The 61,507-nt window shown below is 44.2% G+C and overlaps 2 protein-coding genes across 4 annotated transcripts; one reads left to right on the top strand and one right to left on the bottom strand.

The window, feature by feature from the left end:
- The first annotated feature begins 25,587 nt into the window (after nt 1–25,587).
- Nucleotides 25,588–49,159, top strand: Phc1 (polyhomeotic homolog 1). Of its 3 annotated transcripts, none has more exons than XM_059258532.1 (15): nt 25,588–25,714; nt 28,323–28,480; nt 30,332–30,442; nt 31,321–31,401; nt 32,021–32,170; nt 32,859–32,990; nt 39,715–40,207; nt 41,828–42,609; nt 43,328–43,475; nt 43,695–43,906; nt 44,868–44,982; nt 45,925–46,033; nt 46,231–46,381; nt 46,761–46,992; nt 48,160–49,159. In XM_059258532.1, the coding sequence occupies exons 2-15, from the start codon at nt 28,367–28,369 to the stop codon at nt 48,312–48,314; spliced, it is 2,985 nt and encodes a 994-aa protein (XP_059114515.1). In that variant the 5' UTR covers nt 25,588–25,714; nt 28,323–28,366; the 3' UTR covers nt 48,315–49,159. The 3 variants fall into 3 exon arrangements, with proteins under 3 accessions (XP_059114515.1, XP_059114514.1, XP_059114516.1); XM_059258531.1 differs by having other exon boundaries at nt 32,835–32,990; XM_059258533.1 differs by lacking the exon at nt 32,859–32,990.
- A 1,139-nt stretch (nt 49,160–50,298) lies between these two features.
- Nucleotides 50,299–58,657, bottom strand: M6pr (mannose-6-phosphate receptor, cation dependent). The gene is made up of 7 exons (XM_059258530.1): nt 58,205–58,657; nt 54,636–54,815; nt 54,200–54,366; nt 52,118–52,227; nt 51,713–51,843; nt 50,840–50,966; nt 50,299–50,693 (listed from the first exon to the last, which is right to left on the bottom strand). Exons 1-7 carry the CDS (start codon nt 58,426–58,428, stop codon nt 50,571–50,573), a joined length of 1,062 nt encoding a protein of 353 aa, XP_059114513.1. The 5' UTR covers nt 58,429–58,657; the 3' UTR covers nt 50,299–50,570.
- Between the last annotated feature and the right edge of the window lie 2,850 nt (nt 58,658–61,507).

The raw sequence follows: 61,507 nt of genomic DNA, 5'->3' as shown, positions 1-61,507 counted from the left end.
TATAGGAAGAGGAGGAAGCCCTTAGTTGAGTAAAGTCCTGAGTGAATTTGTATCGCTGACATGGACATGGTTGTATCAAGGACCCTAATACCTCAGCACCATGGGAGAGGCAGAGCCTTTCCCAGGCGAGGCTCAGAGGGATGCAAAACTTTCCTCAGGAGCCAAGTGCAAACAAGTGAGTAATGTGTACAAAAACTAGCAACTGCAACTTCCTCTTCTCAGACTGTGTGGCCTGAGAACACTGGCCTATAGGGACCTGTGGAGGTCAGCTAACTCCTCCCCCTGTTCGATACACAATAAGCACACTGAGGTTCTGGTCGTGGTGGTAGTAGTGCCACTCCAATGGAGTGGGCACAGTCTACCTGACCCTTTCTTTTTTTTCTTCAACACCCCTAGTCAGGGTTCTAGGACCAAACCATGTGGGTTTGAAGAAGGCAACTGAAGAAAATCTAAACCAAAATCATGACAGAAATGAAAAACACAATAGGTCAATAAAACTGGAAAGCTTCTCAAATAGAATAGGTCATGTGGAAGAAAGAATATCAGTGTATGAAGACAAAATACAGGAGATGAATGGTTCAGTCAAGCTCAATCAGTGTTTTATTAAACCAGTGCGCAAAAGCATTATCCCACAGCAGGAAAAACCCAAATGATCCGAAGAGGCTCATTAAGCAAAAGAGGATTCAGAAAGTCCCAAACACTACAAAATGAACAAAATGACAGGAAGAATGCACAGCTTTCCATGATAACTCTGAATATAAATGTTCTCAATTCACCACCAAAAGACACAGACCAGGAGACTGGTTTTGCAAACAGAATCTTTCTTTTTGCTTCTTCAAGAAACACGTCAAAGATAAACACTGTTTAAAGGAGAGAGGGTGGAAAGTGGTATAATCAAATGGAAGCGAGAAACACACAGGTGCTGCTGCTGTTATAATAACGGGCAAAATAGGATTCAACCCAAATCTTGTCATAAGAAATGAAAGAGTTATTTTATACTGATTCAAGAATAAATTATAATTCGAAATACATATGATCTGAATATAGACTCACCTAACTTCACAAGGCAATCACTATTAGGTTTCAAATCACACATTAATGCCAACAAAGTAATAGTGGGTAACTTCAGTATTACACTGTCATCATTAAACAGATCAAATGTACAAAAAAAGGAATAAAGAAATACTGGAATTAAATGACATCATAAGTCAGATGTACTTAACTGACATCTATGGTTCTGTCAATATACCAAAGAAAAAGCGGGATATGGTGGCACATGCCTTTAATCCCAGCACTTGGGAGGCAAAGACAAACAGAACTCTGCATTTGAGACCAGCCTGGTCAACAGAGGGAGTTCCAAGACAGCCAGGGCTACACAAAGAAACCCTGTCTTGCAAAAAGGAAAAATTTAAACAATATTCTTAATTCTATCTGATCACAATGGGATAAGGCTGGAAATTAGCAAGAGAAGCTACAGAAAACACAGAAACTCATGGAGATTAAACTACACACCATTAGCCGGGTATGGTGGCGCACATCTGTAATTCCCACACTCAGGAGGCAGAGGCGAGTGGATCTCTGTGAGTTACAGGCCAGCCTGGTCTATATAGTGAGTTTCGGGATGGCCAGGGCTATATAGAAAGACCCTGTCTCAAACAAAACAAAAAAAAACAAAACAAAACCCCACCCTATTGATGAATGAGTCATTAAAGGAATCAAAAAAGAAAAAATTTAAATCCCTCTAGTCAAAAATGAACACAAACCATACCTCAATCTATGGAATATGATGACGGCAGTCCTACCCGGAAGTTTATAGCACTAAGTGCCTACATTAGAAAGTCGGACATATTCAGATAAACAGCCTGATGAAGAACCTTAGAGCACCGGAGGAAACGAGAACAAGCCAACCCCCAAAAGTGGTAGAAGCAGAGAGCTAATGAAGATCAGAGCAGCTATCAATGCAACACAAATAATAGTAACAATAAAAACAGCACAAAGAATCAATGAAACAAAGACTCGGTTCTTTGAAAAGATAAACAAAAATCGACAAACCCTTAGCCTAATCAACCAGAAGAAGGGGGTGGTGGTGGACCCAAATTAATAATTTTTAAGATGAAAAGGAGACATTATAATAAATACTGGGGAAATTCATAAACTCATGAGCAAATGCTTTAAATTTTATTTTCTACTGATTTGGAAAATCTAAGAGAAACAAGGGAACTCCAGATGCAAATGGCCCACCAAAGTTAAAATGAGACAAACTGAATAATATTAAACAGATCTATAACATCTAAAGACACAGAATCAATAACTAAAATTCCAAGTCTGTGGTAACCAGATGACCTCCAGAGCAGGAAAGGGCCAACTGGAAGAGGGAAGTGGCAAGCTCACTGTGTGGCTGGTTAGTTCCTCTGCCCATATCAGGATATCCTAGGGCTCCATCTACTGGCCACCCCACTCAGTCTGATGGAACTAACTCAGTCTCCAGGAACCTCCTAAGTGGCTAGCCTACATATGTCCCTGAGGGCCACGTCCAACCTGCAGAATGGGGGGTCCACTGGCAGTATGAATCTCCCTCTTTTTCTCATGAGGAAGGTCAACCTCTATCTAAGCACCCGAAGCCCAGATCAAATCGGAGAAAGGAACCAGGCGGTGGTGTCGCACACCTTTAATCCCAGCACTCAGGAGGCCAGCCATCCTGGTCTAAAGAGCGAATTCCAGGACAGCCAGGGCTACATAGAGAAACCTTGTCGTTAAAAAACAAACAAACAAACAAACCAAACAACAACCCCCCCAACCCTGCAAACCCCAACCAAACAAAAACCTACCAAACAAAGCAAACAAAAAAACACCCGAAAAAGAACAAATGCCTTTTCGTCAATCCTGAACCATGAGTAGCCCAACAAGGAACGATGACTGAGGTCTTGCTTCATGTTTTTCCTGCTTAGACCACTGATTCTGGTTTGATCTTCCGGTTTCTGGTTCTCTTCACTGACATCAATGCAAACTCAACCAGCCCATTTAATACCCACTTATACACCCCTCTTAATCTGTGTGCTAAACATCTTTTCACCCATTCCTTTCTGTCCCTTCTTAGCTTCCCCACTCTCTTCCTGACTGGGGCCATCATGTCTAAACCCTGACACATTCCAGGCTTTTTGAGAGTTAGTAGGCTCTTTTGGCACTCCTAATGTCAGCAGCAGTGGGAGGGGCCAGAGACGTAGCTGCCTGTGGCCACCTGCAGCGGCAGGCTGAGACTTGGTGGAGATATCCACGCAGATGAGGAAATGACTCTTGATTTTACCAGCGACGAGACTTTTAGAACGAGCCAATATGAACAGAGTTAGATTTTATTAGAATAAGAGTTTAACACAGATTTAAGATTATTCATAGAGGAAGCGCTCAGGGAAAGGACGAGACCAATCAAGCGTGGTGTGAACTTTTCAAAGAGAACCAGGCACACATTAGCAGTAGGACTTTTGGTAGCTTTCAAAGTAAGTCCCAAAGAGTTTTTAAGGACCTCTCCCCTTCCCCACTTTTTGCTAAACAAGATCAGGTGGTTCTTCATGGGCTTTGGGTTGCAATCCGATAAGGTAAAACCATGGGCCGTAAGGGTATCTTAAAGGGTTAAGGAATATCGTCTGCTGAAAAGGGGTGCTTGGGAGAGTCCTAGAAAACTGCAGGTTTATATGTGGGAAAGGAGTAAGGTCCCATATGCTTAGGACTTAAGCATGGTTTGTTACTATTTTAACATTCTTATTGAAATATATCTATAGATATATAGATATGCAACCTTCACAGCAAAAGTTAATTACTCTATAATTCTGGCTTTTGTTTGTTTGTTTGTGTTTGTTTTTTAAAAGATGTAGATATAGATTTTAAGCCCAGGGTTATGAGAAAGAAGGCACTTAGGAAGACACCTGAAAATGAAAGGAAGACACTTGAATATGATAAAAATGTTAGGTGGGTCTGGTAGAATGTTCCAGGACCTGAGGGCTATAAATGAGACTGTAGACCTGGATCCACCCCAGAGTCCCCAGAGAGGGCACACACCCTCCAACAATACCTTTTCATTCATGATGCTAGATTTTCAGGATGCTTTCTTTTGGATTCCTGTCCATCCTAGCTCTCCATTTCTATTTGCCTTCAAATGACAAGACCCCTCCACCCAGATTATGTAAGCAGCTTAGGTGGACCATCTCCACCCTTGAACCTTTGGGACTGCATCCATCGTTTTAGACAGGCTCATCTAAAGACCATCCTCTCTTGAATTTCTCTGTGGAAGGAACCTTCCTCAGTTCATAGATGATTTTTTAATCTGTAGTTCAGAGAAATCCCATCCAGAGCAAACACTGCCTGGACTTCAAAAGCTGGCTACATGTGGATAGGTTTTCCCTTTCAGAGGCTCAAATCTCCCTTAGGAAAAAAAAAAGAGGGCACCTGGTTCTTAGGATTTATACCAAACACTGGCGTAATGGGCCTTTCCAGTCACTCAAGGATTTCATTTTAACTATGGGGACCCTACTTATAAAACAACTAAAGACCTTCTTGGGCATGACAGGGTTTTGCAGAGTCTGGATTTCGAAGTTTGGCTTGATGTTAACTTCTCTATGGGACCTTAAAGGGACCAGAGAAGGAAGCGTCGGATTGGATTTTTGCGATGACCCTGGCTCTGGGCATCCTAGAGCAGGAGCTTGCCTCCACCCCAGCTTTGCTCTTTCCGGCCTTACTAAATCTTTTTACATGAGTAAAGAGGAACAGTACTGGGGTTTTGAACCCAATCCAAATTCTGGGGTACGCCCCATGCCAAGGGCTTGTCTTCTCAAGTCCCTAGACCTGGGAGCACAGGGCTGGTCCCCTTGCCTCAAGGCACTTGGTAGCTATGGCTCTCTTGGTTGAGGAGATCTCTAAATTAACTTTGGGGCAAGTTTGATGGTTTATGTACCTTATCAAGTTTTTAAAACTCTCAACTTAGAAAAAAAACAAAAAATAATCCAAAAAAAAAAAAAAATTCTCCACTCAGGGCCTTATTCTGGGGCTCAGCAGAATGAACAAGTACCACGTGCTTACAAACTCCAGAGCTGTAAAACCTTGCCACAGCAGTGTAGTGGCCAGAGGACAGCTCTGTGAAGTTGGTTCCTCTCCTACCTTCACGTGGTCTCCATGGGTCAAGCTTAAAGTCACCAGGCTTGTGTGGCGAGAACCTATCCTGGCCATCTCCCAAGGTTGCCAAACTTTAAATCCCACTACTTTGCCGCCGGAGCCTAACCAGGGCCCATCTATGATATTTCTGCATAGAAACATTGACCTCACCTGCAGTACTAGATCAGAGCTGGAAGAGTCTCTCCACTTCCCCGACCTGCAGCGACCTAGTCCACAGATGGTGGTAGTTTAAGGTATGTTATCACGAGCCTCACAGAGGTCACATAGTCTGGATCCCTTCTGGGAAATTCCAGTGTGCCAACTTCAAAAGCAGAATTAATTGCCCTCATCTGGGCTCTCCAGCTAGGGACATTTTCTACAGTCTAATGGACCATTGGCCTCATTGCTCTTGATCTCCAAGTTGCCCTTAACAACCAGCCCCTCCCTTACCCCTTTCAGGATCTCTTGACGTAAGGGGGCTGTTATATCCCTCCTAATGGGGCTAGCATTGTGACAGGCTTAGGAACTGGAATAAACCAGCTCAGATTGGCATCTGTTGTGTAGCAATTTCCTCTCAGATAAAATCTTCCACCTCAGAAGGAAGCTCCTTTAGACATGGGGGTGTTCTAAAGGGAAGGGAAACTATACTATAGGGAAGTTGGTTATACTCAGGAAGCAGTTTTAGGAAGTCCCTGAAACTGACCAAATCCACTAGACCTCTTCCCTGAGTGAAAATAAGCTGTAAGTACTGTGGAAAAACAGCACCAGACAAATTGAGCTGTCTGTCTATTGAGTGCTCCGGATTCTGGGGTGGGCTTTGGTGATGCAGCCAAAAGCTGCATCATTATGTGTCATTTCTGCTATTGTAAGTAACCCCTCGCCCATATTCCTATAAGTAACCCCAGTAAAGCTCATGGATTCACCAAGATGGACTTTGGTGGTGTTCATACTTTGGTAGGTTGTTGGTGCCCTATCTGGGGTAGTGGGACACTTGTTCATGTCTTCCCCTGAGAATAGTGTCACAGGCAGCTTCTTATGCTTATTGTAACTTATAGGCCAAATTAGCTATGAAATTAGACCACATCTCAGTGGCGCCTGAGGCCCCTGAGGATTGCTTCTCTAGCCTCAGCAGTACTCCCAACCGCCATGATCTTGACATGCTGACTGAGGCCCAGGAAGGAAGCTCCTTTAGACACAGGGGTGTTTGACTCTGTTTTGACCTGATTGACCCTGGGAGAAGGCTGCATCTGTGCCTGTGAGCTGGGGGTAGCATGAGATGCTAAAAGTCTGTCAGAAGAGACACCTGACTTAAGACAGAGTATCTCTGAGGGATGGCTCCTCAGGAAGGGCATACAGGAGCTTGCTTTTCTGGTTACTAACTCTCTCTTGGTCGTCTATTGCTTAAGTCTCCTTTTTAGCCCTGCCTTATATACCCTTTCATATAACTGACAGCTACCAGACTGTAGGCCACTGAGCTCCAGCTGTATCAACTATCACCATTGACACTGGCACCTGTCTCCAACCATTAAGGACCTTGTGGTGGTCGAATGAGAGAATGGGAATGCCTCCCATAGGCTTGTGACAGGGCAAGACAGAGCAGAGCTCCCTTCATCTTATACTCTTACTAAGGTCACTTTAGGTTTAACTAGAATTTGATCTTCTTGATGGAGAATCCTGTGGACAGTTACCCAAATCTGTCCTAGAAAGCCGAGGTCAAGCTGCTCCAGATAACTTAGCTTTTGTTAAACTACTTGCTTCCACAAAACCTCCCCCTGCAGCTAATCAGTGAAAGACCAGGATGTGGGTTTTGCCTTTTAAAATTCCTTACTCTAAACACTAGGCACTACACTTGGGTGGGAAATACTTGAATGTAGTCCTACTCATAGGAATAGAGACTTTCAATTGGCTGTAAACTGTCTGAGTGGACATCTCTGGTGGGCTCTTTGTAACAGGCTTATATATTAGAATGTTTGGTTCCCAGTGTTTAGGATTAGAAAGTGTGGCTTTGTTGGAAGAAGAGTGTTACTAGGGGTGGGCTTAGAAATTTCAAAAGCCTACACCAGGCAGGCCTAGTCTCTCTCTCTCTCTCTCTCTCTCTCTCTCTCTCTCTCTCTCTCTCTCTCTCTCTCTCTCTCTCTCACACACACACACACACACACACACACACACACACACACACACACCCCTCTCATTCCTCTCTCTAGCTCTGCCTGAAACTTTCAGATCAAATGTGAGCTACCACAGATCAAATGTGCCTACCACCACGCTTTCTCCCACAATGACCATGGACTAACCCTCTGAAACTGTAAGCAAGCCTCTAATTAAATGCTTTCTCTTATAAATTGCCTTGGTCCTGATGCCTTCTCACAGCAATAGAACAGTAACTAAGACAGACCTCTTGACCTCCAAGTGATGTCACAGTCTGGCCTTGAACCTCTTATAGTAACAATTCTCTCCATCCCCTAAAATACCACTGGAACCTTTTATGCTTTATCGTCCTATAACAGTATGATAAATCAGTAATGCCATTACCCACCCTCAGGTCCCTTCTCAGCTCTTATGAAACTCCAGAAGATGATGTTTGCTCCTTGTTGGTGATTTGTCCTTGATGATGTGTCAGAGAAGGTGAAGTAGGGAGCAGAGCCAAAAGAACCAAACAATAAAAGCCAAAATCCTCACACTTTAACAGTCTGACCTGACCTCTTGGAGCCTTAATTCAGTCACTTCTGATGTCAAGTATAAACATACAGAGTCTAACTCCTAATGACCCTGGGCCTTATCCCAAAGAGCCAACCCCAGGAAAGACAATTGATGCTATAAAACCCACTATTCAACAAGATCCTGAGATGCTCAGTTCTCTGTTCAGATACGGACCCCCATACAAATGGTGCACAAGAACAAACTGATTTCACTTAACTGCATAAAACATCTCCCATTCCCAATGGGAAGAAATGAAATGTAAATATCAGGACAAGGAGAAAATGACGGAAAATTTTACTAGTAAAAGCATTTCCATTAAGGGATGGGATATAACTCAGTGTTAAAGCTTGTGCTTACATGGATGAGACCCTGAATTCATTCCTAGTTCATTCCTTGGAAGGCTAAGACAAAAAAAAAAAAAAAAAAAAAAAAGAAGTCATGAGTTTAAGGCTAGCTTGGACTACAGGGTGAGATCCTGTCTTACTTTGCTTCCCTACCCATCCCAAGGTCATTTTCATATGTGTTCTCTTATGTTAATATTATTTACCTTAAGGGAAATGTGTTACAAACCAAAAATCTTCACCTTAAAATGCAAAGATGCTATACAAACAGCTGATCAAGTAGTCAGTTCCCTCTTTCCCTTCCTAATATGATTTTTGGTTTGTTTTGTTTTTCGAGATAGAGTTTCTCTGTGTAGCAGCCCTGCTGTCCTGGAACTCGTAGACCAGGTTGGCCTTGAACTCATAGAGATCTGCCTGCCTTTGACTCCTGAGTGTTGGGATCAAAGGCATGTGCCACCATGCCCAGCTCCTATTGTGATCTTGAAAATGCCCACAGACTAGCCCTTGCTACAAATGACATTTGTGACATTACTCACAACCATGGTTTTAATGCTGGTACCCAGAGTTTACTTTGATCAAAGGAAGAGTGCCTGAGCACTGATTCGGTAATGTAAAGAGAATATTTGCAAAGCCATTCCTTATTTCTACAGAGATGGAAGGTGACCCAGACCCCTGTGTGTCTCTCATCCATAAAACCCCCTCCCCAGTCCCCAGAGGTAAGCACTATCTTGACACTGCCTGGAATGTCATTCTTTGTTCATTTATAGTTATAGTATCTACATACATGTTAACAATTATGGAAGACTGGTACGGTTTTGAACTTGGTGTAAGTAAACAAGTCTTCCAGATGATATGGATTCTTTGATTTTGTGTGTTCTGTATTGGATCAAGGCCCTGAGCGTGTATGAGAGTGATAACCATTGAACCAGATTCCAGCACCATGTTCTTTTGTATTGTGTTTCACTTCTTGTGATTCACTTTAATACTCATTCATATTGTTGCATGTCATTATACCTCATTTCTACCGTTCATGTGGCCTTATTTCATTGACTGGACCAGATTCTTTCCTTCTTTCTTTCTTTCCTTCCTGTTTTCTTTCTTTCTTTAATTTATTTTTGTTTGATGATCAGTGATGTTTTGCCTGAATGTATGTCTCTATGAGAGTGTCAGAAGCTCTGAAACAGGAAGTTCAGACAGGTGTGAGCTGCCATATGGGCCCTGGGAACTGAACCCAGGTCGAGCAGCCAGTGCTCTTAACCACTGAGCCATCTCTCCTGCCCCCCAAACAAGATTCTTGAATCTGATTTTGCTAGATAATGCCAAACTCTCAAAAAATATTTTTAAAACATTTTACACTAACACTATCAAAGAAAGTGAGTCACACTCCACTTCGTGCTAAGACTTGGCACTATTATAGTTTTTAATCAGTTAATTTGGAGGATGCACAGTGTTTCATTGATTTTGTATGTGTAGCTCTTTCTTGTAGCACCTTCTCTATAGTTTTGGTTATTTGGGAGTCTTGTCATGTTGACTCTTCTACCATGTTCATCTCTAGTGATAAGGGTTATTTTTTCCTTCCTGCTATAGAAAAGGGAAAGCCTTCATGGGAACTGAAGCTCCATTTTCTTGGAGTTGGGGAGGGAGGAGAAGTTGTCCTCTGTTTGCTTTTCCTCAACCACCTTCAGCTCAAAATAACCTTTATGCCAGAGGTTATGGCATATTTTAGGGTGTCATACTGATTTATTATTGGGCATTGGGCTATTGAACAGTTTTTTGTACTATAGAAGTTAAGAGTGCAACAGTCATTATTTCAGCCTTAGATTTCTTAATCTAGGCCTGTAGTTTCAAAATGTAGTCAGACTCTAGTCTATTTTACTTTTCTCAAGTCTGTGCGTCAATAGTTGCATCCATATTTCTTTCTTTCATCATTTAGCTCTTTCTCAATTTAATTCTGGGCATGTCAGGCTTATTAAGCTGCATAGAAGAGCTATACCTTAAGCCATTTTATCTAAGTATCTACGTGAAAGGATCTGTTGAGCAACATATTAATCCACTCTGGGTTACAACAAGCAGCATGATGCTCACACTTTGATTTGATCTTACCACAAAGCCACGGTCTAATTAGACTTTATCCCTCAAGTCCTTCTCTACAAACTTGCCTACAAGTCTCCAAATGTGTGGTCTTAATCCCTTCTTGTTCTGACTAAAACTCACTTGATAGACAGGTGTGGTGGTAAACAAATTGTAATTCTAGCACTAGGGAGATGGAGGCAGGGGAATCATGAATTTGAGGCCAGGAGATCTTATCTGGAAAAAAAAAATCAAATCCAAACTAAACCAGACCCAAACAAAACAAAGTGAGCTAGTCTTTGCTAAGGTCATTTCCAAAACAAAACAAACTGAGCTGATCCTTGCTAAGGTCATTTCTTTCTTGCGGTCCTTGTCAACTCTAGTCACGCGAGTCCAATTTCTTACCCTTCTCCAGAGCTGTAACATCATAAAACACAATAGCTGCCTTGTAAGTTGTGAGACAAACATAATAAAATTCTTCCCCAGATTTTCAGCCTCCAGTAAATTTCCTCATTGATTACTAACTGGTCCTCAGTTAACACTTAATTTTCACTTTTATTTCAGGTACTGGAGGCCTACAAACTTTGATAGAAGGTCTACACTGAGCCATTTTAAAGAAAGATTCACTGGCCTAGATGAGAGCAGCATTGTCTTTGTTAGAGTTTCTATTGCTGTGATTTAAATAAAAAAAAAATTGACTTAGTGAAGAAAAGGTTTGTTTCAGCTTACAGTTCCATATCACACAGCCCATCACTGAAAAAAAGTCAGGGCAGGAACTCAAGGCAGGCACTGAAGCAGAAGCCATGGAGGAGTGATGCTTCTGGGCTTGCTCCCCTTGGCTTGCTCAGTTTATTTTCTTATGCTCCCCCCCCCCCCCAGCTCCGAGACTATTTGTGTGTTAGGGTCTGAGGCTGAGACCCTAACACTGCCTGTGGGTAGCAGCATCTGCAATGGTCTGGGCCCTCCCACTTCAATCATTGATCAAGAAAATTCTCCATGGGCTTGCCCAAGCTCGATCTTATAGAGGCATTTTTTTTTTCAATTAAGGTTCTTTTCTCTCAGATGATTCTAGCTTGTATCAAGTTAACAAACAAACAAAATAAAACAAACAAATTAAGCCAGCACAAGTATCTTATTTCTAGTCCCAAGAAGTCAAGTTTGGTTGGTTTAAATAGGGTTTAGTGGCCAGGCAAATAATCTCAGAACTCACGAAGCTGAGATGAGAGGATTGCTAGTTCAAGGCCATCCTGAACTATACGGCATTGAAGACCAACCTAGATTCCACAGGGAGATCCTGTCTCAAAAAACTAATACAACAAATGAGCAAAGATCAGAGTTAATAGGGCCGGAGAGATGGCTCAGAGGTTAAGAGCACTGGCTGCTCTTCCAGAGGTCCGGAGTTTAATTCCCAGCAACCACATGGTGGCTCACAACTATCTGTAATGAGATCTGGCACCCTCTTCTGTATACATAATAAATAAACAAATCTTTAAAAAAAAATCAGAATAATCTCAAATCTTAGTATGCTAGATTTATGTTGGCATGACAAAAGCAGCTGAGAAAAATCAGCTTTAAGAGAGGAAAGGTTCATTTGGATTCATGGTTGGTTAGCTTTGGTGTTTTTGGGTCGGTGTTTTTTGGTCTGTGGCAAGGAGGAATATTATGGCAGGCAACCTGTTGTAAAGATGTTCACTTTGTTGTAACCTGGAAAACAGAGAAGAAAATCTCAGATCCCAATAGCTCCTTCAAGGACATGCACTCAATGGCCTAACCTCCTTCTAGTAAGGCCCCATTCCTGAAGGTCCCACAACTTCCCAATAATGCCCAGGCTGAAGACTGAGTTTTATTCAACACACTGAGGGACATTTAAAATCCAAGCCTTAACACTTAGTGCTTATAGTAAAAACATTTTCTCATTCTACATGTTTACTGAAGTTTGGATGGAGACTCTGATGTGCATTGTCTTCATCTGAGGATGGAAGGTGGACAGAACAGCCATCGTAGGTGTGATGTGTCAGGAGAAAGAAGACACCAGGTGACAGGTGGATTGACTCCTGATGCTTCTGCTAGAAGTGAGGTGTCTCATGGCCACCATATGTAGGGAGTGGAGGAGTATAATCCCACCATGTGCCCAGAGGGACATCAGTGACACTCTTTAAAGTCCTCCTCAGTACAGCAAAGGAACAAGAGACTTAGACTTGGTTTAGAAGGACTTTGTTCTTTGTTCTAATCGGACTCAGGACCTTCATCTCTGAAAAGGAGAAAGCAATCCTTCACTCAGTGGAAGCTTGAGAAGCTGAAGTAGGAGCATGAGTGGAGTCACTTGGCCCAGTGGTGCTTTCTTTTTAGCTTCCATTCCCCACCCAGTGACAATGTATCATGGTTTTACTACATTTACAACCAAAATGTGCATGTTGACTTGGCTGCTACAATTGATGTTAAAAACTTTCTCTTACCTTACCATAATACAAGCTTTCCAAGGGGAATGCTTCATACATCTCCTACATGCCTACTGCAGTAGTGAAAACTATGTGTGCTAAAAACATATATCGATTATTTTCTCCTCAAAACTGTTTTACTCTTAACTGAAGATTTTGATAAATTTCAGTCTTCTTTCCTAGAATCTATAATTTGTTTCCAAACGATTATTTTATATTCACGATGTCTAGGTTCTATGCAAAGCAGAGATTACACTAATTTCAACAATTAATGGGTAGAAATCAGGGGTGGCTTTTTGAGTTTAATTAATAATTTACATGGCAGGCAATGGTCAATTTTTACTCAATCAACCTTAGGCACTCACAACCCAAGAAATCACTAGCAGGATCTGGGCTGGGAGGAGAGTCGGTGACTTTCGAGTGTCCTGTTGCCCTCTGGGTCTACCTTCTCTTAAGGCTTTCTAGGCAAGCATCTCAGAAGACAGGCTGAAAGTACAGACATGTTAACAAACTCCGAAGTTGAAGCAGCCACAGAAACAATGAGCTCTCAGGACAGATGAGAAAGTGAACGTATAAAAAGTGAAAATCCTAGCATAGCTAATTAACATGTGAGACTGCAGAAGTCATCATTTGGCAAGTTTGATATTAAGAGATTAGATTCTGGGCTTGGAGATGTGACTTGGTGGTAGAGCCAACAGAGACAGAAATAATAGGAAGATAATAAGATTTTGAGTTTCATAATCACACTCTGACCAAACCCCTTCCAGAAGCATCTGACTTGTGAACCAAGGGCCACATGCAGCCACAAATAGTACGAATACAGATGGCCCAAGTCCTAAATAAAAAACACTGTTGTTTCTTTTTCATGATTTATTTATTTGTAACTGGACTGGGAACTTCTCAAGTGTGAAATCTGTAGATTACAACCATTTCAAAAGGTTGGTCATGCCTGCTGGGAACATTCTTTGTCTCCCTACCAATCTCTTTCAGGGTCAAGACCAGGACCTTGAACATGCTGGCCAAGCACTCTACAATGAGCTATGTCCCAGCCCTATTTTTCTTTTTTTCTAGGGTGGGCAACTGTTTTGTTGGGCTGGTAGGTGGGGGCTGGGGATGGAATCCAGGCCCCACACGTTCTTTGAACCCTTGGCCATAAGTGATTCTCTCAGACATCAGATGCGGACACTGGAACCCTGGATAGGTAGCTCTGCTGTGGATATTGTTCTGTATAAATAAAACACTGATTGGCCAGTGGCCAGGCAGGAAGTAGGCGGGACAAGGAGAGAGAAGAATTCTGGGAAGTGGAAGGCTGAGTCAAGGAGACACTGCCAGCCACCACGATGACAAGCAGCGTGTGAAGATGCCGGTAAGCCACGAGCCACGTGGCAAGGTATAGATTTATAGAAATAGGTTAATTTAAGATATAAGAACAGTTAGCAAGAAGTCTGCCATGGCCATATAGTTTTTAAATAATATAAGCGTCTGTGTGTTTATTTTATAAGTGGGCTGTCGGGCTGTCGGACTGCCAGGGTTTTGCAGGACCCGGAGAGAAAACTCTCCAGTACATAGCTCTTTCTCAGCAAACCTGCTTCACAATCGGCTCTTAACACCATAGTTGTTTAATAACAACAATTTATTGAATGCTTACAGAGGAAAATCAACAGACAAAGTAAATTGTAGACATTTCTTATTTCTCACATTGACCCTGCTAGATATTGCTTTCATTATAATGAAACTCTCAAAGGCTGTGACTTGTCCAACATAGGGAAGCAGAGTCACTAAGCAGCAGAGTTGGATTCCACCCAAGATCTCATAGTTCATGCTCCAAGTCATAACAGCAGACTCAAGGGATGAAGATTTCCCTTGTCTTAGTATATCCATGAATGCCCAGAGCACATCTTAATGGAATTAATTCATGGGAAATATGTATGAACTATCAAGAAGGTATCATGTTTGTATAAAGAAGTCTACATTCAGGTATATGAATTCAGGTTTATGGCTGATGAATATGAAGTTAAGGAATCAGGTGGGGATGGTGGTGTGTGTTTCTAGTTTTAGCACTTGGGAGTTTGGATGCAGGAGTACCACAAGATCACAAGGCCAACCTTAGCTACAGTGAAGTGGTACACAAAAGACAGACAGGAAGGAGGGAGAGAGGGGAGAAAGGAGGGAGGGAAGGAGGGAGGAAGGAAGGGGTGAGGACTCAGTGAGTAAAATACTTGTGGAAGCCCGGCAGTGGTGGTGCACACCTTTAATCCCAGCACTTGGGAGGCAGAGCCAGGTGGATCTCTGTGAGTTCGAGGCCAGCCTGGTCTACAAAGTGAGTTTCAGGACAGCTAGGGCTATTATACAGAGAAATCCTATCTGGAAAAAAACAAACAAACAAAATCTTGTGGAAGCAGGAAGACCAGAGTTTGGATCCCCAGCACTCATGGAGAAATATGCATTTGGCTGCTGGCTTCTGTCTCCAGTGTTGATGGATGGGGGTGAGGGGGTGGGAGACGGGAGGATTCCTGGGTCTTGCTGGCTAGCTGGTCTAGTCAATTAATGAGCCAGGTTTAGTGAGAAACCCTGCCTCAAAAAAATAAGATGGACAGAGATAGAAGAAGAATACAGCATCAACCTCTGTTCTCCACATACACACATGTGCATACACATACATGTACACATAAACACCACCACACACACAGGTGGGGATGAGGGAGCTGGGCATGTTGGTGCATGCCTGTGGAAGGGAGGTAGGAAGATCAGGAGTTAGCACTGGTTATAGAGAAAGTTCAAAGATAGCTCAGATCCTGTCTCAAACAACAAATAAACAGTCACACTACCTGTGTACACTACAACAGTAAATTGTTCTGAGCAGGACCACCGGATTCCTTAAAGTACGGACATCATACTCTGCCTAGGATTCTATTAGGACACCTAAAGCTCCTGCTGCTCTTACCAGGGGTCAATGAGCAGAGGAATATTTTTTAAAATATGTATGGTTGTACTGCCTACATGTATGTCTGTGCACCACATGTATGCTGGGTGCCTCTGAAGGCCAGGAGAGGACATTGGATTCCCTAGAACTGGAGTTATAGATGGCTGTGAGCCACTATGGGGGTGCTAGAATGGAACCTGGGTCCTCTGGAATAACACCCAGTGCTCTTAACTTCTAAGTCATGTCTCTAGCTCCAGGAATTGAACCTTCAGGATGCTTTTTATTCAGAGAGCCAGCAGTCTGAGTAGATAGAATATCAACACCCAAAGCTACTGTTTCCATCTCAGCTCCAGCCAGGAGGTTAAGAAACAAGTGTGGAATAGGGACAGACCACAGCAAGGACAATCACTCCAGAGCTGGTGTGGAATAGGGACGGCCCACAGCAAGGACAATCACTCCAGAGCTCCTGTGGAATAGGGACGGCCCACAGCAAGGACAATCACTCCAGAGCTCCTGTGGAATAGGGACGGCCCACAGCAAGGACAATCACTCCAGAGCTGGTGTGGAATAGGGACGGCCCACAGCAAGGACAATCACTCCAGAGCTGGTGTGGAATAGGGACGGCCCACAGCAAGGACAATCACTCCAGAGCTGGTGTGGAATAGGGACGGCCCACAGCAAGGACAATCACTCCAGAGCTGGTGTGGAATAGGGACAGACCACAGCAAGGACAATCACTCCAGAGCTCCTGTGGAATAGGGACGGCCCACAGCAAGGACAATCACTCCAGAGCTGGTGTGGAATAGGGACGGCCCACAGCAAGGACAATCACTCCAGAGCTGGTGTGGAATAGGGACGGCCCACAGCAAGGACAATCACTCCAGAGCTGGTGTGGAATAGGGACGGCCCACAGCAAGGACAATCACTCCAGAGCTCCTGTGGAATAGGGACGGCCCACAGCAAGGACAATCACTCCAGAGCTCCTGTGGAATAGGGACGGCCCACAGCAAGGACAATCACTCCAGAGCTCCTGTGGAATAGGGACGGCCCACAGCAAGGACAATCACTCCAGAGCTGGTGTGGAATAGGGACGGCCCACAGCAAGGACAATCACTCCAGAGCTCGTTCTTGCCCCTCAGGCCAGGTCAGCAACATCTCTGGGACATCTTTGTTCTTCTCTCATTGTCTCCCTTGGGTTCTTCCTTCATTCCGTGAGACTCAGGCACTTCTTGAAACACTGAGTCTTGTTAGTGACTCTTGGCATCAACTTTATTTCCCTCCGGCTCCGACCTCATCTCCAGTGCTTCCCGTTGTGCTTGGTTTGGTATGGTCCCCTTGTTTTCTTCTTTTAGCCCACTGAATATATGACCCTTCTGCCTGGGACAGACACACAGGCCTCTCTCTCAGCCTTGTCATGGTTCTTCTTTAAAAGGTCCTTGTTAGATGCATTTGTTTATTTTTGTGTGCTTGAGTGTTTTACCTGCATAGATGTCTGTGCCATGTGTGTGCCTGGTGCCCTCAGAAGTCAGCAGAGAGCCCTGGATCCCCTGGAACTGGGGGTCTAGATGGTTGTGAGACACTTGGGTGCTGGGTATGAAACTGGGGTCCTCTGGAAGAGCAAGTGCTCTTAAGTGCTTGTCATGTCTTTCCTCAGATGCCACTTTCTCTGTGAGGTCTTCCAGGATCACATCTTTCAAACACTAAGGTCCAGCCTTCACTTCTCCCAACAACATTCCTTAAAGGTTTTTTTTTTTTTTTTTTTTTTTTTCTGTTGCGTTGGTCATCACCTAACAGCCTATAGATCTAGGTTCCATTTGTAATTTCTCTCCTACCTCACTGCAACACCAACTCCAGGAGGGGAGGAGCCTCTGTGTCTCATCTATCTTGATGGACATCCACAACCAAGACGCGACTCTATTAGAAGAACTGCAGCATGGTCTTGCCGATACTGAATAAAAGGATGGATTCAATCTAGTGAGTGATGTATGGACTTAAGTCCCAGGGTTCCTGCCTAGGCAGGTGGGATTGTCATTTCCTAAGGGGCAGTGTGAGTGGGAAGCACTGATAAACTGCTACCCCTGAGCTCAGGCAGGAGAGTGCTGCTGCTGCTGCTGCTGCTGCTGTTGTTGCTGCTGCTGTTGCTGCTGCTGCTGTTGCTGCTGCTGTTGCTGCTGCTGCTGTTGCTGCTGCTGTTGCTGTTGCTGTTGCTGCTGCTGCTGCTGTTGCTGCTGCTGCTGCTGCTGTTGCTGCTGCTGCTGCTGCTGCTGTTGCTGTTGCTGCTGCTGCTGCTGTTGCTGTTGCTGCTGCTGCTGCTGTTGCTGTTGCTGCTGCTGCTGCTGTTGCTGTTGCTGTTGTTGCTGCTGCTGCTGTTGCTGTTGCTGTTGCTGTTGCTGTTGCTGTTGTTGCTGCTGCTGCTGCACCTGTTTATTCTCTCTGATTCTGGAAGCTTTAACAGTTACTTGGATTTCTACTTGCTAAAAATTGCCTGGAAGTTGAAACCAGAAGGGGGCAATTGCTCTCCGTTGGTTCTGGGCTTCATCTTTGACTGATTTCCTATAGACTCGGTTACTTCCCAACTTCGAAGGGAGAGGTTATTTTATAGGTACTAGTGTTTGTCTTCAGATTCCCGTCTAGTGTGAAAAGATGATCTGGAAGGTTATGGTTCATGTAGGTCGTTAACCAGTTGTGTCCAGACCAGCAATCTGCCTTTGTCGTCCTTATTAAATTGCTTGGAAACACAGCTTCTCAGATGTGCTCGAGCTGACTTTAATACTGCTTCTTGCATAACTAACAGGTGGTATAAAGTGTTTGCCCTTCTTTTTAAATTTGCATGACTTAAGAGTCTCCCTTCTTGAAAATAATATTTTAGAATTATTTTCACAAAACTGAAAGCTGCCAGAGAAGATGATTCCTGAGTACTTATTGATCAGTACAATCTTATGATTCAAGGAGTGCCCTCGTGGCTGTAAAACAAATGAGATCTACGGTTGCCTATTATTTATTTTATTTTTGGTGGCGCAGGGGGTTATCAAACCCAGAGGCTTTTCAAGCGAACACTCTACCACTGAGCGGCACCTAGCCCTAGCTTTTAAAAATAAAGTATGGCACTCTTATACGTAGGAGACATGTTTCTGACATTTCATATGTGCCTGAAACCAACTGCAGATAATACAGACCCTATGTACATTTTTTCCTGATACAGACCGAATATGATAAAGGTTCATTCACTTCCTGACAGAGTAAGAGATGAATCATAAAATAGCTCAATTATAACCACACAGTGCAAGAAAAGTTATGTAAATATGGTCTGATATGTCTCATTTCACTGTGCTCACCCATTTCAGATGATGACGTGAGACAATACAATACGATGGGGTGAGGTAAGGCTTAGGCATGTAACTGGTGTTAGGTCACTGTGTAAGGGTTACTTGAAGACAAGTACTGTAACCAAGGGTGAGAACAGGGTAGTGATACTGGTCAGGTGGGTTCCATTCTTATCCTGGTCCAGAAGCTGGGAATGCCATTGGTTCATCCTGGCTGGAGACCAGAACACCGGAAGGAACTCTGGCTTCTTGTCACTCTCTTCTTCTAAATGGACATCACAGCTGTCTAGATGGTGGTGATGAGGTGACCCAGCCAGTTCAGATACTCCTGTCTGTTTTAGTGAGCAAGTGTGAAATTGGAGCTCTGGGTTTTCATGGTGAAAATTGGTTATACCTACTCTCCAATTTCAGCCCATCTTTTAAATGACCTTAGGGTCTCAACACTTGAAGAGGGAATGCTGGGTATTTTGATAGGGATTAATAACCTTGGAGGTCATTGAAGATAAACATTCCCTCATGATCTGCTTTGGATGCTGCCTCCCATTTCTTTAGTAACCCTAGAAAGGAAAACATCACAACTCACCCTCTTTGGGTCCCTTTCTTAAAAAAAAAAAAAAAAAAAGGAATATTTCTGGCCCCTCAAGAGTTAATTCAGCTGCCCTCCTCCCCCACCCCCCAGAATGGTTGTGTATGTATTTAATCCCAGCACTTGGGAGGCAGAAGCAGGCGATCTCTGTGAGGTCTAGGTCATCCTGATCTACATAGCAGGTTCTAAACCAGGGCTACATAATAAGACCCTATCTCAAAAACCAAAAAACAACAAAAAGGGTAATCCAGCAGGACCCGTCAATCACCTAGCTAGAAGTCTACCCCCCGCCCACAGGAAAGCTGATTTGCTTGAAGATGTGCTATGAAGATGGAATAATTATCCCCTTAAGAGATAATGTGTTTATTTATACTTGCCCAAAGCCCCTGTCCAGTGCAATAGCTTTTGGATGGATGGATCTTCATTGCTAATCACTGCTAAGCCTGCCAGTTTTTGTTTTTGTTTTTTGAGACAGGTTTTTTTCTCTGTGTAGTCCTGGCTCTCTTGGAACTCACTCTGTGGTCCTGGCTGACCTTGAACTCACAGATCTGCCTGCCTTTGTCTCTGCCTGCCAGCTTTTTGAGTTGTAAATTTAAAAGCACATTTTCTTCTTCTCTGGCTTTCTCCAAAAGCCTAAGTATGGTTTTCCTGTTCTGCCCACTTTTCCTGACAGTCTAGGCTTCTCTCTGGTTCTCTGAAACTCCTCACTCTCCCTGCAGCTGCTTACTGACCTCCTTCTACTGCTGAAAATGCTGCCTTTTGAGACCCCTGACTCAAAAAGCAGGACTTACTCTGCTCCATTTCCTCCTCCCGGCAGCCACAGAGATTTACAGCTTGCCTGCCTTGTTTTCCTTCCAAACTCTAATAAAATGGTCTTGAGCTTCCTTTTGAGACTGTTTAAAATTCTTCTATTAAAGAGACTAATAACTCATGAAAGGGAACCCTGACTTCCTTGGTAAAACCATGACCTGGAGTCAATTTGCTAGGTAAGTTGAGCTAAGTGACTGACAGGTGGGTCGTACACTGTGGTACACCTGACAGATGGTTCACGTCCAGGGTGGGATGAGGCTGCATCATACTACTCGGAGAGTCACACAATGGAAAGCTTACAGATTATTATTTGTGGAGTACATTTTTCTATTCCCTATTTTTGAACAGTGGGTTACTTTAGGTAACTGAAAATGTGGAGGGCAAAATCTTGGATAAGGGAGGATTACCACATCAGGCGGAGAGCATTTTTAAAATATTTTTATTTATTATTGTGTGCACAGTACAGTGTATGTGTAGAAGAGGATAACCTTGTGAAGTCAGTCTCGGTTCCTACCTTTACACGGGTGGGTTCTGCGGATCCAACTCAGGTTGCCAGGCTTCATGGCAGGCACCTTTACCTTCTGAATCACCTCATCGGCCCATTTCTTGAGACTTGATACTGTAATGGACATGGATAAACTTACTAAGAGAATGCCCATTTCTACTAGCTTTTCTCAGTACACTTTCTGGTCACCTGCCAGGAGTTACTGCCTCAGAGCAAAGCCCGATTGTCTTTCTTGTCCCTGTCACTTATCATTTCCTGTGTAAGGCAGAGAACGTTTGGACCGAACCACCTCTTTGGGTCCTCATCTTCCTTCTCAGGATTCCTGTGAATATGTAGAATTATTACATATTTATCCTGGTAATCTGTTTCATGTTGCTTTAATTCCTAAGGGAGTCATAGAACCTAAGAGAATAGAAGGGAAGTTTCCTTCCCTACATTAGCTTGGATGCTAGTTTTGGCGGCTCCTGTAATATTCTGTTATAAATTTCCTGGCTAAAGTTGACACAAATTTCTGTAGGTTAGAAATTTGACATGCATTTCCCTGGGTGAAAGTCAATGCGTTAGGAAGGCTGTGTTCTTTTTGGTCAGAGCTTGGGGAGGATTCATTTAATCATTTTTTTCTAGCTTCCAGAGCAATGGTTCTCAACCTTCCTGATGGTTGTGGTGACCCCCCCCCCCCCCCAACCATAAAATTATTTTGTTGTTACTTCATAACTGTAATGTTGCTACTGTTATGAATTGTCCATCTGATCTGCCACCTGTGGGGTTGCGACCCATAGAGTGAGAACTGCTGTTCTAGAGGTTTCTCATATTGCTTGGCTCATCACTGCCTGGCGTCTTCAAAGCCGGCAATGACAGGTTGAGTATCTCTCAGTCATGCCAATCACTCTGTGTCTTCCGTTCCCTATTTCCACTTTCAAATATATCCTCAATGACACTGGAGTTGTTCTGATAATGCATGACCATCTCCTACTATTTAAAGGGCAGTTAATATACAACTTTAATTCCCCTTTGCTATGTACCATTTCATGACTGGAATGAATTTAGGCTCCATTATTCTAATTCTACTAGATAATGCAGGACATAAAATTTAGGGAAATCGTGTGTACAGTATTTCTCTTTCTCTCTTGCTAAGACATCTCCCCACTTCTTACCCATACAGTGTCTTTTGGACAGATACCTGGAGATATTAGCTAAGCCGGAGTGGACCCTCCATTGCAGTCTTTTTTAAATGGCAAATGCCAAGCTTCTCTACAAACATTCAGAGCTAAGCACTTGAATAGGACTTTTACACTTTTCTTTTATGCTGCTGCGGCTGGCCGGGAGGTAGTTCTGAGCTGTGGTGTCACACAGGCTTGAATGGAAATTCTTACTCCAAAACTTAAGGCCCCATGAACAATTTAACTTTCCCAAGCTTTACCTTCTTCTCTGAAGACACTATAATCGACCCCAAACAATTGTCTGGAGGGTTGAATTCAAGGAGGGCCGTGAAGCTAGAGCAGAAACTTGAGGATTATTTTGAATCCTTCTCCCTTTACACTTCTTCCCAATGCCTAGCTTTCTTGGCCTGGAGACATAACCCCACAGGGTATAAATCTAGTGTTGGATCTCATCATGAATCTGTATCCTAACTCTGAAACACTAACCAGAAAAGCCTATTTGAGGCCTTAAAAACCTAGTGCCTGGGATAAGTTCATTAATTAAACTCATTGATGTGTGAACTTGTTCACGAAATTATGAGTAAGTAGTGATGTAAGCTAAATAAACCACAAAGAATGGTTTAGATACACTGGAGAATGACAAACGTTTATTGGGTTAGCTCCAGCCCTGAAATGCCGTTTTCTCTGCTGAAAACCAACGGTAACACTTGGCGTTAAATATCAGAGTCTCAAAATGCTCTTAATGTTCCTTCTCCTTTCTTCCAGCTGGACCTTAAGATCAGCCACAGATGGGATGGGATATGTATTGGGTGATGGGCCGTTGACTTGTTTCTTTACAATCGCCCCACATTTGCATGAGAATGTGTCCCCTCATTTTCACTTGGTTAGTTCTCAAGTAAGAACTATCTCCTCCTAGATCAGCTTAAAAACACCACGCCGTGCTCAGTGGATGAGCAGGAGTCCTTTATCTGACTTTCTATTTGTTTTCGTTGCTGCCAAATCGCCTTGCAAATCCCCGCCCTTCTTGAGGTGGCTGAATTTGCAGGAGGGCTCAGATCTCTACAAAACAAGTGGAAGGCATTTCCTTTTCACCTGTTTGGGCTAATGGCCTTGAGTGTCATGTAGAGCAAAGAAATTATCCAGCCTCCATTCAGTTGAACTGTTTGGTTTGAAAGAGAAAAGACTAACTCCAGAAGAATCATTAAATGAAAATGAGAAAGTTTAGCAAAATAAGAAGGAAAAAATGGGGGGAAAAAGTCAGCTGAAGATCCTCTAGGGAACAAAATTGTTGATTTGTTTAGGTGGAGATGAACTGTTCTCAAGGTAATTCATGGTATGAAAATAATTTTCTTGAAAATGGAGGCTTTCTTGTAAATTCAGTTTGCTGTGGATACCTTTTTTTTTCACTAAGTTAAATTTATTTTGGTGGAAATTACTTAGACCTATGACCCGGAAAAGTGACCTGTCTTGGGGACCTTTACATGAGAATTGAACTCCTGGCCCATAATCAATGCAGCATGTGCTGCAATGAATTATTCTAAAGTCAAATCAGAAGCTCAACAAAATTATGTCACTGTTAATCCCCTAATGTCACCCAGTAGATGAAGAAACCAATGATCCTGGGTTGCAAAATAAATACATAATAAAAAAAATCTTGAGGTGGAATATAGCTCTGTGCAGCAGTAGTAATTCTTCACCATCAAGGGGGCTGCAACAACAGGAAAGGCCATGAACATCTATTCACATCCTATAGGTTATTGGGAAAATAAGGATATAACCTCTGACATCTGGATTCTTCTGAGAACACAGTACAGGCCATGTCTGGACTCAGTAGAGGTGAAAGTTCTTCACAGGAGCCGTGTTTCTTGTCCTGAAAGGGTATAATCTGAAAAATCACCTCTATATTTTTCTTCATTGGAGTTAAATACAGTGTTGGCTCAATAAGCCATTCCTAAGCCTCTGCAAGAAAGCTATAACCTTTGACGTACTGAAGACCTAGATTTGAACTAAGTGGGTAACGTTCCAGCTGGTTTTTAACCACTGGCTCTTCCTGCCAGAATATTTCCATTCATCCCCAGCCAACACCTATCTTCCATGGCCTGGCAGCAAACCCCTTCACCTCTCCACACCCTTGTTTCTGCCTCCCCAGTCCTTTGGCTGCCCTTTGGGGTTTGCATACTTGTTTAACTGGTTCCTAGATGCCTAGTACAGATCTTACCTTACATAAATCTAGCTATAACAAATTAAGAGTGGGAGTCAATACAAACACAAATGGATCTAATTTATAATGAGAGTGCTTCAAGTTTTTTTTCTCTACAAATTACACATGGGCTTTCAAAGGAGAGAACTGAAGAGTGGGCTTGAGAAACAACTAATTATGGCTGAGGTTGGCAAAAGACTATGATAGCATCAGATAAAGCATAAATCCCAGCTATTATCACAAGGCAACACCCTTCGGTAAAGGCAATGGAGAGCAGTTATCTTTGTACCGATAAGATTCAAGCTTCCAAGAGAGGCCGGCACACAGTAGGTGTTCTAAGAAGACAGAAAGACTGAGAATAACTAAATCCTGATAAATCAGTGTTACAAATAAAACAAGCCTCCCCCACCGTTTGCTCAGTCTTTCAAGAGGCAGCACCATTGTTCATCTCTTTACACCCCGCCTTTTCCATTGTTTTGGGCGTTCTAATTCTTTCACACGTGCATGCGACTTCAGAGATGCACAAGCACACAATCAACCCTGAAATCACCGACTTAAATGTTATTCAAAGCAAGCTGCCTCGGGTTCCTGCTTTTTAAATGCATTGCAGCTTCTAACGGGTTCGGTTTCTGGGCAGCGTTCTTTCCCGCCTTCTTGGAGTTGAGGCGAGGGATTAAACAATCAGCATTCTCTCGCCGTTCCCTCAACCTCAAAGTTTCTCTTTCCTCCCCTCTCCTTCCCTCTGCTCTATTTCCTTTCACGGCCCGTCGTCTCTCAAGGGTCTTTGCTCCGCTTCCTCCCTCTCTGCCTGCTAGTCCCTTTGATCCTTTCTTTTGAGCCCCTATTCCCAGAAGCTGCAGAAAATACCTTCTTTTTCCCCCCCTTTCACGTCACTTCCCTCCCCTCTCCCATCTCCCTCTCTTCTCGGAGGTGAGTCCCTCTAGAGGCCGGCGCTCTCTTAGCTCCGTCCTTTCAGACGGCGAGCGGAATTCGGAGAGAAAGAAGGGGGGAAGAAAGGAGGAGAAAGAGAACCAGAGCCAAGGGGGGAAAAAAAAAAAAAACAAACCCAAACCACTCGGGCCTCGAGCGCGGAGGCCCGGGAGCGGCGTCGCCATGGCAACGGGCGCCGGCAGGAAGCGAGGGACCCGCGCGAGGGCGGGCGCGGGGAGGGGGCGGGCCGGGGGAGGGGTCGGCTGCCCCGGAAGCACCTCCCCGCAGCCCCCTCCCCGCCTGCCCGCGGCCCCCCGGCCGAGGCCCCCACCCTCGCGGCGGGGCAGGAAGTGACAGGCCCGTGCGAGCCCCCCGGCCTGGCGGAGCCGCGGCGCGGCCGGCACCGGGACGGCGGGAGGGGCGGGGAGCGGCGGCCGCGCCGGGCACCTCCCACCGCGCCTGGGCCCCCGCCCCTCCAGGAAGGGGAGGAGGCGGCGCGCCGCCGAGGCCCAGCGGACCCCCCCCTCCCCCCGCCCCTGAGGTGGACGCCCCCCGCGAGGACTCGGGTGCGGAGCCCGGCGCGAAGGTAACCGGGCGGCCGCGGGCCGGGGAGGGGCCGCATCCCGGGGGCTCGGCGGCGCGGGGATGTTTCCTCAGCCACCTCGGCGTGTGCAACGCCCAGGTACCTCCCCCCAGCCGCGCTCCTGCCTCCCGCTCCGCTGCGCTCTGCGGTGCTGCTTCGGTGCTGCGCGTCCCGGTCTCCGTGCTTTGCGCCCGCTGTGCTCGGGGCTGTCTGTCCGTCACCTCGTTGCCTCTGGCCGCTCGCTCGTCTTCTCATTCATTTCTCCCTTCCCCGACTTCGGTCCTCCACACCCGAGCATGCTGTCTGGTTATTCCCCTGCTTCTCGCGCTCCGCCGGGCTCCCCGGGCTCCAGTTCCTTGACTTGTGTGCCCCTCCTGCTTGGCTCCCTACTATTAGAATGTCCATTTCCCTGCTTACCGAGTCCGTTCGCTCCGGGCACAGCACGGTGTCCACCCCCTTCTCCCGGTGTGTTTGATTTCTCTTTGGAACTGCGTTTTCATCACGGTTCTGTGTAGAACAGGAACCCCTGGGAGTCTTTCCGAGGCACCCCCAACCCCTGCTTCTCGCTCCATTCTTACTGCAACAGAGTTTTATACTCAGGGACGAGGACTTCTTCCAACACTTGACCCAATAGGCCCAGTACGGTATCCACCTCAAGATTACTTTCTAGTCCCCTCCCATGGGTGTGCATCTGCCCCAGTTGAATCCTTACACACCCACACTCGAATGGTGGTACCTTTTAGGATGGCCTTTCACTCTTCTCCCAGTTTTTAATATTTAGTTCAGGTTGCCGCCTGAACTGTTGTCTTCACTTTCTGTGTTTAATCTGGAACTCACAATATGAATTAAAAAATGAGTAGATTTATGTGCCTGCAAGGTTTTTGATGGCAATTTCCCCAGTGGAAAGACTTTAAATTGGCCCTTTTCTGTTTTACGATCTGGGGGAAATGAGGGGGTCGTTGAATTTATGAACATTTTTTAATACAAGCCTCTATTGCAAGTAACAGGGTCTGATGTCTCTGAGTCCAGTGAGATAAGTCCAGTAATCTATACATACAACTGTGCCATGCTGCCTCTAATCCTTACCCCCTCTTTTTCTTCACATGCTGATATTGAGGATTCATGGGTCTGTATCTGTTTGATATTTTTGGCAAAAGATGTGGGGAGAAAGGTAGACTGGAGGTGAAGCTGATAAAATGTCCTCTGTGTACCTCTTCCATTATATCCATGTGTGGAGTGACCTTTGCTTTTCCTAAAATGGGTAGAGTTCTCTGGGGACGGTGGTGTGATGAGATGCTGGGGAAAGAATTAGGAGAAATCGCAACTTTAATTGCCAAGGCCAAGAGTTTGACTTTTATTTACTTGTTTGCTGGTTTGGGGTGCATTCCTGAGATAAATCAGTTCACCTAATGAAACTGTAGACAGCCCTTAGCAGAAATTGTCGTCAGACATTTATATTGGTAAGCCACATAGTGTTTTGGTGACCTGATATTCTAGTAGTCTGGTGTTTCACAAGTGAAGAAGATACAGTGAAAGTTTAACAAAAGAAAGAAAAAAATAAGAAGAAAAATAATGTCATTTTAGTGCTGCTTTAGAAGAATGTTTCTATTTGCTTCTCATGTCTCTTTTTCGTTTTTTGACTCATATATATTTCTGTTTACTTTTGCTAATTTTGATGTCCCTTCTAGAGGGTAAATTCTTACACTTTAATAAAGTTGAATCTTCTTTGTTTGAGTCGGAATGTTACTTAATGTTACATACTTGGGAGTATGTAGCATGTTCACTTATTTGCTAATAGGGACACTGAAGTTATATAAGTGACAAGCCTGAGGCTTTAATTAGTAGCTTGGCCTGAAGCCAGTCAGCTACTTTGGATAAGTGGGCAGTAGGCTAGCTCTTCTGTCCCCAGCGTTTATCCCCTTCTATGACCTGTCCACTGTCTACCTCATCAGTATCTGGGCTCTCTTCTGTGAATGAGAATACTCACACTGAATGACACTGCCTTAATGACAGTTTGGTTTTTTTTTGTTGTTGTTGTTTGTTTGCTTTTTTGTTTGGGGAAGAGACAGGGCAGTATAAAGACTTGATACACAGAAAATCCTTGTTTCCACTATTATAAAATGGGGACACTAATACTATACAACACTGTAAAAAAACAGTATAGGTGAAGGGTCTGGGCCAAGGAAAGGAGGCACCTAGAGGCTTCACAGGAAATGCTGTCCATTGTCATGATGATAATGGTTTGACGGAGATAAAAATAACAGCAAGTTTTAAATGGGTCGATTTTAAACTGTTGAAAAGTGCTGGGGGATGTAAGGTGTCTTGTTATAGTCTGGTCATTTTATTTAATGCTATTCGGGAGGGGTTATGTAAGGTTCTTTCTTTTGAGACAGTGACTAGTTTGAAAAGATGATGGAGTGAAGAAACATGACTGTAAGATTGTGTTGCAGATTTTGGAGTTCTAAGACCTCAGAGGAAGAGTCTTAGATACTTTGTGAACTTACTGTGGTTTTGAATAATAATATAATAATAGTAATAATAATAATAATAATATGAAATGGCATTTTTAGCTTCGAGGTATAACTTTAATCCTTTACTGATTCCCGTCTAGGGCTTGAGTCAGAGCACCATCCTTGGGGACCCTGGACCACGATCATGGAGACTGAGAGCGAGCAGAACTCTAGCTCCACCAACGGGAGTTCCAGCTCAGGGGGCAGCTCTCGGCCGCAGATAGCGCAAATGTCCCTGTATGAGCGGCAGGCAGTGCAGGTGAGCTCAGCACAGCCAAGTGCCCGCGAGTTCTGGGAGTACTGGCTTGGGTTAGGCGAGGATACGGAAGACCATCAGCCAGGTTTTTCTGGAGTAGGTCAAGAATGAGCTTTCTTCCACTTTAGTCTTAGCAGTTTACAGAATCAGAGCAAGCAAACCCAGAAGGAAATTTGGTTATTTTGTTTTGGTTTTAGCTATGTACCAAGTTCAATGCAGCTTGGGCAACTTAGTGAGAACTTGTCTTGAAATAAAAATACTAAAAGACAGAGCTGGAGAATGTGGTTCATTGATTAAAACAAAGTATTATAAAGTTCACACATGAATAAATAAGGTTCAGTCTATTGAACTAGGTTTTAATTAGCTATTTCTTTTCATTGTTTAAAAGTATTTATTTACTTATTTACTATTATGTGTATGTTTATAGTGCTGGATATGTGGAGGTCAGAGGACAACTCATGGGTTTTGTTTCGGCTATGCAGTATATACAGGTCCAGTTGGTCCATGCATGAGCTTCTGGCCAGTTCTGTTTCCATCTACCATCATCTCATTTTAAGAGTGTTAGTAGCCTGACAGTGGTTACACACGCCTTTAATCCCAGTACCCGGAAGGCAGAGGCAGGTGGATCTCTGAGTTCAAGGCCAGCCTGGTCTACAAAGTGAGTTCTAGGGCAGCCAGGGCTACACAGAGAAACCCTGTCTCAAAAAACCAAGGAAAAACCAAAACTAAACAGACAAAAAAAGTGCCGGGATTACAGATGTGCACCACTGCATCTGGCCTTTTGTTTTACATTGTTCTGGGGATCGAACTCAGGTCCTTGGGCTTGTGCTGCAAGTGCCCTTTCCCAACAAGCTCTCTTTCCTGCTCCAGTAGTCAAGTTTTCAACTTCGGGCCTTATAAATTATTCTGACTAATAGAAATATCATGAACCTTTTTAGACATTTACTTTTGGACTGTTTGGAAAACATCTTGTTTGGAAATGAAGCATTTTTTTGTGGTAGAACAGTTGTAGTTATTAAAGAGTAAGAACATAGCAAAATTCAGTTGACACTAAAATGATCACTATCATTTTCATAAGTAGTCATTGATATTGTACAGTAGATATTTGAAAATGTCAATTAGTTGACAATTTTGCCTAGTAGAATTGTTCAGAAGTCACCACTGCTTTTCTGTCATCTGTCTCCAAAACTCAGGGATCTGTATATCTTCGCTGGACACCTCCAATATATCGCCTTTTCCTTTTTTTTTTTTTTTCCGAGACAGGGTTTCTCTGTGTAGCTTTGCGCCTTTCCTGGAACTCACTTGGTAGCCCAGGCTGGCCTCGAACTCACAGAGATCCACCTGGCTCTGCCTCCCGAGTGCTGGGATTAAAGGCGTGCGCCACCACCGCCCGGCCGCCTTTTCCTTTTATTATTAATGTGTATTTATGTATTTGAGATATGGCTTACTCTGTAGCCCTGGTTGGCCTGGAACTCATCATGTTCCTGCCTCACTCTTTTGAGTGCATCTGCCACATGCCCAGCTTTTTTCCTTCTACTAATCAGTATCCCATTTATTTGCAGTTTGTGCAGATCTTGCCGTATGTTTCCAGGACTCATTTTGGGAAGTAAAAGTTCATGTGCACTGGTTTGCTTTTCCTTGTATGTGAGGACAGACCATATAATCAGTTGTTTATCCTGCTTTAGATGGCTGTATAGACTACTGGACCCAACATAGTAACGACAAGTCAGATATGATGATGGTTCCGCCTCCATCTCCTTTGGTTTGTCTCCTTCCTGACTCCCTTTCTGGCAGTTGCGGTGATGCACATAGGATTAGAAATGGTTGTTCTTAATTCTGTATCCTGTCTTCTAGGCTCTGCAAGCACTGCAGCGGCAGCCCAATGCAGCTCAGTATTTTCACCAGTTCATGCTCCAGCAGCAGCTCAGTAATGCCCAGCTGCATAGCCTGGCAGCCGTTCAGCAGGTGAGAGGTCAGCAGCCAGCTGGAATGGGAGGGAGGGGTTAGGTACTGCAGGTTTAGGGTAGAAGAGCAGTCTGGGGCAAACCTCATTCTACACCAAAGCCTTCTGTTGCCTCCTGTACTTAAAGGAAAGAGGGTGGTTCCTACATTCTGGGCTTGCAGTGTGAACTGTGGAGACTCTCTATAGATTGATTGGCTGTGTTGGACACCTGCTCTGTCTAATATGTTAGCTCCCAGCCATATGTAGCTATTGAGTACTTGAAATGTGGCTAGTTCAAGTTGAGATGACATTATAAGATTATAGAAGACTTCAGTTTACAAAAAGAAGGTAAGATATCTCAATAATTCCTATATTAGTTTAATGTTGAGATGATAATATTTGGGGGCAGAGATGGATCTTTGAGCTAAAAGCATGTGCCTTAAATGTGTGAAACCTGGGTTCAGTCCCAACCCTCCATCCCTCCCTAAATGATAATATTTATTTTGTATGTATTGTATTAAATAAGTTACTGAAATTTATATCATCCCACTTAATACTTTTTAAATATGCATAGTAGGAAATTATATAAGTGGCTCATTTGATGTTGTATTAGACAACTCTGTGTTAGATGTATCAGTGACTCATGATGTGACTTGAAGGTGTAGTTCTTCGGCCCGATAAAGAGTGTGAGAGGAGAGGACAGATTGCCTACTGCCCTGATGTTATTGGGCAGGCTTATATGGTCGTTTGAGGTTACAAGGATAATGATGTATTTTTTCCTTACTTTAACATAGAGTCTCTCTGTTCTTACCTGACATTTCTGTTTTATGTCATGAATTAAAACTAGAAGACGGAAACACACAGCCTCTTCATTGTTTCTGTTATGCTTCCCCTTTAACAGGCCACAATTGCTGCCAGTCGGCAGGCTAGCTCCCCAAACAGCAGCACTGCACAGCAGCAGAGCGCTACCACCCAGGCCTCGGTGAGTGCTGTCTCTCCTTGAGGGCAGTGTCTGTCAACGTCTGCTCTTTGCAGCTGATCTGAGAAGGTTTATCATGTCATCAGTGGGTATTATTGCTCTTATTGGCAATAAAAGAACAGGGAACTCCTCTCTGTCGGAGTCTTTGTTTTCAGACAGGCTTTCCCTGGCTAGTCCGTGCTGCCTTGTACTTACAGTCATCCACCTGCCTCTCCCTCCTGAGTGCTGGGATTATAGGCATGCATTACTATGTATGGTTTGCTGTATAGGAGTGTTGAAATGGGCAGACATAAAGAAGGAAGGAAAAAATTTGGGGGAAGAAGAGATAACAAACGAAAAGTTGCTTTTTCAGAGAGAAAGAAAATCTGTCCATTTTCTTCCTTTGCTTGCTCAAGTGTTGACCTTGGTGGTTGTGGGCTTTCTTTTTTGATTGTCTTTTGCTTTGGTAATACTCCAAAGTGTATAGGATGACAGTTTTAGACAGGAAGTTGTAATTTATTGCCCCTGATTTCATGAAAGTAGCACCCTGTTCTTGATTGTTCCACTCTGAAGTTGTCAGTTGTGTGTCTGCTCTTTGATTTCTTCTCAATCCTTAGTCCTGGTTCCTTCATGTACCGTACAGATCAACCTGGCGACCACATCAGCCGCCCAGCTCATCAGTCGATCCCAGAGTGTGAGCTCTCCCAGTGCTACCACCTTGACCCAATCTGTGTTACTGGGGAACACTACTTCCCCACCCCTCAACCAGTCCCAGGCCCAGATGTATCTGCGGGTAAGTCATAGCCATAGCCTCCATTGTCCTAGGGACATAGTTCGTAATTCGTCTTCCTGGCAAAGAATGGAAGTATTTTATTTATTTACTTTTGTGGTGTCAGGGAGGGAACCCAGGGCCTCATGCATACTAGGCAAGTGCTCTGCCCTGAACGATACCCTTAGCCTGAGAGCTGTTTTATTTAACTCTGATCATCCACATGTTTCAAGACAAGTTGTTCTACTCCCTGTGCCTTATGTAGGCTAGAAAAGATGCTTTTAGATAACACTGAGATCCTCTGCTGGAAGATGTGGCCTTGACATTTGAAAAATCAGTGTTAGAGATAATAGTCTAACCTTTAAATGTGCAACTTGGGTACCCAGATTCTAAGTATCTCTCAGCTTATCTATTTCTGTGTAGAACTATGTGTCTAACATCCTTGTTGTCTAAATGTCTTTGATGTTTGACTCTTCATTATCATTCTGTAGTCTTCTGTACATTCTAGGTTTTCTTCTGGATGATTCCTCACGTTTGGAGAATGAGAGGTTCTTGGGTTGGTGTGGAAAGGGGCAGGCTCAGTTGTTTAATATCTGCTGTTTATTTTGTCTTGTGGTCCTTTCCTTCCATTTCTTCTGTCTCCTCTCCTCTTCTCTTCTTTTCCTCTCCTTCCTCCTCTCCTCGCCAGCCACAGCTGGGAAACCTATTGCAGGTTAACCGGACCTTGGGCCGGAATGTGCCTCTAGCCTCCCAACTCATCCTGATGCCCAATGGGGCAGTGGCTGCAGTCCAGCAGGAGGTGCCACCCGCTCAGTCTCCGGGAGTTCATGCAGATGCAGATCAGGTCAGTGGCAACCACTCAGTGTGGAGCAGCCCGGGAGCATGAAGGGGATGACTGTAGACCAGGCCCCTTTCCTCAACTCCTGTACATCCCTTAAAACTTGTCATTTGATTTGAGCTAAAGAAGGAAGTAGAATTGCCTAAAAAGATCCCTGTGGACCTGGAAGTCTTACAATACAAGTTGATTTTTCTTGGCATCCTTTTGTCCACTGTAGCTTAGTTTTATTAAATCTTAAGTCCCTCATAGAAATGTCACCTGAAGTTAGGGATATTGGGGGGAATTCTGTAAAGTTAGATGTGAACTAGCCCTGGCTGAGTTGCTGGTAGAATGTTTGGTTCCCTTTGTTCTTGACTTACTATAGTTCTCAACTTTCAGTCTCCTGTCCCTCCCTGTTCATGTTCTCGGTAAAGTCTTTCTTCCATTTGCTTTTTGTGACTTTCAAAACACAAATATTTTTATTGTTAGCATACGGATGAGATGTAAATTAGGGCCTTATAATGGTTGTCTCATTCTTTTAATCTATCAAAAAGTAGATACATATATTCTGCATGGGTATGTATTTAGAGCTTTGGAGGATTAAAAGAGATGAGTCAACTCTTCAAAGAGCTTGGAGTATGGCAGTGTCATAGGAAATGTAACTAACCCTGAGTGACACGTGAGTTTCAAGAACTGGCTGTTACTTTGCAGGATACTCAAGTGGAGACTTGAGGGTAGGCAGTTTTGATCTGGGAGTGAGGAGAAAATTGAAAAAGAAGAGCAAGTGTGAGGTCACAGCTCAGTTATATACATGGACCCCCGTGGGAGGGGTGGGGAGTAGCGACAGCAGGGCTCTGATGTAGCCCTGTGGTAGAGCCTTTGCCTGGCATGCACATTGGGTTGGATCTCCAGTTTTGTCAAAAACAAAGCAAGGAGACAATGGACCTAATGGTCAAGATGCCATTATTAGGAAGGAGCCTAAAAGCCGAGGAAAGGAGGCTGTACTCAAGTTCATGGAGATAACTTCATAATACCAGAGAGACCATTGTTGGCTGTTGGACAGCAGATGAACAGAATAAGAAGAATACTTCAGAAAGAATCAAGGAGCATGAGTGAGCCTGGGGAGGGGAACTGCCAAAAGACTCTTGGAGTCATCTAGTTATAAAATACCTTTGTAGACTCTTCTAGCAGTGGAAGGCAAACAGGAGGCTGCCGGTGCTCTCCTGGCAGTTCTTTATCCATCATCCATCATCCATCGTCCATCCATCCCTCATCCATCTGCTGACACTGAATATGAGCATAGTGGCTAGAATGTGCACATGGTGTCTGGGTCAGGCTGCAGCTCTGCATTTAACTATAGCACCTTGAGTAAGTGATCTAACGTCTTTGTGCTGTGGCCCAAAGATTCATCTGTACAGTAGATAGAGTATATCTAATGCATGGCATGCTGTGAGGACTAATTGAGTTGATTAGAAGTACTTGTATCATAGCTGGACTTAATGTTTAAGATTATTAACTGTTATCAGTCACTCTGTAGTCTTAGATGCTCAGGAAAGTCATGATACCTACATTTATGGAGACTATAGACCTTTAAAGTACCAGTTATTAAGCAAACAGTTACCTGAGTGGTATAACAATTGCTTCATTAGCAAGAATACGGTGTTCTAAGAATAAAGAAAGGCACTTAGTCTTTGGATGGGCTAGAAATCTAGGAGGTGACATTTAAAATGGGCTCTGTAGAAGTTAGCCAGGTATGGATGTAAGGAGATGTTGAGTGCCTGGAAAACATGATGTCTGAAGATTTTGAGGAAAGGAAAGTTGCTTTGTTTGATGAGTTACAAGATGGCTTATTTTTCCGGGAGGACTAGACCTTGGGAAGTACTTTATCTCACAAGGTTTTTGGGGCTGTGTTTAGGACTTTAGGCCTTATATCAAGGGTAATGGGAAGCTACTGTAAGATTTTAAGCATGAAAGTGACAAGGAGTATGTCCTTTTTTTCTTTTTTAGTTTAAAGGCTGTGTTGAATGTGTTACTAGGGAAAAGAATAATATAGGGGGCTGGAGAGATGGCTCAGAGGTTAAGAGCACTGACTGCTCTTCCAGAGGTCCTGAGTTCAATTCCCAGCAACCACATGGTGGCTCACAACCATCTGTAATGAGATCTGGTGCCCTCTTCTGGCCTGCAGATATACATGCAGGCAGAACATTGTATACATAATAAATAAATAAAAAAAAAAAGAATAATATAGGAGAAAGGTGGTGTTGGGGTGCATAGCAATAAAGATGGACAGGAATGCATGGATTTGAGATGAACAAGATTATTGAAGGTGAGCCGATTCAGTTTGGGGGACTTGAGGGAGGTGCCAGGTATGGGGCCTGAAAGAGCACTGTAGATTGTTGGTGCTGTATACTGGAGAAATGGGATTAGGTTGAAGTTCACTTTTGGACATGCCAAATTAGAGATGCTTTTGAGACATGTGAGATATCGAGACAGCAGCTCTGTGCATGCTCCTGAGTTTAGGAGAGCTACCTTGGAGCTAAACATGTGAAAATGGTAGACATATATGGTACATCTGTTGAAGTTAAGGAAATGTTTAAAATTGTGTATGGAGAGCGTGTGGACTGAAAAGAAGAATGTCTAGTAGAACTCTGAGGGTTGGAATGAGCCCTTAGAAAATTTGAAGATGATGGCTGACAGGGAAGCAGGAAAGAACAACAGAGAGAGGAGAAAGTCTGTCCTGTGGAGTATCATGAAGACAGGAACAGAAATTACAAGACTGCGGTGGATATGGGGTGGGACCTCTCATTTCTTTTCAGTGTAAAAGAGGAAAACAAGGATGATTTGTTAATTTAGAGGGAGAGCTACTTCAGAGGACTTGGAGGGGGATTGAACTTGAAGGAGTATTGAGTTTGAAGCCTGTGTGGAGAGTGTGAATGAGTACAGTGGATGCACAAGAGTTTATTTAGCCGAGGGTTGGAGAGCAGGGAAAGGAGAATGAAGCTGGGGCAGGGGGAATAGACAGGGAAAGGGACCCAGGCAGCTCACACAGGCAGGAGTGACTGATAGAGCCAAGACTAAGAGAGAGTTGATAGGGTAAGCTTTCTAGAAAAGCAGGAGGGCGAGGATCCAGAGCAGAGGATGCCCATTGTTAGGAGGAAGAGTAGAGAGAAAAAGGGGGTGATGTGCCACATGCTGGTAAATGCATAGGTGGTAGAAGCCATGATGCTTTCACTCTCTCTGCAGAGGTAAAGAGGTTCTGAGGTGTAGGGAGAGTAGGAAAATGTGGAATGGCCATTGCGGAAGGGAAGCTGTAGTCAGCCTAGTTCTCACTTCTGATGGGAGTTACAGGAGCCTCTGCAAAGCTGGCCTTCTCTCCCACTGTTCTGGATTCAAATTCTTACCTTCACTTGGCTGTACTATGCTGGTTTTCTTTTCTTTTCTTTTCTTTCTTTCTTGTTTTTTGGTTTTTCGAGACAGGGTTTCTCTGTGTAGCTTTGCTCCTTTCCTGGAACTCACTTGGTAGCCCAGGCTGGCCTCGAACTCACATAGATCCGCCTGCCTCTGCTTCCCGAGTGCTGGGATTAAAGGTGTGCGCCACCACCGCCTGGCCTGTGCTGGTTTTCTAAGTGGTTTTCCTGACTTTACTCAGGACTGCTTGTAAATCCTCTTCCATGTTTCTATCAAGATGACTTTAGAACAACAATAAAATGCTCACCCTGGAAGCATGAGGACCTGAGTTCTGTATTCACAACCCTTGTTAAAAAAAAATAAAACAGGAGGGCAATGGTGGTGTACACCTTTATTCCCAGCACTTGGGAGGCAGAGGCAGGTGGATTTCTGTGAGTTTGAGGCCAGCCTGGTCTATAGAGTGAATTCCAGGACAACCAGGACTACACAGAGAAACCCTGTCTCAAAAAACCAAAAACCCCACCCAGTCATGTGGTGCTTGCTTGTAATTCCAGTGGTGGTGAGGTAGAAACAGATGGATCCTTGACTCCCTGTCCAGTTAGTCTAGTCCAATAGGTGAGTTCCAGATAGCGAGAGATACTGTCTCAGAAAAGGTGGCACCTGAGGAATTGCATAGTGCTCCTTTGACCTGCATGTGGATGTGTACACATGTGTATCTATATCCCCACACATGAGCATCTGCATATACATGAACACTCACATATGTACAGAGAAAGCAAGAAAGGTATTTTGTTACTAACTTTAAAAAATTGTGCCTTTAGTACACAAAATTTCATCAGTCCTAGTGATGTGGTTTATTACCATCTTATTGGTACTCTCAGGGCTCATTTTTTTATTTTTATTTTTTTATTTTTTTTTTGGTTTTTCGAGACAGGGTTTCTCGGGCTCATTTTTTTAAAAATGCAGTTTTAAATAAAAAATTATTTCTCTCTGTACATACGTGTATGCCTGTGTGAGTTTATGTATTGCATGTGCATGCAGGGACCTGCAGAGGCTTGTTGGAGCTCAGAACTAGATTTTGAGGAGGGTCTGAACTACCATATAGGATCTGGGAATAGAACTTGGGTCCTCTGCAAGATCAGTAAGTGCCTTAGTCCCCTGAGCCATCTCTCTAGCTTCTTCTTCTTCTTTTTTTTTTTTTTTGGTTTTTCGAGACAGGGTTTCTCTGTGTAGCTTTGCTCCTTTCCTGGGACTCACTTGGTAGCCCAGGCTGGCCTCGAACTCACAGAGATCCGTCTGGCTCTGCCTCCCGAGTGCTGGGACTAAAGGCGTGCGCCACCACCGCCCGGCCTCTCTAGCTTCTTACTCAGCTATCTTTAGTAGGAGTAGGAAGCAGGTTGGGGGTGTAGCTCAGTGATGGAGTCCTTGCCTTGTATGTGAAAGATGCCCCGGATTGAAGCCCCAGTGCTTCAAACCAAAGACATAATGTATTGAGCAGTTTCTCACTGTGTCTAGGACTGCCTTTATCCATGGTATCAAGTGTATGTACTGATTTCTAGGATCATCCTTCCATTGGTCCCTTTTAATATAGCTTCATTGCCTCTTTACATATTTCTAAAATTTACTTTGAAAATTAATTTTCATGGGAAATGCAGATATGTGCACAAATTGAATCTGTGTATTTACCATTGAATTTCAACAATTATCAGTATGTAGTCATTCTATTCAGGCTCCTGCCCTCTGACCATGGATTAATTTGAAGCAGGGTCTAGATACCATGTTTTTATATGTATGCATGTATACAATATATAACATGATATAATTATATACATAGCACATTGTAATATAAGTATTGTTATGTGTTTTGTATATGACATGTTTTATTTGTATTTAAAGAAACTTAGCTGTCTGCAGTCTTTTTGAGAATACAGTTTCGCTTGTGTCTTGCTGTGTTGGCTAGATCAGCCTCGAATACTGGTCTAGCCTCAGCCTCAGCAACATGGATAACAGCAGCATGCCTCTGCACCTGGCCTGAGAATGTTTTCTTCACAGCATATTACAAGATATAGTTGTCTTATAGTCATTATTTATACTTTTAATTTTTTTTTTTTAAAGATTTATTTATTTATTATGTATACAGTGTTATGTCTGCAGGCCAGAAGAGGGCACCAAATCTCGTTACGGATGGTCGTGAGCCACCATGTGGTTGCTGGGAATTGAACTCAGGACCTCTGGAAGAGCAGTCAGTGCTCTTAACCTCTGAGCCATCTCTCCAGCCCCTATACTTTTAATTTTTATATAATAATCTGTTGTCTAAATATAGTACCCTTCTTCTGTGGATGGCAGTTTGGGTTGTGGAATTCCAGTGTGTGTATGTATGTATGTGTGTGTGTGTGTGTGTGTAAAGATGTGACTAGTCATCATTAGGATATGATGGCAATTTCTTCCTCAAAATGTTTATAAAGAAATGGCTTCAGCTATAGATTTTTATCATGTTTATTCTGATTATTATTAAGATTAATTGTGATAGTGTTCTGATTAATAGAATCAACTAGGTAGCTATTTTTCTTTCCCTCTCTGTTCATGCCAACTGTGTTACATTCTATGAATGTTAATAGTAAACAAGATAGATTAAATTTGATGTTTGTAAGTTACAATTCAGACTGTTTATTTTAACACTCTTTGTGACCCAGCATAGCCCCAACTACCTTTCTTGTTTTTTATTTTTCTACTCCTTGTAACTCAATACAATGAAATATTTATATTAAAGCATGATGTTATGTTTTGGTTCTGTGGCCTTGCAGATGCTTTTAGATATGCCTTTAGATCCTCCCCTTCACCGTCTCACCTCTGAGCCTTGGTACAGACTTCCTCTGTTGAGGAATCTTTGGTCTCCCAGTTGGAGTTGATTTTCATGCTCTGTACTCCTTTAAAACTTGGTTTATATGTGTGTATATAGTGCTGTGTTATACTTGCTGATTTTCTACTCTCATGGAAACCATGCAGCAGGGGCACAGAACGCATATGTTTCCATTGTCCAAGGCGGTACGTGAAGTATAGTGTACATATTTAGTAGATGCCAAGTGAATATGAAGAAAGAGAAAGTCAGAGACATATTTTGAATGAATAAATGTTGAAATTTGATGGTAGACTTGATAGTGAATGGCAGACTAAAAATTCAGATGTGTGTACAAAGCTCTTTGGGAGACTGGAAGGACTTAAGTATATTGGTGTAGAAGTCAGGGCGAAGTCAGGTAGGCTGTGAAGTATTACAGTGTAGCTAGTTTTGCGCTTGTGAGTCAGTCACAGGAATCTACACACACCCATATATTATGTCTTCCAGGTGCAGAACTTGGCAGTGAGGAACCAGCAGGCCTCAGCTCAAGGACCCCAGATGCCAGGCTCCACTCAGAAGGCCATCCCTCCTGGAGCTTCTCCTGTTTCTGGCCTCTCCCAGGCTTCTAGCCAGGCCCTAGCTGTGGCACAGGCTTCTTCTGGGGCCTCAGGCCAGTCACTCAACCTTAGTCAAGCTAGTGGAGGCAGTGGGAATAGCCTCCCAGGCTCTATGGGTCCAGGTGGAGGTGGCCAGGCGCCTGGGGGCTTGGGCCAGTTGCCGTCTTCAGGATTGGGTGGTGGAAGCTGTCCCCGGAAGGGCACAGGAGTGGTGCAGCCCTTACCCCCAGCTCAAACAGTGACTGTGAGCCAGGGCAGCCAAACAGAGGCGGAGAGTGCAGCAGCCAAGAAGGCAGACGCAGATGGGAGTGGCCAGCAGAGTGTGGGCATGAACCTGACCCGGACGGCCACGCCTGCCCCCAGCCAGACGCTTATTAGCTCAGGTAAGGTGTCACCTCTCACAGTGTCATTAATCTCTCAGAAGTCATTTGAAGTATTTAGAGTCCCCCTCCCCCTTTTTAAAAATTCTTGGCAATGGAATGGCAGAAGGAAAGAAAATCTTGAACATGCTAGCTCAGTGACAGGATAATGAACAGTTGAAGATCTTACCAGTTTCCTCCAAGCAGCAAACTGCCTCTAAAGTGCTCTGTCTATTTTCATAGGGGCTCTGAGTTTTACAGTTTGTCCTATTCAGTAGTTCATGGAATTCTAATGGAATTGACAAATGTGCTAGAGATGAATCTTTGAAGGCAGATTCCCTGTTCTGATGCTACTTACGGTGCAGCATCAAGTATGAATGCTCTCCTCTTTTTAGCTAGAGTATAAATCCCAAAGGTACTTAAGACCAGCGAGAGGCTGCCTTAGTGTGTGTGGTTGACTTGTGATTACTTATATCAATAGTCAGGACAAACGGAGTTAATAAGAACAGTAACCTAGTTTTTACTTGCTTTCAGACTGGGTCAAATGTAGCCAGTGTCTACACTTGGTAATGTTGGTTTTTGTCTTCTTTGTTTCTATCACCTTAATCATTGATACGTTTGGATAATTTCATCACAAACATGACTGATAGTAGATACTTAGATAGATACCTTAGCCTTCCTGTCCCAGAGTGCTTTCAGACCACACGCTTTGTGCATTCTTTGGACAGTCTAATAACATGCAGTTTGCAGCGGAGCAAACAGTGGTCAGAGCCTGTGTCTGCGTTCTTAAGGGTTTTTAGATGGTGGCCTCATGTGATGAACTTTAAAATGGAGGCATTTGTACAGGATGTTGATACCTTTACCTCTGGGTATTTATTCTTTCCATGAATATTTAAATACATCTTATGTATCAAACACTAGAATGGGTTCTAGGGATGTCAAAATGAATAAAACACGGATTTGGTCTTGAGGTAATGAAGGAGGGGTCAACCATTCTTTGCTAAGTACCGAGTGAAAGGGTAGGATGGTTATAGCAAAGAAAAAAAGAACTGACTGAAGGTGATTACTGACTTAAGGGACCTCCATTCATCTCTTTCTTCCACTGTGTGTGTGTGTTGTGTGTGTGTGTGTGTGTGTGTGTGTGTGTGTGTGTGTGTGCATGCATGCACACACTTCTTGGGGTTGAATCTAGGCCTTAAACATGCCAAGGCAAGTTTCTATCACAGAACACCCTTAGGCCTGTCTTTCTTTTTAACTTACATTTGGAGAAACCGCTCACTAAGTTGCTTAGGCAGGCCTTGGACTCGCCCGAGTCTCCTGAGTACTTGAGCTTCCAGGCTGTGCCCTTGAGACCTTTGTCCTGGAGGTCGTCAGTAATGTCTAACTCAGTGGAAAGAGTGTGAATAAAGTGATGTCCTGGAGGTCATCAGTAATGTCTAACTCAGTGGAAAGAGTGTGAATAAAGTGATGTTGAAGTTCTATGAAGGCTTGATTTCCATTCACTGTCTGATTCCCAAATGATGAGATTTTCATTCATTGATTCCAGCATTGGGTACATCTTAGACAGACGGCTTTGTTTTTAATTTAGGATTATTATTTTCTGCTCTTTTCCTCTTTGTTTCATCTGGCTTGTTTTACACATAGCCACATACACACAGATCCAGCCCCATTCACTGATTCAGCAGCAGCAGCAGATCCACCTCCAGCAAAAACAAGTGGTGATCCAGCAGCAGATCGCCATCCACCACCAGCAGCAGTTCCAGCACCGCCAGTCCCAGTTGCTTCACACAGCCACACACCTCCAGTTGGCCCAGCAGCAGCAGCAGCAGCAGCAGCAGCAGCAACAGCAGCCGCAAGCAACAACCCTCACTGCCCCTCAGCCAGCCCAGGTCCCACCTACTCAGCAGGTCCCACCTTCCCAGTCCCAACAGCAAGCTCAGACCCTGGTGGTCCAACCAATGCTTCAGTCTTCACCCCTGTCTCTTCCACCTGACCCAACCCCCAAACCACCCATCCCCATTCAGTCCAAACCACCTGTAGCACCCATCAAACCTCCTCAACTCGGAGCTGCTAAGATGTCAGCCACCCAGCAGCCACCACCACATATCCCTGTGCAAGTTGTCGGTACCCGGCAGCCAGGTACAGCTCAGGCACAGGCTTTGGGATTAGCACAGCTGGCAGCTGCTGTACCTACTTCCCGGGGAATGCCAGGGGCAGTCCAGCCTGGCCAGGCCCATCTGGCCTCCTCGCCACCTTCATCACAGGCTTCTGGTGCACTTCAGGAGTGTCCTCCCGTGTTGGCGCCGGGGATGACCCTTGCTCCTGTGCAGGGAACGGCACATGTGGTCAAGGGTGGGCCTACAGCTTCCTCCCCTGTCGTGGCCCAAGTTCCTGCTGCTTTCTACATGCAGTCTGTGCACCTGCCGGTGAGTGCTGTTTGATTATTTCGAAGATATTACTACTTATCTGCATCCTTGTGGGCTTGGGACTGAGTCGAAATAGAACTTAATTTAATAGGTGAATGAAGAGTTGAGGAGGTGAATGCTGGCATGTATGTGCTCTTTTTTAAAAGAGTGAGGTTTTTATATCTATATGTTTATATATGTTAAATATATGTTTACATAAACCTAAAAATATATAAAATAAACTTCAAATTCATAAATTTATTACTAAAATCTTAGAGTTTTTATATGTATAGTAATTAGATCAAGAGTGCCACTGGGCAGTGGTGGTGCATGCCTTTAATCCCAGCACTCGGGAGGCAGAGCCATGTGGATCTCTGTGAGTTCAAGGCCTACAGAGTGAGATCCAGGACAGGTACCAAAGCTACACAGAGAAACCCTGTCTCGAAAAACCAAAAAAAAAAAAAAAAAAAAGAATGCTTTAACCAAGTCCGTCTTCGTAATGCCAACAGTTCTTAGTTGCTCTACAGTGAGTCTTTCAATCCCAAGTCAGGACTAAGTGATGTCTTTCTTGTCCTGATCCAGAAGTTACACTAATTGGGGATGACCAAGAAGTTTAGTGTATCAAAGGAAATAAACAAATTTGAGCATCTGGAACTAAGAATATTCTCAGGAAGTATGCAGTTACAGTGTTCCTTTCACACCTAGATCTTGGCTACTTTCTTGGTTGCTCATCTTCTAGGGTAAACCCCAGACATTGGCTGTGAAACGAAAAGCTGAGTCTGAGGAGGAGAGAGAGGACGCCACCACGTTGGGCTCTATGCTTCCCGCAAAGGCATCACCAGCATCAGAGAGCCCAAAGGTGCTGGAGGAGAAGAACAGTGTTGGAGGTGAGTAACACAGGAGCTAAGAGATAAATCTAGTTCAGTAGAAAATGGGCCTGAGCTTGGTGAGCAGTAAATAGATAGAGAAACATGGGCTCTATGCTGAGTGATCAAAGATGAGCATGTTGTGGAAGATCAGGCTGCCTCAGTAGTAGGGGAGTTAGTGGTGTCACATCATAGCTGTTCCTTAATGTGTGTTTTTGTTTTGTTTTGTTTTGTTTTCAGAGAAAGCTGAACCAGTGGCCAGTTTGAATGCTAATCCTCCAAGCAGTGACTTAGTAGCCTTGGTCCCTACCCCATCAGCACCGCCTCCTACTCTAGCCTTGGTGTCCAGACAGATGGGTGACTCAAAACCCCCACAGGCCATTGTGAAGCCACAGATTCTCACGCACATCATTGAAGGCTTTGTTATCCAGGAAGGAGCAGAGCCTTTCCCGGTGAGGGCAGAGCCTGAGAGTGGGACTGGGAGGAGAGAGATGATCTTTTTTTTTTCAGATTCCCCTAAGAACAGAAAGCGCAGAACTACTTAGTCATTAGAGAACGGTTCATTATGCTGCTTACTTAGTTACAGAGGAGGGAAGGAATGCAAGGGAAGCTTTTGGACCAGAAAGTGAAAATACTGGGAACAGAAGACAGGAAGGTTGTTTAGTTAAGTACACTAGGTGGTCATAAGGAAGGAAACCAGGACCACAACCGAGTCGTCTTGATTCCTCTTGCATTCCTTATACCTTGGTGGAGGCAGTAAGTGTAAGAATTTGTTCTTCATTGACGTAGATGGAAAAAGTCAGTTAGAGACCCTTGGCTGCCATATTGAAAGAGCCTGGGGCTGGAGAGACGCCCCAGCAGTTAGCAGCATATATTGCTCTTGCAGAGGACCTGAGTTGCGTTCCCAGCCCCCATGCCACACAGTTTACAACCGCTTATACTATACTAACTCCAGCTCTTGAGTATCCGACTTTGGTTACCTGGCGTACATGTACACACACACACACACACACACACACACACACACCCCACACACACCACACACACACACACACACACACACACACACACACACACACACACACACACCCCGGCTGAGTGTGGTGGCACACACTTTTAATTTGAGCCTTTAGGTGGCAGAAGAGCAGGCAGATCACTGAGTTCAAGGCCAGCCTGGTCTACATAGCAACTTCTAGGATAGCCAGGGCTGTACAGTGAAACTCAGCCCCCACTCCCTCCCCTATTTCCTCCCAAAAATATCTTAAGAAAAAAAAGAAAGAAAGAGATCCCCTGTGAGCCAGATTTGGCCTTCAGCTCTGGGCTCATCCAGGCAGGGACATGGGAAATGTCGTGGAAGGCTGTAGAGGGGCAAAAAGGACTTAGGCTACCTTAACTGGTCTTTCTCTGGGACAGGTGGGATGTTCTCAGTTACTGAAGGAATCTGAGAAGCCACTGCAGGCTGGCCTTCTGACGGGGCTGAATGAGAGTCAGTCAAGTGGCCCTTTGGGAGGAGACAGCCCCTCTGTAGGTAAGGAGTGGATGCTCTTGGAGATGTCTGATGGGGATGAGGACTGAACCCACTTCTAGCACATACTACGCAAAAGTTCTACTACTGAGCTACATCCCGAGAGGTCATTCTTTTGAGACAAGGTCTCACCATGTAGCCCAGGCTGGCTTTTAACTTCAGATCCTCCTGAGTCTGGGGATTACAGGCTTGGGTCACCACACCTACCCAGTCCTTATGTATTGAAAGTAGGACATTTAAGGAAAGTCTGTCTTGCACAGACGTGTTCTGCTGAGTGTGTGGAACCATACAGAAGGCACTGTAAACATTTTTGCCTACGCTTTTGTAGGTCTTTGTGGAAGAAGAGTGTTGTATCTCTTTATTTGTTAGCCTCTTCCATATTCAGAACAGAGTCCTATCTGAAATTTGAGTTGAACCAGAGTAAAATGAGTAAGATAGCTAACATGGAAATAATCTGATTTAAGGTTGAGAAGATTTGAAAGTCTCTGTCTCTCCAGAGTCTTGCCCTGCACCTAGATATGTCTCTGACTTGCTGTATGTGGAGCTAAGGCTGACGTTCACCTTCCTGCCTCAGTATCCTGTGTGCTGAGATAATAGGCCTGTACTCTTATGCCAAACCATGCACTTCTTGAGGGACAATCCTTTAGGGTGTTTGCTTTTAGGCATTCTCAGTTAGGTTAAAAATGAGTATCCAGCCGGGCGGTGGTGGCGCACGCCTTTAATCCCAGCACTCGGGAGGCAGAGGCAGGCGGATCTCTGTGAGTTCGAGGCCAGCCTGGGCTACCAAGTGAGTTCCAGGAAAGGTGCAAAGCTACACAGAGAAACCCTGTCTCGAAAAACCAAAAAAAAAAAAAAAAAAAAAAAAATGAGTATCCAGTTCTGAGCCTAATAACAATTGTGGGGCAGCAGAGACTCACAGTAACTTACGAATGCCTTGTTTTCCAGAGTTAGATAAGAAAGCCAATCTCCTAAAGTGCGAGTACTGTGGGAAGTACGCCCCGGCAGAGCAGTTTCGTGGCTCTAAGAGGTTTTGCTCCATGACGTGTGCAAAGAGGTACGCTGGGCACCAGCCGGCTAGCCCTCATTGAATTTCCCGTTGAGTGTCTGTCTTTCTCATAACTGGTGCTTTATCCCTCTTCTCTTTCATTCTGTCCCGCTGAGTCAACTCTTCCAGGACCAGTTCACATTTATGGAAGGGCAGTGTGGTGTTTCCACAGCACCGTGACGTCTTCTGTGTACCCTGACCTGTAGGTACAATGTGAGCTGTAGCCACCAGTTCCGCCTGAAGAGGAAAAAGATGAAGGAGTTTCAGGAAGCCAGCTATGCCCGTGTCCGGAGGCGAGGACCCCGCCGCAGCTCTTCTGACATTGCGCGTGCTAAGATCCAGGGCAAGCGCCATCGGGTGAGTCGCTGTCAGAGTCAGCTCGCCTGTAGAGTGCCCCACCCCCGTTCCTTTGCCCGGGTAAAAGCACTGGGTACAGAGCTCTGGTTTGACCCTGACTTTGTGAGAGACTCTCCTGCCTCCTTCCATCTGACTACAAGTTTGTACGTCCGTGATGAATCCTTCACTGTACTTGAGATAATTCAGGGACAGTCAGAGAAATGATATTTGAACGGTGCTTTAGAGTAGGCTTTGGGCATCTGCAAATGAAGTACAGCCTTGGTTTGCCTGTTAAGATGGTTTTCCTGTTTAGCCCAGGGTTGCTGGGAAGGGAGGTGGAGAAGGACCTTGCTCAGGCTGCTGCTCTCACTGCCGCACGGGTTTGCTGTCTCTTCTGAAGGGCCAGGAGGACTCTAGCCGGGGCTCGGATAATTCCAGTTATGATGAAGCACTCTCCCCAACATCTCCTGGGCCATTGTCAGTACGACCTGGACATGGAGACCGTGACCTAGGAAACACCATTACAGCTCCACCTACACCAGAACTGCATGGCATCAACCCTGTGTTTCTGTCCAGTAATCCCAGCCGATGGAGTGTGGAGGAGGTCTACGAGTTTATTGCTTCTCTGCAAGGTACTGGGAGCCTCTTCAGCAGAACCAGGCCCGAATTCCCTGAGGTCATCCCACAAGGGCACCTGACTGACCTGGAAGCAGCTGGGCTTGTGTCTGGCAGCACGGGGGCTGCTTTTCTACAGTGTCGTTCACTAATTTCCTTCTGGGCTGACACCATTAATTACAGTATCTGCGGGGGTTTTTTGGTATTTGTTTTTATTTTGAATTAACCGTATTTCTCACTTGGATTTTTTTGGATAAAAATCTCTTTATTTGTTGTATGTGAGTAACCAAGCATACATGACTTTTTCAGTGGAGTACATTAGAAAAGCCCTTTGCTGACTCAATTTCTTCAAGGGAGTACCGCCTCCATTAAACACGGTTTTTGTCTGAATTCTGGGTCCTTAAAGGAAAATGTTGCAGAAGCTGTTAATCTTTTGCCATTTTTTTTTTTTTTTTTTTTTTGAGGTTTGGACATGGTTTTATTTTTGAGACAAGATCTCATTATTATAGTTGAGCAGCCCTGTTGCTCCTGGGCTATGGAGTGAAACTCGTTGGGTTTCTTTCTGTAGCTTGCTTGGTTCTGTCAGCATTCTTTAGGTTCCATATGGTAGCTGTTGGCAGCTTCAGGCTCACATTATCACAAGGCTAAATCCAGCAAATGAAGGGATAGGTAGGTCGCGGGGTCTGGGGAAGGTGTATCACTGTCCAGTGGTGTTCTCTGGAGCTCTGCTCGGTCAACCTCCACTGTCCAGGGTCCAGGAACAGAGAGCTCTTTTTGCCATTGTTAAAGAGACCATGTGTGTAGTTTTTCTTTGCATAGCAGCCCTGACTGTCCTGTAACTTGCTGTGTAGACCAGGCTGGTGAACTCAGAGATCCCCATCTCTGCCTCTTGAATGTTGAGATTAAAGGCGTGCACCAGCACCACCCAACTAAAGTGTATTTTTTTTTTTTTAAATCTCTAAAGGAATTACGAAGTTATTTCTGTGAACCTGTTTTCTTGAAGATATATAGAGTAGCTGGTGGCTGTAATTTCACTTGCTTTCAAAGCTTGCCTCAGATCTATTACTGAATTTAGGAGGGTGCTTTAGAATTAGCTATCACTGGGCCTGTTTCTCTTTAGTTTCTTCCCATGTCTTCTGATGCCACCATGCAGTTTCTCACGTGTTCCCATCTTTTCCTTTTAGGCTGCCAAGAGATTGCAGAAGAGTTTCGTTCCCAGGAGATTGATGGACAGGCCCTTTTATTACTTAAAGAAGAACATCTTATGAGTGCCATGAACATCAAATTAGGTCCTGCCCTCAAGATCTGTGCCAAGATCAATGTCCTCAAGGAGACCTAATGTGGTCCTCTGCACAAATCAGCCTAAAGCAGATGCCCCAACCATTCAGGTTCTAACCTGGGGCCAGCAGACTTTGCAGGGAAGAAGAGCGAGCTGTTCCTCTGTGATCCCCTATGGGGGGTGTAGAGACAGAAGTGCAAGAATTGGTTGTTGGTGCTACATGGTGGCAGCTTTGACATTTTCTCTGGGTTTCACCTGTGCGCACGCGCGGGGGGGGCACACACACACACACACACACCCCATTCTCACTAATCACACCTACCCTAATCCAGTTTTTAAGCAGGCAGACTAGAGACTAGGACTGCTGCTCCACCTTATCTGGGAGTGGAGTGACTAGCTAGGATGTCACTTCTCCAAGAGGAAGAATGTCTTGTTTGGTAAGGCAAGGAAATGGGTGATATGTGGGTTTGCCTCCCCAGTGGGAGAGGTCAGTTTTCCCAGCTTGTGTGACACAGGTAGCGAAACCTGGTGCTCTCCTCTGGATTATCTCTTGTGGCTATAGCTCAGTTTTCTGTTCATTTTCTCCCTTAGATATGACTATTTCTTCCTGCGTCCGTGGCAGGGTCACCAGCCAGGGTAGACACTTGGTCGGTATCTGATTCGCTGCAGGGACTAAAGGTGTTTGACTGACAGGTGTGGCTGTTGTCATTCATCCCCGCCCCTTCTGATTTGTTACCATCTTCAACCTTTTCTTTTCTATCCCAACTCTGCTCTTTCCTATAGCTTTACAAACAGGAGTGTGTGGGGCTAAGGTCAGGATTGTAAGCACCTGCCTTGGGCACTATTCCTTATACAACAAAATATTAAATATTTTTTCTTCCTCAGTAAAAGGCTGAAAAGTGGTCTCCATTGTCTTACTCCATTCCACTCTTTATTCTCCCAGACACAAATGACAAAGCCAGCATGTTTTGTATGTTTTTTAATTATTATGTTTTTGTACAAAAAGTGGTGTATTCTTTTCATTTAAAATACTGGGGAAGGATGCAAACAACAAATGAGATGCCTTTTTAAAAAATAACATTAATTTTTCTGTGTAGAAAGAAAACAAAAAATCCCACTACCATTGCAAGAGTATTGAGAAGTGAGAATGACATCATTTCATTTCCTTCTCTAAAGGTAACATGGTCCTGCCTTTTCCCTATCTCCTGTGTTCAGATGAGCCGTGTAGTTACTTAGTGCCTTAGGAGTAGTTCACTATTATAGGAAGATCAGCCTGTGATTCTGGGCACATGGGCCTAAACAGAAAGAAGTGGGAGAGGATTCAAAACCTTTTCTCATAGGTACGTGGGTAAGACACTTCCCTGAGCCAGCAGGAGGGACCGGGGCAGCAGTGTTCCCTACCCAGAGCAGAGAACTGCAGAGCCCTCCATGTCCACTTCTGCCTCCATTCCCTGTCTTTAAGATTGGGAAAAATATAAAACGCCAAACTACAAATCTGTGAGAAAAGTGCAGTACAAGTTTAGAAGTACTGGTAGAAGCAAATGAGCAAGAACAGGCTAACCAGCATTTTACTACAAACAGAAGAAAACCAGAGATCCCACCACAAAGTAACACAGATTCTGGGGCCTCTAGAGCGTGGGTCTATTTCCTTTAGAACAGGACTGCTTAATGAGTTATTTGGGCTACATGTGGATTTATAACCATGGCCCAGAGCCCGATTCTAGCTATCAAGCCACGAAAGACCTATAAACAACATGATGGCACTTTAGAATTCTGTAGTTGGAAAATTTCACACTTTTTTCCTGTCCTAATCCCACATAAGGGACATTTAAGTGACTCACTCCAGACTCAAAGCAAAGGGCAGTATTTGGGCTCCAGCCAGGTCAGCACTGCAAAGCAACTCTACACAGTCCTCCTCAGACCCTCAGAGACTGCTAGAGGGATGGTAACAACAGGAAGCAGTCAAAGGTGCAAGTCATCTTTGCTTTCTTTTTTAATTAAAGAAATCCAGGGTCTCAACCTGTGAAAACGTTTAGACAGACTGGGCTCGTGGCTTTCTGCCCATTTATTTAGCTGTCCTTGCTCTTCCTGGCGGCACAGGAGTCAGCCCTGAAGACCCTACGTCCACCTTCCACTGTACTTGTGCAGAGGAGAAACAACAGGAGCAAAGGGGGCAGTTTCGGGTCAGATCAAAAGCCAACTGGAAAGCAGGCATATTAATGGCAAGGCAAGAGAGGAGAAGAGACGGCTTGAGAAGTCTGGCTGTGTATGCTTTGGTTTGGGGATTGACGAGGTGGCTGGACATTAAAAGTGCAATCACATTGGTAGCAAATGATCATCTCTTTCTTCTGACTCTTCCCCCAGCTGGTCATCCCCAACTCCACGATAGGCAGCAGGCATGTTGCGGGGTTTGGAACGGCACACAAAGTCACAACCATCCTGTACGGGCGAAGCAAAGGAAAGATAATCTCTGTTTTAGAGTGAGACAGATCATATGGTCTCAGACTGTGACAACTGGTTTTCTCCAGGGGCAAAGAGAGAACACCCAAAATCTAAGGCTTAGTCCAAATTCACTTGCTACTTACAGCTACTAGGTTGCCAAGATCCTGCCAGAAGGCCAGATGGGGAAACTGCTCCATTCCCTTGGCTCCTACCACCAGCCGCTGGTATAAGAAACCCCCAATGATGTAGACAGCAACCAATGATGCAAATCTGGAGAGGAAAAGACACACACTTAAAATCTGTCACCCTGAAGTGGCACTGCATACCTCTAATCACTACTTCGAAGGCCAAGGCTAACTTTAGCTGTTCCCTAAGCTGTACTCTATGAATACACAAAAAGGGCTGGTAGCTTAGAAAACCGAGGAGTACTGCCAATCTGACAGAAGCAAACACCCGGGGGGGAAATCTGTTTCTTCAAAGTTCTACTGATGTAGAACTGGTAAAACTGTCTAGCCTTTCTGGGAAAAACATAAGCTGGGTATGGTGGTGTACACCTTTAATCCCAGCACTCAGGAGACAGAGGCAGAGTCGGGCGGATCTCTGTGAGTTCAAGGCCAGCCTGGTCTATCTACATAGTGAAGTCCAGGCCAGATAGAGCTACACCTGAGACCCTGTCTCATTTAAAAATAAAACTAATATTTACTGGGACTAAGCACTTATTCCTTTCATTTTTAAAAAGCCAGGTCTGGTCAGGCACACCTTTAACCCCAGCACATGGGAGGCAAAGGCAGGTGATTCTCTGGATTTTGAGGCCGGCCATAGCAACACAGTGAGACTCAAAAAGTTTGGGTTTTTTTTGTTTTTTGCTACTACCAGGGATTAAACCTAGGACCTCATGCCACTAAGCTACACCCCAGCTTAATTTCTTCCAACTTGTATGGTCTTACTTTAAAGTCAGTCCCCTCTGATTCCGTGTATGTAAACACACATGTAAGCAAGAGGTAGAAAGTACTCACATGACCAGTAAGATAGAGCCCACACTGAGGTGGGAGGCTTCAGGTGAACAGGCTACGCTGCTGTCCATCTCAAAGAGGTACAAACAATCTTGGACTTTGTTTCGTTCCTCAGACACTGGGTTAAAATTGCCCTGATGAAGAGAGAACCAAACAATAATTATGTATAAGATGCTTTCTTTCAACTTGCACCCAATAAACAAGACCACCCCTCAATAAATAAATAAACCCCAAACATTTGCTCTTGCTCCTGGTTAAGCAGCCAATTCTCCATGTATGGTGTGAATCTGGCACACTGAAAATCTGAATTGATTTTCTCATGTCCACTCCACATAGACTTGTCCTCCTTCCTGTTATTTCCCTTCCCTCTGGTCAGATCTTCCCATCTGTTCCCCAGGGGTAGCTCACCGCTAGTGTGTGTCGATTGCAGGAGATCATCACCACTGCGCGACGCTGTTCTTTGCCACAGTGGTTGTCATATTCATCACCCCCTTTATATATCAGCATGATCCAATTACCTGAGGAAGGACAAGAACAATGGCACCATGGAGTGCAGGGGAAGCAGAAGCAACAATGGGTAGTATGGCAGAGTGGAATTAGCCACCCAAACTGCTTTTCATTAATGCTAATTAGTATGATCTATACATCTGAATGCTAAACTAAAACTTTTCTGTTTTAAAAGACAAGACTTTTGCTATATACCTCTGGCTGGCCTTAATTCACTAACTATATAGACCAGGCTGCCTCAAACTTGTGATCTTCCTGCTTCTGCCTTCCAAGTTTTGGGGTCACGAACATAAGCCACCATGCCTAGCCTTAAAACTTGTTTCTTGACAAAACTTTGTGTTCCCTTGTTACAGTAAGAACTAGATATTTAAAATTAATCTTATCTTTTACATTAAAGGTAGGCAACAGAATGTGTGAAAACAGATTATTATCCGTGCTTTTAATATTGATGCACATTTTCTCAACACACAGCAAAAAGAGAGGAGGTTCCACATGATTGCTAGGCAGCAGGGAGAAGTCCAAGATGACAGATGATTCAAAGTGGATGTTTATTGAGCTGGGAACATATTTCTCTCCCTTGGTATTTACTACTTTTAAAGTTCTTTGCAAAATACTGTTTGACTAACAACTATGTGAAGTGAATAGGTTAAGGATGCTTTTAACTTTGCATATGAGAAAACAAGATTTCAAAATCAGTGAGCTGGTGCCTCAAAAATCCTCTGTGGTGGTCTGAGTAAGAATAGCTCCCATATAGGCTCATATATTTGAAGGCTTAGTCACCAAGAGTGGAACTGTTTGAAAGGATTGTAAGGATTAGGAGGTGTGGCCTTGCTGGAGGAAGTGTGTCACTGGGGGGGTGGGCTCTGAGGTTTCAAACACCCACGTCAGGCCTAGAGTCTCTCTCTTTACCTGTGGATCAGGATGCAGAACTCTCAGCTCCTTCTCCAGCACCATGTCTGCCTGCATGCTGCCTTGCTCCCCTCTGTGGTGATAGTGGACTAACTTCCGAAACTGTAAGCAAGCCTCCAATTAAATGCTTTCTAACAGTTGCCTTGGTCACAATGTCTCTTCAGAGCAATAGAACAGTGACTAAGACACCATCAAGAACGCACTTGTGTGTTTCCTCCTCCTCCTCCTCCTCTTTTTTAAAAAATTTATTTCTTTATCTATTATGTATACAGTGTTCTGCCTGCATGTATACCTACAGGCCAGAAGAGGGCACCAGACCTTATTACAGAAGGTTGTAAGCCACCATGTAGTTGCTGGGAATTGAACTCAGAACTTTTGGAAGAACAGCCAGTGCTCTTAGCCTCTGAGCCATCTCTCTAGCCCTTATTTTATTCTTTACATAATGAATAGCTACACTGGATAACTTATCTGCTTATGGGAAGAAATCAGGCCATAAGTGCTCCCTTCCAGCATACATGTTCATGACATTTGAAAAATACAACTATGTTAGTACAAGACGGTGGTGAGTTTTTTCTTTCCTTAAATACTGGTTTGCACAAAAAAGTTATTTTAAAATTCACTTGGCAAATTTGGCTAATTTGATGAGAAATGGTGGCTGGTGTGGAACTCATTAAATATTTGGGTGACTGGAAGGACTCCAGGCTCTGTAAGATTCTGGCTAGATTCAGATTTATTTTCATTCTCATTCACTCAGTTTCTCTTTCTACCCCTTTCTTCCATCTTTCTTTTTGTGGTACTAAGTGTCAAAGCCAGAATTTGTGCATGTGGACAAATGTTCTACCCTAAACTGTTTCCCCAAGCCTATCTTCTTTTTGTGAAAATTTTGCACATCTTCAAACACAGAAGTGTCCCGAGCTGTGGCTCCAGAGCAGCTGTGGAACTAGGCACAGTGAGGTACAGTCTCAGGTAGATCAAATTCCACATTACATGACATACTCAGAAAGTTGGGGAAGGCCACCACATATAGGATTGTTAGAGGACTGACGTGGGATTCGTCAGCAGGAAATAGCTTACTTCCATTGAAGAGGTGAGTCTCGTTGATTCTCCCAACCACCGTCTCCTTCCCATTATTTTTGCTGATCTGCACCAGGCCTGCCCCAGAGGAGTGGTTGCCAGCTTCCCGGCATACTCTGAATATGTAGCTGTACGTGTCTGAGCCCTGGCCCACAGTGCTCTCAAAACTACAGAAGAAAAGTAGGAAGAGAAAGAACAGTATCACTAGTTACCAAGCTCAGGAAAAACCACATCCCTCCCTTTGGTGACAACCAATGTGCTAAATGCACATTTGTTGAATCAGGAGTTATTTACAGCCTCATAGACTATCCTACTTGATAATAGAATCCATATCATTCACACACTCCTTCCACATTAAAGCCGAAGCAAATCCGTAAAAAGAAAAGACCCTTAATATAGCTAATTTCTTAACCCCTCTAGGGTTCTTCTCATCTACCTTTTGTTGAACAGTGGCTGTAGCCTGTCCAGGAGAGCCGTCTCTTGTTTTGACTCCTTATCCTTCTCTCCTACCAGGTCACAGGATTTTTCTTCTGTCTGCCAGGATTCTCTCACAGCCAAAGCCAGGACTAGCAACAGTAACAATTCAGTCTTCCAGCAGCCAGAGAAGGGGAACATCCTTTTGGGAGAGTGTGTTGAAGGCAGGAGCAAGAGAGAAATGAAACAGATAAATCACGTGACCGCAAAAATGAATGGTATTTTCATTATGCAAATAAAAAGCATGAATCTGCTTCAAAACAAACTATGGGGTGCAGTGTAATGTCAAATGTCTTTAATCTCAGCCCTCAGAGGCAGAGACACGTGGATCTCTGTGAGTTTGAGGCCAGCAAGAGATACCTGGTGAGTGACTCTGTCTCAAAAAACCTTCAGAAAAACAAAAACCCAACAAAACAAAAACAAACTACGGGGGTAAGAAGAAGAAAATAATGAATTATGATAGCTTGGGCTTAACCTTCTTTGCTTTGTTACTGTTTGATTCAAATTTACATCGGACTATTCCATTATTCAAACTTAAATACTAGTTTATAAATAAAGCTTAAGTCAGTGGCCTTCCTAAAACATTCCAGTCATGACATACACAGATCCTCCAGTATGTCTAGCTTGAAGTTATTAGGAGGACGTGAAGTAGAGGAAGGAACCTGAATATGCTGGGTCCTAACATATCAGCATTCCGGGAGCATCTAGCAATCTTTCTTCATATTCACTGGAAGTATGTGGGATGGAGGTGAAGCAGTCACCGCACCTCAACTCACCTCAATTACTTATGCATCATTTCTCTGGAAAAACCACCCAATCACAGAAGAAAACTCATCGGGTCAAAACAAGGGATTAGAAGGCTTCCAAAACCTGCCCCGGCCTCTCCAAGTCACAAATCTAGACTTTCGGTGAGATGGCTCTTTCTACACTCCAAAGTCCTGCACTGCTGCGTTCCTTCACTTACTGTCTATATTATTCTAACAAGCCTGTCTATGGTCCACGGGAGACACACATCTCCAGGTTATCTGTGAATGCAGTGTTCCTTCACTTACTGTCTGTATTATTCTAACAAGCCTATCTATGGTCCACGGGAGGCACACATCTCCAGGTTATCTGTGAATGCAGCCCAACACATTTGTGGATGACAATGTCATAGTCTGATGTGGAGAAGTTGGACATCCCTGTACCATCTTTGTAGCTAGGCCACAGTGATTTATGCTTGCAGAAGGTTTCACTCGTATCTGTTAGTAGTAACCCTTCAGGCCATTGACATTGTTTGTTCATTTTTAAATTTCACTTTTTTTTTTCCTGAGACATTTAACCCTTCCAGACTTTCCTTATAAGAAAATGGAAGCTCCAAACTTGTGATCTAATTGCATTTCCCTTTCTCCCTGAAACTTAATCCGAGTTTCTAATTTCCCACATGCAGGGAGGGCAACAAATGCTTTGGAACTTATCCACCTGACTTCACATAGCCCAGCCATCAATTCACTACAGAAACATAAGGCATTTCCACACAGTAATCACTGGTAGCCAAGAGGTCAAAGGCTCTCCTAACACATCTCAAATACAAAACAACAGGACACATTTAGGCACTACCTAAATACCTAACATGCATTAATCAACCAATTCTCCCCAAGCATTATGTAGTAAATTTCATCATCTCTATTTCACAGATTAAAAAGCAAACAACCGAAAAAACAACCACCACCGATACAGCTGACGGAGTGAGCGAGATAAATGGCTGCTGAGCTCAAGGGCCACGTATCACCATCATATACATACAGCTTCCATAATTGTTTGGGAAGCCAGGAGAAGCCAAAGCAGAGCTGCCTTTCTTCTTTTTAAAACAAAGCAGGAAAAGAAAGTAACTCCTCACAGCGTTAACTAGAGCGTAATAGAGAACTCAGACTTAAGCTCTTACCTTCCCTACACTCACCTATTGCTCAACACATAGCTCAACCAGTCAAATCACTGAGAGCTACTTTTGTTAACTGATTCTGTGCCATGTTCCTTAAGTTCTCTCAAGATCTAATTTAAAAGGTTAACATTCTGGGCTCTGAAGCTCTTTCTCCCCAGGAACCTATTTTGGAGGGATGCTCTCACAGAATGAGTGCTCTGCACTCTGACCTAAGAGTTAGTTCCTCATTGGTTAACTCTTGCTGCTTTCTCTTCCCAAATGAGGGCAAAGAACATCACAAAATTGGGAAGGGATGAAGAATTAAAACAAGCTGTGGTAGGCATTAGATGAACTGAATGACTTGTCATTTGCTCATTTGTTAAAAAAGTTAGAGGAGTAATTTTAAATTCTTTTCTGTTTAAGACTTGACTGTATGCTGGGCAGGGATGGCACACGCCTTTAATGCCAGCACTCAGGAGGCTGAGGCAGGAGGATCTATGAGTTCAAGGCCAGCCTGGTCTACAGAGAGAGTTCCAGGACAGCCAGGGCTACACAGAGAAACCTTGTCCTGAAAAACCAAGAGAAAGATTTGACTGTAAGTTTGAGCTGCTTCTCTTCGATTCAGTATGGCGTACACCCCAAATGCTTTACCTACATTATGTTAGTTCCCTATCTTGGAAAAATAAGATGAGGGGACTGACGATTACAGATGCCTACTGAGTTACTTGTTCTAGGTCACACAAATATTAAATATTAAGTTACTAGAGCAACCTGGATGACTAATGACGTGACGGCATTTGCTGGCAAACTTCTGAAAAACATGGGCACAAGGAGAGAACAGTATGAAGTTCAAGTTGCACAGTCCCTTTCTAATATGGTGCAAATAGATCCTTCAAGTACACACATTTTTGATGTGTGAAATGGGATCTTATGATCTTGAGAAAGCTTCAATTTCCTTATTCTATAGAGGCCTATCTATTGGCAATGCAGAAACATCCTTTACAGGACAGCCAATGACTAAGTTAGGGACTGGGAAACTGCTGACACCATTTGTTCGCTCTTTTCCACTCATGGCCATTCTCCATTTTCTAATGGAAGTTTTACTTTGGAAAATCGGTCTGAACTGGCAGAAAGGCCCAATGCTGAAAGAGCCTCGAGGAAGTAGTTCTATGCTTCAAACTCCCTACAAGAAGAAACACAGGACAAGCCCTCGGTTACTCTTTTCCACACCAAGCTAACACATGTTCCTCGAACTTCAAGGATCCTGGAAATTCTCGCCTTTCATTTGCTCAAAGCCATACCTTACCCAAAATGATGTCACGATGCCACTTTACGTCCATGATACAGGTCAAAATTCTTTCAACAAACATCCAGTAACACTTCACACGTCTCCACACTTGGCACTTAATTTCCCCCACCTTCAAAACATCTTAAATCCCTTTCTGATCTTGGAAGTCCTCCCCCTCACTCCTGGTAGTCTGACGCTCTGTCCTCACGCCTGTCGCCTCCACTCGGCCCTACGGGTCTTCGGCTAGAACCACCGCCAAGCCAGAGTCCTGGACTGCATCTCCTTCGGCGTAGGGGTGTGCAAGGACCCCCGCCCGCCTCCTTTTCCACGCCCCCACACTCACGTGTCACGGAAAACACAGCAGCCGAAACTCAGATGCCTCCAAGAATGTGGCCCTGGGGTTGGAAGACGCAGCCGGAGAGCAGCGGGCCGCAGACTCCGGTCCTCGGTTCTTGTCTGAGGCCAGCGCTCCCCAAGGCGCCGCTCTGCGACTCGCTCCAGAAACCGGAAACAGGAAGCAGCGAGAGGCTGCTGAGCAACTGCTCCGCCCACTAGACCCCGCGGCATGTGACCGCAGAACCATCGCGCTTCGTTCCTTCCCCTGAACGCTGATTGGTTAGCAGTCTAGTTCGCTATGCCCCTGTCCCATCCACCCCAATCACTCCGAGGTTGCCAGCATCAGCGCCTTCTTTTCGGGTTGCCTTTCTACCAATGAGGTTCGAGCCCCGCCTGCAGGGACTCGCTGATGGCGCTCCCCACTCACGCGGGAGTCACGTGCCACGTGTCCGGATAGGTCGGATAGAAGGCAGTCCGAGAGGGCGATCTGCGGAAACTACGATGACTGTCGTTTCCTGGGCTCTCTGGAAGTTGTAGTTCCGCTCCCGGGGCGCTCTGGGAATTGTAGTTCCTAGGGCTCTTCTGCTACCGTGGTAGCCTCTGTGCGGCGCTGCTCAGCCATCCACCGGCTGAGATCTTTCCTGGTCTATAGTTGGTCTCAGCCTCTAGGACAGCGGAGCGTAGGGGCTCGTTGTCGTTGTCTTAACACCGTTCTTAAGAATTTCTAACTCTCTCAGAACATGCTGTTATTACTGTTACCTCTGCAATGACTTGTCCTCCTGTGGCGTCTTGCTAGATAAGCATACTCTGTTCATCAAAGGTGCCTGCCCTATGTGTGCGGGTCCTCTAGCCTGCATTGGGTTTCCTGGGGGTCTTTGTGCCTTTGCTAAGGTCCTTTGCAGGCCCCATGGGTTTATTCTGCACTTTGTGAAGTCCTGTTTGTTCCTCCTCGGTTTGAAACTTAATTGTTATGGCTTCCTGGATTCACTCTCCAAGTTCCTGTTTCTTACCCTGAAGGTTCTTTTGGCTTTAGCTTGTCATGCCCTTCTGACTCTCACATGCTTTTGTGTGCACCTCTCTCACACATGTTAGAGGCAATATTATGTTTGAAACTACTGCCACTGTAGTGTTCCCATACTATTTTTAAAAGTTAACTTAAAAATTTTAATACATTTTAATTAAAATATAATTACTTCTCTTTCCTCCTTCCCTTTCCTCCCTCCAGTCCCCCCAAAGACCCCTCCACTTAGCCCCCCCCAATTTGATAGCCTTTTTTTTAAAAATCATTATTGTTACGTATATATGCATAAATGTATTGCAACCTCAGTTTTACACGTGAGTAAGACTTACCGTACCGTTATGGATTTCTGGCTATGCTGTCTATTCTTGTGGTGTAGAGGTGTCCCAGCTGGGGCGGATTGTAATTCCCTCCCTCCCTTGGCAGCTTGCACAGTGTTTTCTGGTACCATGGAAGCAAGACTGCAGAAGGGAGCTATCAGGTTAGATCCAGCTCCAACAGTGGGAGTTCCATATCCTAAGTGTGCAGTCTTCAGCAATAGGGGCCTACCTTCAACCTCTGAGAGGCAACCAAGGGCAACAGATAAAGTCTATGTTGTTTTGGGAGTGACTTGGATGTCCCCGACTAATCTTGATGAGATTTCTCATGGTTTGTACTGGGGGTTTTGTTAGTCTATGGTCTTTGTGGAGAGCATTGTCAGCTCAAATGGCATGTGTGTGTGTGTGTGTGTGTGTGTGTGTGTGTGTGTGTGTTATGTATAATTTTAGGCAAATATAAAATAATAAGTTTCCACAAGAGTTTATCAAAAAACCTTGGTGTTCCCTGTCCCCTCTTCTTCCCTCTCCTTCTGTATTGACCTCCTTCCCTCCACTCAACTGAAGTCTCCCTCCCCATTTTTCCATTTTCCATTTCATATCACCTGTACCCTGCTATTCCCTTCTCAAGCCCCCCTTCCCGATCACACAGTCCCTTTATCGTTTCCTGGTTTCTGCTGTTACTCATGTATATCCTCACATCTGAAGATTTGGAGCCAGGAACCACAGACAAAAGAGAAACGCAGCATTTGCCTTTCTGAGTCTGGGGTACCAAACTCAATAGAATCTTTTCTAGGTCCATCCATTTACCTTCAAACATTCTGCTTTCCCTTTTCTCTACAGCTGAACAGTATTCCATAGTGTACATGTACCACATTTTCATTATCCACGTCTCTGCTGAAGGACATTTAGGTTGTTTCCACTTCCTAGCTACTGTGAATAGAGTAGCAATGGCCACAGCTGAGCAAGTATCTGTGGAGTAGGATGTAGAGTCATTTTGGCATGTGCTAAGTCGTGGTATAGCTGCGTCATATAGTTTGGTTGTTGGTTTGTTCACTTATTGATTGAGATGTGTAGATGTGTAGTCACTGTGTAGTCTTGGCTGGCCTGGACCTCACAATCTAGACCAGGCTGGCCTTGAAATCATAGAGTTCCATCTGCCTCTGCCTCCCAACCACATTTTCTAAAAAGTACTTACAGAATTTTTCACTTAAATCCTCACACCAACCTTATGACAAACTGTCTTACCCAGTTGTACAGGTGAATAAGTTAAACCAGATAGAAGCAAGTGTGTATGTGTATGTATCAGTACTTATTGTTGTCAAAATTTTTTGTTCATTTTTGTTTTTAAGCAGGATCTTGCTATGTAGCCCAGGGAGACTGAGAGTTTGAGATCTTCCTTCCTCTCCTGAGTGCTGGGATTACAGGCATGCATCTCAGAGCTGATTAACATTATTAATTGATACATTTATTTTAGGCGTGGTGAGTATGTGGGCTGGGTATTGGATATTTTCTTGTGGGGAGATAAGTGGAAAAAACCGCTGAATTTTGTAATAATAAAATTGTTTAATATTGGAAAATAGAATTAACAAAACAACAATCATACAAAAACTGCTGAGCAATATCCCTGGGCCTACACTAAACTTTTAATAGTTGTGTATTATTTAGCTTCATAGATTACTGTTTAACTGATGCTACTGAATAATGACTGTTTGACTTATTTCTGCTGACTTGCTTTAATCAATTACCCAGCAAATGCTTAATGAGCAATTACTATGTGCCACATTTTGATAATAAAGTGCAAAACAATCCCAGTTTGTTTCATTTGAGAACTGATATTCCTTCTTTTAAAAGAAGTCTTTGAAATTTTTGTATATGGGTACAATGTATCTTAATATTCACTCCACTCCATCCTTCCAGCTTCCATTAGGAACCCCCTCAACACATCTCCTTCCAATCCTCAAGTCCCCCCAATCCA

The sequence above is a fragment of the Peromyscus eremicus genome, chromosome 3 (genome assembly GCF_949786415.1).
Source record: "Peromyscus eremicus chromosome 3, PerEre_H2_v1, whole genome shotgun sequence".
Taxonomy (NCBI): domain Eukaryota; kingdom Metazoa; phylum Chordata; class Mammalia; order Rodentia; family Cricetidae; genus Peromyscus; species Peromyscus eremicus.
The sequence above is the reverse complement of the archived record's forward strand: the minus strand, read 5'-3'. Positions and strand labels throughout refer to the sequence as shown.

What these genes read in the sequence shown, in the direction of transcription:
- M6pr (XM_059258530.1), bottom strand. Translation starts at nt 58,428, where the DNA reads ATGCCGCGGGGTCTAGTGGGCGGAGCAGTTGCTCAGCAGCCTCTCGCT. An exon ending in TGCTGTGTTTTCCGTGACAC is followed by an intron (nt 54,816 to 58,204) that starts GTGAGTGTGGGG and finishes CTCTCCCAAAAG; the next exon opens with GATGTTCCCCTTCTCTGGCT. An exon ending in GGCTCTATCTTACTGGTCAT is followed by an intron (nt 50,967 to 51,712) that starts GTGAGTACTTTC and finishes TTTCCTCTCCAG; the next exon opens with ATTTGCATCATTGGTTGCTG.
- Phc1 (XM_059258531.1), top strand. Translation starts at nt 28,367, where the DNA reads ATGGAGACTGAGAGCGAGCAGAACTCTAGCTCCACCAACGGGAGTTCC. An exon ending in CCAGACGCTTATTAGCTCAG is followed by an intron (nt 40,208 to 41,827) that starts GTAAGGTGTCAC and finishes TTTTACACATAG; the next exon opens with CCACATACACACAGATCCAG. An exon ending in AGGAGACAGCCCCTCTGTAG is followed by an intron (nt 44,983 to 45,924) that starts GTAAGGAGTGGA and finishes CTTGTTTTCCAG; the next exon opens with AGTTAGATAAGAAAGCCAAT.